Source organism: Equus quagga, chromosome 5 (assembly GCF_021613505.1).
Source record: "Equus quagga isolate Etosha38 chromosome 5, UCLA_HA_Equagga_1.0, whole genome shotgun sequence".
NCBI classification, from domain to species: Eukaryota; Metazoa; Chordata; class Mammalia; order Perissodactyla; family Equidae; genus Equus; species Equus quagga.
The window spans coordinates 7282133-7354221 of record NC_060271.1 but is presented as its reverse complement, the minus strand read 5'-3'; the positions used below and the strand labels follow the sequence as shown (position 1 = coordinate 7354221).

General features: G+C 39.9%; 3 protein-coding genes across 4 annotated transcripts; 1 reads left to right on the top strand and 2 right to left on the bottom strand.

The window, feature by feature from the left end:
• Window positions 1-12936: 12936 nt before the first annotated feature.
• Window positions 12937-38696, bottom strand: TXNDC12 (thioredoxin domain containing 12). Its single transcript, XM_046662057.1, has 7 exons — window positions 38466-38696; window positions 25663-25723; window positions 19210-19262; window positions 18319-18392; window positions 16575-16644; window positions 15781-15864; window positions 12937-13795 (listed from the first exon to the last, which is right to left on the bottom strand). Exons 1-7 carry the CDS (start codon window positions 38560-38562, stop codon window positions 13716-13718), a joined length of 519 nt encoding a protein of 172 aa, XP_046518013.1. The 5' UTR covers window positions 38563-38696; the 3' UTR covers window positions 12937-13715.
• Window positions 22402-24412, bottom strand: KTI12 (KTI12 chromatin associated homolog). Its single transcript, XM_046662056.1, has one exon. It carries the CDS (start codon window positions 24046-24048, stop codon window positions 22984-22986), a length of 1065 nt encoding a protein of 354 aa, XP_046518012.1. The 5' UTR covers window positions 24049-24412; the 3' UTR covers window positions 22402-22983.
• Window positions 38697-39786: 1090 nt separating the features above from the next.
• Window positions 39787-62208, top strand: BTF3L4 (basic transcription factor 3 like 4). Of its 2 annotated transcripts, XM_046663335.1 has the most exons (6): window positions 39787-39883; window positions 43060-43126; window positions 46609-46722; window positions 56963-57164; window positions 58732-58791; window positions 59337-62208. In XM_046663335.1, exons 2-6 carry the CDS (start codon window positions 43073-43075, stop codon window positions 59381-59383), a joined length of 477 nt encoding a protein of 158 aa, XP_046519291.1. In that variant the 5' UTR covers window positions 39787-39883; window positions 43060-43072; the 3' UTR covers window positions 59384-62208. The 2 variants fall into 2 exon arrangements, with proteins under 2 accessions (XP_046519291.1, XP_046519292.1); XM_046663336.1 differs by lacking the exon at window positions 43060-43126 and having other exon boundaries at window positions 39788-39883.
• Window positions 62209-72089: the final 9881 nt, after the last annotated feature.

The window sequence follows — 72089 nt, the reverse complement described above, 5'->3', positions numbered from 1 at the left end:
CTATTACATCCCAGGGACCTTCTGAAGCACCTTGCATACACCATCTCATGTCTCTCATCATAACTTGACAAGAGGAAACTGAAGCTCAGCAAGGTTAAGTGACATTTCCAAGTATTCATGGAAAATAAGAGACATGGCAGACCCAAAAAAGGAAAGGACTGGAAAAGTTAGTGATGTGTATTGCATGATAGGATAAAATCCAACATCCATAGCAAACCCGATCAGGTTCTTTTCCCTCCAGCTTTATCTCCCACCACTAACCCCCTTGGTCCTTATTCTCTGGCCACGCAGAACGACTTAGGGTTCCCAGAAACTGCATTTTACCTCGAGGGTTTTACATAGCCCTTTGTCTCTACCTTGAGTGCCTTCCTGAACACCTCTCCTTTATCTAGAAAACTCCTTCCTGCTCATCCTGCCGTCCATCCCATTCTTTGTACTTGGGGAGGCTTTAATCACTCCCTCCATTGTACTACTTCTGGGATTTAGGATTGCAGTGGGTAGATGATGACTAGAGGAAAAGCTTCAGCCCCAGGAAATTAACACTGCCCAGGGTTTCATTCAACTTTTCATTTACGGTGTACAGGCGTGGCTGCAGGTACTGAGCTCTAGAAATACAATAATGAGCAAAACAGATACCATCCCTATACTCACAGAACTTACGTTCTGACGAGGAAATCAGACGTCAAACAAATAATCACATCAATAATTCATTACCATTTGATCGTTGTTTTGAAGGAAAAACAGTGGAGAAATAAAAGAAAAGGCTGTTTTGGTGGCATGATCAGGGAAGGTTTCACAAAATGACGTTTAGATGGGATTTCTGAAGAATGAATTAGGCGAAAATATGGGGAAAGACACTCCAAGTAAAGGGAACAGCATGTGTAAAGGCCATGAGGAACTTTGAAAAACGGAAAGAACACACAAATGGGGCTGGAATATGTGATAGAATGAGAGAATAACATGCAAAGAAGCTGGAGAGAGACTAGGGGCCAAATCACACCATCCATTTAAACAATATTATTGATGTTGGACTTTATCCTGAGTGTAATGGAGGAGAGACAATGAAGAGTTTCAAGCAGGGAAATGATAGAACCAGAATTATATTATCAAGAGAGCAGTCCCTGTGGAGAACATTTGGAGAGAGGGGCAAGGATGGATGCAAGGAAAGCACCTAAACAGCTATTCATTTACTTAGCCGTCTCATTAATATTTATTGAATACCCACTACATGCTAGATTCTATACGAGACTTTGAGGATATGGCAGCGAACAAGATAGATAAAAGTCCTGCCTTCTTACACTGCAAAAGTCTAGGCGACAAATGCTGGTGGTTTAGACCATGGTGGTGATGACAGGGCTGGAGAAGAGTGTATTTGTTGCCTGGACTGCCATAACCCAGTACCACAGACTAGGTGACTTCAACAACAGGAATGTATTTTCTCACAGTTCTGGAAGCTAGAAATCTGGGATGAGGTTTCTCAAGGCCTCGCCCCTTATCTTGTAGACGACCACCTTCTCCCTGTGTCTGCACGTGGTCTTCCCTCTGTCTGTGTCCTAATCTCTTCCTGTGAGGACATCAGTCATATTTGACTAGGGGCCACCCATGTGACCTCATTTTAACTTATTTACCTCTTTAAAGGCCCTATCTCCAAATACAGTCACATTCTGAGGTTCTGGGGGTTAGGACTTCAAAATATTAACTGAACGGGCAGGGAGGCACAATTCAGCCCATAACAAGGAGTGGATGGATAAAAAAAAATATTTAGGAGAGAGAATGAACAGTAATTGATGATTAAGGGGTAAGAGAGAAAGAGATGTCAAGGATGGGTCTCAGGTTTCTGACTGTAAAACAATGGAGGGTGGTGCTATTTACTTATTTGATGGGGAACACTGTAGGAAAGTTCACTGTTAGGCCCACCAGGATCCATTTCCTCTTTTTCAGTAGCTGTAGTCCTTTGGGGGTCCTAAATGAATGTACCAAAATACAGTTGTAGGGGCCGGCCCTGTGGCCAAGTGGCTAAGTTCGCGCGCTCTGCTTCAGCAGCCGGGGGTTTCGTGGGTTCAGGTCCTGGACGTGGACATGGCACTGCTCATCAGGCCATGCTGAGGTGGCATCCCACATGGCACAACCAGAGGCTCTCACAACTACAATATACAACTATGTACTGGGGGCTTTTGGGAGAAGAAAATGAAAAAAAGAATACAGTTGTTTGACCAACAGCATATCAGAATATTTATTGGCACATGATAACAAATATGCATAGGGGTTGGATCAAGCATTATCCATGCAAGTCTGAATTAGAAAGAGAACTTTCAAAAATGTTTCTCTCAGCCAAACTTCCCTCTTTCACTTCCCAATCCCACATCTCCTCCCATTACCTTAATGGGAGCCATTTAGGCTGAGTTGTGAAGGCAGAAGGCAGGGTGCAACAGGTAGAAGGTTGAATAGAGAATGAGGTAAGGAGAGGCTGACAGCATGGGTCAGGCTGGAGAGACACATAAAGTCCACGGATGGTTTGTTTTTAGATGAGAAATACCAGTGCTTGTTTAAGTTTGTTTAGGAATTATCCAATAGAGTTAGAGAGGTTAATGATATAAAAGAGAGAGAAAGGAACATTTATGGTTAAAAAAACTCCCTAACTTGAGGACAAGGAGGGGATGGCTCCAAAGCTTAATGGAAGGGTCAGCCTCTGATAAGTAGGGGCCATCTCCTCCCCTGAACAAGGGGAAAGGAGGAGAGGATGTGGCAGACGTAGGGGAGGTCTGTAGATTTACCAGTGGGAAGCTGAGGGAGTTACATCAGAAGGGCTGTATAAGATCAAAGTGCAGTGGAGATGTTGCCCCATTAGCTTCAAAGGATAAATAGGTGGTTGTGGTCAGAGAATGGAATTCTGAATTTGAGATTTCAAAGGTAGAACAGTTTTGAGTGATAACAAGATGAGACCATTGGAGCAGGTGGCTGAGATAGAGTGGAGGTCATTGGTGACGAAGAAGTCAAATAAACGAGAGGCCAAGATGTTAGATGATGTTTTTCATGGTGTTTCATGGCAAGTAATGGGAAGCAGAGCTTCAGACGGCTTAAATATAAGGGAATGTTAGCTCACATATCTCATAGTCCCAAAACAAAGTGGGGTCCTAGGCTGACTTAATTCACAGCCTCCAACCATATTTCGCCGCAGTTTTCTCAGTATTTCCGCCTCCGTGTGTCAGCTTCACACAGTCTGGTAGCAAGTAAAAATTTCTTTCCTGTGAGACCTCTCAGAATTTCTAAAATATTAATTTAATTATGAATCATTCCAAGAGATACATTGCTATCCAAACTTATTTTACCACGGAATCCTTTTCAGGAGGGACTAACGTTCCACGGAATGTACTTTGGAAGATGCTGCTATAATCTTGTTAAACAAGAGTTACTGACTACTACATCAGTCACAGTTGGTGGCAAGCCACAGAAATTTACTCTGGCTTACTTAAGAAAGAAAAGAATTTATTAAATAACACTGAATAGATCATAAAATATCCAGGGCAGCTGGTGAACCAGGTTTGGGGGTACATGCTGCAGACATGCTGGGGAAGATACCACTGCTGTTGACACTAAGTCCTAAGCTTGTACTGCCGACACCACTAGCTTCCAACACTGGACACCACCGATGGGCACCACAACCACCACTGCCCCCAGGAACTCAATCTTCCTGCAAATGCGCTTGTCTCAGCTGTAGAAGGCTCAAGAAATTATATCTGATTGGCTGAGCTTAGCTCATGTACCTAGAATCTAGCTGCAAAGAAGGCTGGGAAAGCAATTGTCTGGCATTTCTAACTTCTAAAATGGAAAGGGGGTCTGACTCCCTCCAAAATTTGTATATTGAAGGTTTTCCTGCACCTAAAAGGAGATTTTAATGCAGTAGCCAAAAACAATTTTAAAATATCCACATAATCCACCAATTTCTTTGCCCTCCATGAACTATATCCCTTTTTCCTCATATTTACACTTAAAAAAATTCTAATTAATATAATGTAACTCAAAGTGCAATTACCCATCATCAAAAGTGGTGCAACCTAAAGTCTCGTCATTTGCTACATGCATTACAAATCTAGTGACGACCTTGGAATCACATCTGTATTTACGATATCTTTTTTTTTTTGCCATTTTATTTTATTATTTTGTTTGTATGTGAGGAAGATTGGCCCTGAGCTAACATCTGTTCCCAATCCTCATCTTTTTGCTTGAGGAAGATTGTCACTGAGCTAACGTCTGTGCCTATCTTCCTCTGTTTTACGTGGGATGCCACCACAGCATGGCTCGATGAGCTGTGCTAGGTCCACACCCAGGACCCAAACAGGCAAACCCCAGGCCACCAAGTGGACCTCACAAACTTAATCACTATACCACCAGGAGGCCCCTATGATATCATAATTAAGAAGTTCACCACTATAACCAGGAAGATTCCATTGTGAACAATAGAAACCATTCTAGCTTTTTTATTTATTTATTTTTTTGGTGAGGAAGATTGTCCCTGAGCCAACATCTGTGCCAATCTTCCTCTACATTGTATGTGGGTCACTGCCACAGCATGGCATGACAAGCACCCGGGATCAGAACCTGTGAACCCTGGGCCACTGAAGTGGAGCATGCAAACTTAACCACTATGGCACCATCATGGCCCCTTTTCCAGCTATTTTAATCAGAAAGCATTTAATACAGGGAATTAGGTACCAAAAAAAGACTAAAGGAACAGCCGCTGATCTGGGTCTCAATGAATGACCCCCAGAACAACATTACAGACTGTTCTGACAGGGAAAATGAAAGCTTTACATCAATCGGGAAGGTGGAAAATCAGGAATCTGCTCTCCCCAGTCCTGGTACCAGGTCATACCATCTTGGCCACCATCTGGGAATAAGGAAGCCATTGTCCTCCTGGAACACAGTGCCATAGCTACAACCTGGGATCAGAAAGCTGCTGCCAGAACTGTTGGCTCCAGAGCCATGCTATACCTGCGAGGTCATGCCAACAAAATGGAGGCCTCACACTCTGGCAGGTCTTCCCCAACGGTTCCCCATTCAGGTCTCATGTGAAAGCATCAATGTAAAGTGAGAGCACTGCTCAGAGTCAAGATTGTGATAGAGCATGATGGTGAGTAAGGTGGCCTGTAAGTCCACAGACAGTGGTACTACAGCAGAAGCTTGGTGGGAGAATATCTAGATTAAGACCCTATTCCAATGAAGTGAAATCACTGCTTCATCCACGATAGAAGGAACCCAGCATAATCAAACTGACACTAGGCGCCTGGCTGCAGCCTCTGGATTGTGGTACCAAGTCCAGAGATTCAGTGTCAGTTGCCACTGCTGGCAAATTAGGCACCCAATGGTGCCAGGTGCCAGGTCAGCCTTGGAGAGGCTGCATCACTGTGAGCAGGAGCCCTGAAGCTGTACTGCTCCTCAAGGCCTAGAGTGGCATGGGAGAACAGCCCAATTTCCTGCCCACTGAAGGGAGTAGAAGTGGCACTGAGGGGCTGATGGACCCTGGAGGGGCCGTGCCAACAGGATAAAGGGGCAGAGTGGGTGGACTGACCACTGGAGGCTGATAGAAAAATAGACATCTCAGCAGATGCCTTCATGGAGGTATGTGCCAGGACCAGGTAGGATGTATTATACCTCAGAAGATGCTAGCATGGGCAATGTCTCCTTTCTGATGTCATGACTCTACAATCCTCTGAGACTTAGATGCCACCCTGGGGAGAAGAAAAGAGAGAAAAAAATCCTAAAGTTGATCGAGTTTAAACCTCAAATACCTGAAAAACCTTGGACCTCACTATGAAAGGTTTCTCGGTCTTAAGGCAGAATGGTGGTTTGAAAAAGAATTGTTATGGGAATACAAAATTACATTCCTTTTTCTGCAACCGTATTAGTAGGCTTGAAAAGTTATACCTGTGACAAGTGATTTTCACATATTGAGGTATATGGTTGAGGTGTATGGGGTAACTATTCTGGTTCAAAACTGATTCCACTTGAACTAAAGAAGCCTGACTTACGGCCTATCAAACATACATTGTACGTCCACTTTAACCATTAAAGTAAAGAAGGTACTCTAGTGGGGGCCGGCCCGGTGGCCGACTGGTTAAGTTTGCGTGCTCTGCTTTGGCAGCCCGGGGTTTTGCCGGTTTGGATCCTGGGCACAGACATGGCACTGCTCATCAAGGTATGCTGAGGCGGCATCCCACATGCCACAGCTAGAAGGACCCACAACTAAAAATATACAACTATGTACTGGGGTGGGGGGGGCTTTGGGGAGAAAAAGAAAAAATAAAATCTTTAAAAAAAAAGACACTCTTTCAAGATAAGAATGCATACCTCTCCCTCCTACAGCAGTAGTCAGTATCGGTCACACCCTATCAGTAACTCCCTTATTAGTCCCTTTCCCAACCAACATCAGGGTTGTGTTGACCTGCTAATTTGCAACTGAACACCTCTGGGAAACTTTGATGAATATGTATCCTGAATGCGTTTAATGTATGCTCTTTGTTCTAAAACTGTATACTATACTGAAAACCATGCTTCTCCGGAATGCTTTTTCCTTTGTTGGAACCGCCTTCCCAGGTTACAATCCTCACCCTGGCTCCAGTAAAACTTACTTTATCTCTGTCTCATCTATAGAATGGTTATTGCTACACAGCGTAAGGCATTGATGCTGTCCTTGAGTTTGTTGACTTGACTACAAATTGCATAGTTTGGTACAGTGGTCGTTAAAAACATGGATTCAGGAGTCAAATTGCCCACATTCAAATCCCAGCTCTGAAGCCTACTAGCTTAGGTAAATTACTTACCACTGTGTGCCTCAGTTTCCTTCTCTATAAAGCAGAGATGATGATGATGATGGTAATAGAACCAAATCCATCAGGTTGTTGTTAGGATTAAATGAGTTAATATGACTGGAGGGTTTAGAACAGTTCCTGGCACATAATGCTATACATTTGCATTATCAGGTGAGGAATGTTTGAAATAGTGGTCTTTTTGAATGATCCCTGAAAGAATTCTGGAAAACTATGTACTTTAAAGCTGACAGTTTCAAGTTGACATCTAAGAGCTTCATCATTTAAATAACTGCAGAGCCAGGCCTGATGGCCTAGCGGTTAAAGTTCAGTGCACTCTACCTTGTCAGCCTGTGTTCAGTTCCCAGGCACGGAACACCACCACTCCTCTGCCAGTAGCCATGCTGCGGCGGCGGCTCACATAGAAGAACTAGAAGAACTTACAACTATACACATAGCTATGTACCGGGGTTTGAGGGGAAGAAGAAAAAAAAGGAGGGAGATTGGCATGCATGTTAGCATAGGGTGAATCTTCCCCAGGAAGAAATAAATAACTGCAAAGGACATAACCCCTGGCATACTATAAACATTAACATTTAAAAATAAAACTATGTCACTTTTTAAAATGTATCTGCTAGAATCTACGTGCCATAGAAATTTTATACCCACCTTATCTGCTTAAAACTAATACGTGCACAAGCTCTTCTTAACAGTTGGGAATTTTATCTCATTCTGTTTCTCCTTGAGTTTCATTCTTTCACTCTACCCACAGATTTTTAACCTAATGTAATGAATTTATATGCTTAGAAGTCTCTTATTGATCACCACGCCATATTTCTCTACAGTAAAAATCTGTATTTAATTGGAATTAAAATGTTAAAATTCCATTTGACTATAAGTGTCTAAGTTATGTTAGACAAGTTTCACACTCTATTTTACAACCTCTTGATTTTTTCCCCCTTTGGCTGTCGCTGTTGTAACTAGCTACTTTTGGAACTGCATTGCCTTATCTCTTGCTTTCTGCCTCAAGGGCTCTCTGTCATCTCTGTGTGTATGTTTATTTCTCAGGAAATTAACTCCTTTGGGGTAACCCTTGATCAATGGGAGAACCAGTTCAATAGTAAATCCTATTTTGGCTCTCTCTCCTGTGCTTTACTCTTCCGGATCCCCTACTCCTGTTCCCCGCAATCTGTTCCTAAAATAGATGACCTGTACAAAAGGCCCTAAAAAGGGGAACCTAAGTTAAAACATAAGACTTAAAATTTTTCTTCTAAATTCAGTTGTCGTTACAAGGGTTATTAGTATGTCAATCAAAACAACAAACATTACAAATGCTGATAATTATTAAACATAAAAAGTAAAATTTTACTGAAAATGCATCTCTTAGTGATGTGACTTTTTAGAAATGTGATTCATGTTATCTGTGGGAAGAATTTTACTCACGGCTAGAATGAAACAGGATTCAGCATTAACTCTATTTTTTATATCAAAAGTCATTCTCTAAATGTTAAAAACTTAATTCTCAAACAGATTCTGAGCACATGCCAAAATTTTAACCCATTAATGAGAACCAGCAAGATGTCAAAACCAGTTTAAAGGAGGATACAAGAAACGTACACACATACTGTCAGTGACCAAAAGGAATCCTGAAATAAGATTGCAAAATCAGAGAAAAAACTAGTTAATGACCTAAAGACAATAAAGCCATAACCTTTGAGGTTCTCTCTCCCTGGGAAGGAAATCATTTGCATCTTATTAGTTTTCTATAAGTTAACATCTAATTCTACATATAGAGTTGTAACACGTCTGTACCCTAGTTAATAGTAAGTAAATCAAATAAGTTGTATTCTCTTGGAAAGTCAGATAACCCTTTAGGCAGGCTTGTTACATCAGTGCTCTACAATGACATTAAACAATTTTTCCTAACACTAGTTATTACTTTTAGAGATATAAGTGCTGAGAAATGTTCACATAAATAATTACATGAGAATAGAAGGAGTTTTGTTATTGCAATGGCATTAAATTCTTTGAACTCTTACTCAGTTATGCCCAAAAATCACAGTGATCTAACATCAAAAATTTTAAATGATAAGTAAGTTGATAATTCAATTAGGTCCTCTTTCAATCACGTTGTAAGCAAAGAGATAGGAAACATCTACCTTGTGAAAGCGTTTGTTACCCACTCATTAGAGTCACTCACTTTCTCAATTTCTGGGAGGTGTACCACAAAGACTTATCAAATACTTGTTAACTATATCTCAGACTTTTTCACTTGCCTCAGAGGTAAATTGCATAACCCAAATTCCTCAGAAAGGGCTAAGAAAATCTTTGCCAATAGAATATACTTTCATGAAATGCATTTATCTTATCATGTGCTTTAAGTATATTTTAACCAAACACTTGTCTCATTCAATTTATGGGAAAAGTATTAGATATTACCTAAATGGCCAAGTCAGTCTTTATTGTTAAACCAATCAGCCACATCAGACTTTCTTTCAGAAAGACTTCATTTTGGACAGCTGGAATAGTGTTTTAAAATCAAATGTATTGACATATAAATTACATGCAAGAAAATGCTCACATTTAGTTTATTCTTTATTAGTTTTGACAAATGTATGCACCCATGTAACCATCACAATCAACATTTCCCAGACCACAGAAAGTTCCCTCCTGAGTCATTGCAGTTAATTCCCTCACACTCCCACCCCCAATCTCAGGTAACCACTGATTTGATTTCTCAGACTATAGATGAGTTTTGCCTATTCTAACACTTCATATAAATGTACTCTTTTGGGTCGGTCTATCTTTTCACTCAGCACATTTTTGAGTTTCATCCATGTTGTTGCACGTATCAGTAGTTTGTTCTTTTTTATTCTCAGTGGTATTCCTTTGTATGAATACACCACAATTTATCCATTTATTTGCTGATGAACATTTAGGTTGTTCCCAGTTTTTGAATATTATGAATAAAGGTGCTATGAACATTCTTGTACAAGTTTTTGGTTTCTGTGGACCTCTGTTTCATATAACCCACATAGTCTCATAATCCTGGAATTGCTGGGAAGGACATTCAAGATATTTAACCTTATAAAACACTCCCAACTGCTTTCCTAAGTGCTTGGACCATTTTACATTCCTACCAGCAATATACAAGAGTTCCATCTACATCCCCTGCAACACTTGCTATCATCAGTCTTTTTAATTTTAGCAATTTCAGCAGGAGGGAAATGGTATCTCACACTAGTTTTAATCTGCATTTCTCTGTTGCGTAATAATATCACACATTTTCATGTGCTTATTGGCCATTCATATACTTTCTTTTGTGAAATATTTGTTCAAGTCTTTTGCCCAGAGGCAACATTGTAACTCCATTTTTCAATTTAAATAAACATGTTAACATGAATCTCTACGACAACTATCTTAATTCCAAATTCTAATTCTAAGATTAATTTCAAATTCTAAGAGGTGAAGACTTGTCATGAGTTTGTAACCTGGGTGACTTCAGATTTTTTCCTATACTCTCTTAGGAGGATACTCTCTTAGGCATCTCAGGAGAGATGCCTTCTTTAATAGTAAGTGGGGACTGGAAGAAACCAATTTTCATCACTTTCCACTATTTGTAATATGTCTGAATTCAAAACATCTCCAAATGGTGCAAACTGTCCATTTCTAATGTCAGGTTTTGCTCTTGACAGAACTATGCTTAAGATAGAACTATGTACAAGACAAAAAGCCTTTAATCAAGGAAGCTTAGTACTATTTCAGTTTCCCTTTGTTTGGTACCCCAGAAGTTTTTACATAATAGAGCAATACACTATATCAAAATTCAGGGTAAGAGCTATGCCTTTCTTCTGTAAAGTGGGAAAAGGTGAATAGTGAAAAGGGAGGTGGGAATGAACTATCCTGATGACATTTCCTGCAAATTATTTTTTTTAAATTGTGGTTAAATATATATAGCATAGAATTTACCATTTCAACCACTTTTAAGTGTACAGTTCTGTGGCATTAAGTACATTCACATTGTTGTGTAACCATCACCACCGTCCATCTCCAGAACTTTTTCATCTTTCCCAACTGAAATTCTGTACCCATTAAATGCTAATTCCCCATTCTCCCCTCCCCCAGCCCCTGGCAACCACCATTCTATTTTATCTCTATGAATTTGACTGGTACCTCATATAAGTGGAATTATACAATATTTGTCCTTTTGTGACTGGCTTATTTTACTTCATATAACGTCTTCAAGGATCATCCATTTTGTAGCATGTGTCAGAATTTCCTTCCTTTTTCAGGGTGAGTAACATTCCATTATATGTATACACCACATTTTGTTTATGCATTCATCCATTGATGGACACTTGAGTTGCTTCCACCTTTTGCCTTTTGTGAAAAACGCTGCTATGAACACGGTTGTGCAAGTATCTATTTGAGTCCCTGCATTCTTTTTTTAATTTTATTTTTCCTTTTTCTCCTCAAAGCCCCCGGTACATAGTTGTGTGTATATATATATATATAATACATATATATGTACATGTATATATACATATACATAAATATATAATATATATATATATATTTTTAGTTGTGGATCCTTCTAGTTCTGGCATGTGGGATGCCGCCTCAGCATGGCTTGATGAGCGGTGCTAAGTCCATGCCTAGGATCTGAACCAGCAAAACCCTGGGTCACCAAAGTGGAGCACACGAACTTAACCACTCAGCCACAGGGTTGGCCCCTCAATTCTTTTGAGTATACACCCAGAAATGGAATTGCTGGATCTATGTTTAATTTTTTGAGGAATCCTGAGAGATCAATTTTGGGAAAATGAAGATCTGGATATCAATTCACTAAAGTTTCTGTGCTCGTGTATCTCTTGTAAAGTCTTCACGTACCCCAGATTGAAAACCGTTCTGAGTCACACCTTGGAACATAAAGTCATGCGAGGCAATGTATGGTGGGAAAAGCATGAGTCTGGAGTAAGATAGGGGTGGTCAGAACCCAGTGCTTAGCCTAAAAACTGAGGGCAAGCCACTTCCCTCTCCAAAGTTTCCTTTTCCATAAAATGAGGCTAATAACACCTATCCCATAGGACCATGGATGGGACTTAAAGAGAATGAAAAGAGCCTGCCACAGAGCTTGGCAATTCACTTGAAAGTACACTGTTTTAAGACCTTGGTACACAGGACAGAGGAATAGCCTCTGCCCTAGAGCATGGCGACCTGATCACAGTCACAGATGTGCAAACAGGTAACTACAATACAATGTGGTGCAGGGTCAACACAGGTGTACTGGGGGAGAGGAGCATTTTATTGCCATAATTAACGTCAGGAAAGTCTCTGGAAGAGGTGGTTCAAAATGTGAAGAATGCGTAAAAAGAAAAGACGTTTTAGGCAGAGGAAGCAAACTTTCTTTGTGTGAACAAAGACACAAGGAATAGAAGAACATGTTGTGAGGGGTGAAGAAGCAATCTGGTGTCACCACAACACAAAATGCAAAGACGTGAATGGGAACAAATGACGTTGAAGAAGTAAGCGGCTCCCTAAAAGGCCACGGTAAAGATCTTGACTTTATCCTGTGCCTTGGTTTCCTCATATGCTTCAAACTCTTCTTCTATGAAATGGGGATTCTACTACTACCTTTCTCCCAGGGCTGTTGGGACTAGATGCAAACGAAATGGGATGACACACGTAAAGCACTTAGAAGAGTGCCTGGCACATACTGAAGCCCGAATATTTCCTAATGGTAATTCTATTACCTTGAAGGTTTCAAGCAGGGCGGTGACATGGTCACATTTGTGTTTTGGAAAGATCACTCTGGGGGAAGTAAGGAGGATGGATTGTTGGAGAGAATATGGGAGGCAAGCAGGCAAGTGACGAGGCTGTTGCAATAAATAGTCTAGGAGATAGAGAAGGCCCTATGCTAAAGCAGCGACAGTGCGGATGGAGAGAAATCAGGTATTTAAAAAGCAGAAGAGATGAACTCTGATGTCCATTTGAATGTGGGAGGCGCAGAAGCAGGAGGGGGAGTCCTAGATTTGGGCTCCTACCTTAGGTCCTCAAGGTTAGTTTTCTTCCTGAAGTGACCTCCATCTCTCCCTCTATTCTCCAATAATAAAAAAGCCATCACAATATATTTCCTTTTAAAGTTTTATTAAAGTTTAATGGAACAATTAATATTTTTTTTCATTTTTTAACCCCAGTACAAAAATACAGTTGACAACTTGACAAAAATGGCTCCACCTAGGGCTTGAAGGTTTAAGTTTCTCCAACAGTAACGGGGAAAGCATGCTAACAGCTGGGGCTGAGTCAAGCACACAGCCACTCCTGCACACACGTCGTGCAAACAGGGAAGCCCGAGCAGGAGAAGAGAAGGGAAGTCGCAGGGATTCAGGAAGAAGCCCAAGATTATTCCCAGGAGAAAAAGAGAAGAAACAGGCTAGTCTCCTTGGTGGGGGTAGAATTACTGATTTACATTTAGGATTTGTGGTTTTAAAGGATAAAGCTATTTCTGCAATTTTAACATTGTAGAAAAGATGCTACTGGTTTCCTTTCACCAAGGTGAGTAAAGCGGGAGGAAATGGAAAAAGATTCAAACACTTAAGTGTGAGGAGTAAACCTCCAAATGGCTCAACTTTTGCGTCAAAAGGTGTCATTCTTTTACATTCAATGACAAACAGACATTTAGGTAAGAGGTGCTAGGAGAAGGAAGTCTGCCACACTCTGCTGGGTCCACGAACATGGAGGCCAGCCTCTGTTAGCAAAACTCTTCCACAGTGAGAGAGCTCCTTCCCATGCAGGCAGGAACAAGGTCTCCTGGTCGGTTTAACTGTTCAGGGCGATTCCTCAATATTCCCTCCCCTGCTGTTTTCCTTCCAGAACACTGACTTTGACCAAAGAAGGGATACATTCATGTTACAACTCATCTTCAAGATGTTTCTCTCTGAAGGCATCACCTGTCAGCCTTTCCTGAGCTTCCTTCATTCCCTGGACCACTGTGAAGTAAGAGTTGGGGTGAAAAGGTATGAAGCAGGTCTTTAATATTTGACATTTAACATCCAATATAGATTTTCATATTTTAGGAGAAATATGAGAGAAGCACAGGATCTGGACTCAAGATCTAATTCTGGATTTTAGCCCTGGAAAGTCATTTACCTCTTTGAATTTGTTTCCTCATCTATACAATGAGATAATACCACTGTTTCACACAAGATTACCATAAAAATTAAATGAGAGAATAGACAATAAAAGTGCTTTATAAACTATGAGGTCCTACAAAAACATCAGTAGTTACTCTGGCTTACCCTCCAGGATTCGAGTTGAACCCCTGTCACGTGACACTAAGGAGGTAGAAAACACCTTCCTCCCATCCCCATCACGTCTTTTGGATGAATGTTGCATTTATTTCATTTTCTGTGGAGGTTACAGGTTACACCAATATGTGAGCGTGTGTGTGTGCTGGGAGGGGGGATGTTCTTCACTGAAGGAGGCGGTCATTTCTAGCATCAGTTATATATGGAAGAAGCCAAGTTCTCAGGCAAAAGAGAAACCTGGAAGGCAGGCCCTAAGCAGATGGGAGATGAAACTTCTTGTCTATCTCAGGGCATTCATCTTGTGGATTTAGACTTCAAGGAGGGCAGCTGTTTTGGTACAGGCTCCCTGTGCAATGGCAGGCCAGAGTTAGGTTAAGTCAGAGTCTCTGAATCTCAGAAAGCAAGCCTATAACCTCATAAGAGCCAGGTAGTACGGTTTGTTATTTCCCTTTCGTTTGACCTAAGCCTTTGGTAAAGCTAGGTTTGAGTGCTCCAGTTTCATGTCAGCTGAGCCATGGGGGATTCAGACAAGGGTCTTGTGTCCACCTTTGGACTAACGTGTTAACGGATGATGCCAGTGTGGAGATGGCAGTGGTAACTTGGATGAAATTCTCAACGGATGGTAAATTTCCAAGGTCGAGAGTTGGGGGCCTAAGTCCAGCTGCCCTTCTCCATGTGAAAAATTTCCCTCTAATACCAACCTCCAGTGATCTGCATTTCGATAAGGAAGATGCCATTCTCCTTACCCATGGGGAAGGGGATGACCTCTCCAGATCTCTTTCCTCTCCCTATTCTGAGAAATAAGAGTTCCGGGTACTCAAAACATAAAGTAATCAACAACCTCGCAGCATGGCAATGGGGGACACAAGGCAACTTGCAAACTACTCCCTTATAGATGGCAGGGGGAACTTTGGAAGGAAAACAGTGACAGTAAACAGCATGAATTCCAACCCCTGCCTCTAGAATGACTGTGCTCCAGGATTAGAGAACAGAAAGCATGACCGTCCTGTGATTTCAACCTTCCTTCACCTGATTGTGCTGATGCTGTTCTCTCCGCCTGGAATATGCTTTTCACGTTCTTCTGCTGGCTAGGTCTCACTCTTCTGGACTCCATCCAGTCCTCACCTATTCTAGCAAGGCTTACGGACTCCCCATGCTGGGCTACACCCATCCCCCTTGCTGTAGCTTCAAATGTCCTCCTCATATCTGTCCATAGAGACAATTCTTATCCTTCTAGGTCCAGTTAAAGTTTACTACCCATCAAGTCTTTTAGACTTTATCAGCTAACAGCTGGCATTCCCCTTCTTTTGAATTCTTACAAGAGTAGTAGAATTAGTGCAGTGGGAAAAAAACCTAAGTTCTGGACTAAAATCCTGGCTCTGTAACTTATTAACCATGAGACCACAGGCACGCGACTATCTTTGTGAGCCTCAGTTCTTCAGAGTCTCCTCTGGGTCAGTTAGCTCCCAACTTGATTGTTAAGTAGCTAGGGAAGGGGCTCAGTCTTATCTTTCTCCTATACGCTACACAGGATCCAGCCAAAAGCTAGTCATGCAGGAGATGCTCAGCTAACAGGCTGAACTGAGTTTCCCATCACAGGCTCTGCATGCGGTTCATCCTAGTCACGTCTACTGGCAACCCTCCCTCCTCTTTCAGCATAACCATACCTTGCTCAGCACTGATGTAGAAATACTTGTAGCTGGGGTTTCCATTTTCGTTGATGATTTCAGGGTGCACCTTGCCACTGGGATCTATTATAGACAAAATGGCACAGGGGTTGCAATAATTACAACAGAAAACTACTTCAAACACTATACGGTACACTAGGCATTCTGGAAAACGAGACCTGCCCATCTTTCACCACCCTACCCCTTGTGTTTGATGTTGCACTCACAGTGAATTCCTTGCAGTTCCCTGAACACAATCCCTACCCCGTGCCTTGGCATGTGCTGTTCCCTCTCCCTGGCATGTTCCTTTTCTATTTGGTGGTAGTGGGATACCATATTTTTATTTGTATCTCCCACAGAATCTAGCAGAATGCTAAGCAAAGATTAGGTGGTCATTAAATATGTTATAAAATTGTTTGTGGAAAGACATTGGTCTGGTTATAGTATTCCATTGCCTCAGCTGCACTGTGAGGTCAAGTGTGGGAACTGTGGCTTACCTCTGTCTCTGTAATGTCTAGCACCAGTGCTTGACATATGGCTGATGCACAAATGATTGCCTAACGAATAAATGGATGATCAATACTCTGTCACTGCTCACAAAAGCAGTTAGTTAATGGGAAAAGTTTTCCCTTAGACTTGAAGTTCTGGCATTCAGAACTCCCTACTTTCTCTTGAAACCGGTTTTTGTTGTTTTTAGCCATCCCAGTACAGTTTCACTAAGTGGAGTCAGTGCCTTGATTCATTTCTCTCTCCTTCCATATCATGGATCCCCAGATTAAGATCTTTTGCCTTACCCAGGAAAAGGATTCGTGGAATATAACCCCCATCAGGGCTGAAATCTTCATCCTTGGGCTCCTCTTCATCCTATTAAGTGTAAGCCTTAAGTCAGATCATGTTCCCTCTCTCCTCAAAACCCTTCAGTGGCTTCCCCTCTCACTCAGGACAAAACCCCAAGTCCTTGCAGTGACCTACGAGGCCCTACATGGCACTTCTCTAACTTCACATCTTGTTTAGTCTTTTTCAACCACACTAACCTGCTCGCTGTTGCTGTCATTCAACAGGCCAGGCAGCTCCTAACTTAGGCTTTTGTACTTGCTCTTACCCTCTGCCTGGATACACTTCCCCCATTATCCACATGGCTCATTCCCTTCTATGCTTCAAATCTTTGCTCAAATGTCACCTTCTTTTTTAACCACGTATTTAAAATTGCAAATTATCCCCTGCACACTTCATTTTTAGCAATAGCATTTACCACCATCTGACATATTTTATTTTACTTATTTGTCTGTCTCCCCACATTCAATCCCCCATATGTAATTTCAATGAGGGCAGGAAATTTTGTCTGTGTTGTTCATTGTTGATTCCCAATACCTACATCACTGACTTACACATAGTACTTCTTGAAAGCACGAATTAATGAGGCTGACATTTTAGCTATAACTGTGGAGTTACAGTCCTCTCAGGAGATGTGACCACACAACTAGCTTTCTTTGTAAGCAATCTCCAAAGTTGGAGAATCTCACTGAAGACATTTCTGTTTCCTTTGAGTGGTGATTCTAACTTACGATAGAAAGTGGTGAGGAGTTCATATGCATAGGAATCAATAGTAATTTTGTCATTTATGTGTGGTTCCCATTTCAGAAGTTAAATGGGGTCATTTCTTCAAACAGTCATGTAACTTTGCCTTGAGTGAAGGGTATCAGCATTCAGGCTATCCAGCAGCTACATAAGCAATCCCTTTACTGCCTCAACATTAACTGTTAATGTGTTCAGAAGATTTCCAGCTCTATGTTTAAGTAAATATTATTTTACAGAAACAAGGTGACAAGGCGGCCAAGTGGTTAAGGCGATAGACTGCTATTTTACAGAAACACAGGGCTAGAAGTATCATTATAGAGCATCCAAGGATCCCACATTTGAAGAGTATAGTCTAAAAGGCAGCACAGCTAGGCCATAGTATGTATTCTCATCACTTCTAAAGCTCTATGATCTTGACTAAATCACCTAACTCCTTCAAGCCTAAGATGTTCTTTCTGTAAAATGAGGATAGTACCAATAGCCTAAAAATCCCTTCTAACTCAAAGATCTGGTATTCCGATTTGGGATTCTGAGAACTCTGGTCTATGTGAAACACATAAAGGATATCTAATAAAGAAATAGGAAGGTTGTACATATAAACCCAGCAGAGAGTAGGTTTTCAACTGAATCACACTTTACAGGAGTTGCGGCCTACATGTGTGACTATACCTTTAGTTCGGCTATACAAAGACGTAAAAACATGTCATAATCAGACACTAAAAATAAAGGCACCTTACAATTTAGTCATCTTTTCCAATTTCTCCTCTCCTACTTCCTCCCACAAGTGGAGGCTGGATGGCTTTCTACCATATCTGACGCAAGCCTTAGTATTAGAGGTCAAGAGAAAAACGCAAACACAGCCAGCTCTGCTGACAGAGATTTTATACCATTAATGATGTTAATTCTAAAATAGTAAAGACTTAAAATCATAGCAGAAAGGAGAAACTCCAGAAGTCTTACCTCAAGATTTACCATAACAAAATTATGAGAAAGTTCTGAAATTTCTGTAGATTCTGCAAATTTGGGCTTTAATGCTAGGGGGGAAAAAAAGATTTTGGAATAGAAGAAAACATCATTGTCATATCCAAACCCTAATTTGCTGAATTGATTCATAAAACTGACCTTTCTTTTCCTTTTTTTTTTTTTAATCTTAAGAATCAAAAATCAGGACACTTGACTTCTGGTCTTGCTTCTGCCACTTACTTGCATAGCCATGTGGCCTTGAATGACTGACTTCATTTCTCTGAAGCTTTTACCTCATTTATAAAATATGGATAATGGCATACAAATGAAAAAAGTATTACTATTTGCTTTTTTACACATTTTAATATCTTCTATTGAAGAAGTAATAAAGTAAAAATACTCTACCACTAATGTATATATATTATTACACTAACTATTTACAATAATTTTATACTCTTTTTCCAACTAGGAATTTTATTAAGTATAGCATACCATACAAAAGAAAATATCTGACTGGGAAGTGGCAGGGTGGTATAGCAGAAAGAATACATGCTACGAAGTAAGATAACCCTGGGCTCTAATTTGGTTCCCACCTCTTCCGGAAAGACTTCACTAACCACTCCTCGTCTCTCTCTGTACATTTCAGCTTCGTCTAATATTTACCATCCACACAACTATTACAGCACTTAATCCCACACTCTACATAACTCTATCTTAATTGCCTCATCCTCCAACCCCTTGCAAATATAACTGTAAATTTCATGCGGGGTGGGAATCTATGTCACGTATTTCTTAAAGCAATCACCAGTGCTAGGCCAAAGTCAGTGTTAATATTTGTTACATGTTAATATTTGAGAACACATCTGAGGTTTGATCATTTGCACTTACCTTTGCAAGCTCCACACCAGGACTTATGGATAATCACCATCAGGGGCAATCCACTTAAAAACAAAACAAAGAAATCATAATCTGAGAAATCCCACTTCTTGAAATCCATCCTAATAAAATGACCAACCTATGAAGACACAGATTAATGTACAAAGACATTCACACTGAATGATTTCACCTGGGAAAATTTTAAGACAATAATTGAATACGGGTAAATTACTATAACAAAATTATTAGTAAATTCTGACATTCCTGTAAATTCTACATATTTGGGCTTTAAAGGTAGGGAGAAAAGATTATAGAAGAAAACATCAAATTACAGTATTTCTAAATGTTATGGTTATATAACCATTGAAAATATTAATAAAATTTTTCATTGTTATAATGTTAAATTAAAAACTAGAATATAAATTATCTAGTTTGTTTTTAATTATACAAATATATACAGAGAAAAGAGACTAAAAGGAAATGTACCAACACATAAGAGTAGTTTTCTCTGGATAATGGGATTGTGGATTTTATTATATTTTTTCTGTATTTTCCAATTTTTATACAATTAAATGTAACTTTTATAACCAGAGAGGAAAAAGCCTTTTCTGTTTTAAAATAATGAGCAATATAATCCAACTGAACCAGTCTTGGCTAGACGAAGCTCTTAAGCTCTCAAGGCTCAAATGCCAGTTTGTATGAGGGTCCTACGTAGGCAGCTATTAGCTTTCTCCATCATCCAACTCCTGTATCACCACACCACCATACACTGTATAATACTACCACTGCATTTCCCACACTGAACTGTATCTATTTCTTTCTTTTTTTTTTTTGAAGATTAGCCCTGAGCTAACTACTGCCAATCCTCCTCTTTTTGCTGAGGAAGACTGGCCCTGAACTCATATCCATGCCCATCTTCCTCTACTTTATATGTGGGATGCCTACCACAGCATGCCAGGTCCACACCCGGGATCCAAACCGGCGAACCCCAGGCCGCTGAAGTGGAACGTGTGCACTTAACCGCTGCGCCATGGGGCTGGCCCCCTGAACTGTATCTATTATTTACCATCTCTTCCACTGGACTTTGAGCTTCCTAAGGGAACCAACTGTCTCTATATCCCCTACATCTGGTACATAGAATATTATTATTATTATTATTATTATTATTATTATTATTATTCTGGTGAGGAAGACTGGCCCTGAGCTGACATCCTTTGCCAAGCTTCCTCTTTTTGCTTGAGGAATATTTGCCCTGAGCTAACATCTGTGGCAATCTTCCTCTATTTTGTATGTGGGACACCACCACAGCGTGGCTTGATGAGCAGTATAGGTCCACACTTGGGATCCAAACCAGCAAAGCCCAGGCTGCTGAAGCAGAGCACACAAACTTAACCACTATGACACCAGGCCAGCCCTGGCACATAGAATGCTATTAACAGTAAACATTTACATAGCAGTGACTATGTACCAAGCACTATTCTAAAGATACATAAACTAATTAATGCGTCAAATGAATTATTCAGCTCCCTTATCATAGGCCTACTACAAATCTGGGGTGGATTTGTGCCTCTAATACCTGTAAGAGCCTATAAACCAAATGTGCAGGGCAAGCTTAGGTGAGAAGTGGGATCCAGGTAACCATAATAATAGGCAAAATGTGCTAAACATTTATTACATGACATTGTGAGATGTGTTTTATGTGCATTACTTCACTTAAATCCTCACAATCCTAAGGTAGATAATATTAATGGTCTCATAATAGAAATGAAGAAACTGACACTCCCAAGAGATTAAATATTTGACCACATAAAACCTAAGTTCTGCCACTTACTAATTCATTAAGTCTAACTCTAAAACCAATGCTTTCTGATCGTTATAGTCTACTTCAATTTAGAATGGTAATCCAGAATTCACAGGTTTAAACCCAACTCAATCACTAATCAACTAACTTAGAATCAGAGAACGAAGGTTGGAAAAGGCCTTAGAGGTTGCCTAGTCCAAATCTCCATCTTACACAGGAAGCCTCTCTTACATCAGAAACGAGAAGGCGGGGCTGGCCCCATGGCCAAGTGGTTAAGTTCGCGCGCTGTGCTGCAGGCGGCCCAGTGTTTCGTTGGTTCGAATCCTGGGCGCGGACATGGCACTGCTCATCAAAGCACACTGAGGCAGCGTCCCACATGCCACAACGAGAAGGACCCACAACGAAGAATATACAACTATGTACCGGGGGCTTTGGGGAGAAAAAGGAAAAAAAAAAAAAAGAAACAAGAAGGTGGCCCAGATTGCCTGATGAGCAAGAAATACATCACCACCCAAAGCAGCCCATCCTCTTAACAAGTCCAGGAAATAACAGAGCAGATCAGAACGTCTTGCTCCCTTTCTCCCAATCAAACTCCTATTGATCCTTCCAGAGCAGAGGTCAGCAAACTATGGTCTATAGGCCTGATCTAGCCTATTGCCTGCTTCTGTAGGGCTGAGATACGGGATGTTTTCTACATTTTCAAACGGCTGAAAAACAAATCTAAAGAATAGTACCTTGTGATATGTTGAAACTAAATATAGTTCACATTTCAGTGTACACAGTTTTATTAAAACACATTCACACTCATTTGTATACTTACTGTCTACGGCTACTTTTGTGCTACAATGGCCAAGTTGATAAGCTGCAACAGAGACCCTAATATTTACTATATGGCCTTTGCTGACCCTTGTTCTAGAGTGACAGTTCAAATGTGAATACTTCCCCAAACCACCTTCTCTCAACACCTACTTACTCCTTTCCTCCTCTGGGTTCCCAAAGCATTCTGTCCTTGTCCTCTAACCACCAGCCCTTTTCACCCTGGAATCATCAGTTTACTTGTCTATATTTCTCACCAAACAATTTCTCAAGGGCAAAGACTGTATCTAACTCATCTTTGAAAATCACAAGTATTGGTAAGGGAAGCATTTACCACTTGTTTAATGAAATCAATGAAGGAATGAAACACAAGCTTAAAGTGGTATTTGCCTTGAAATACAAAATGAAGCAGAAGTTACAGAAGTTGTCATAATATAACCACTCTAGGCTGGACCAAAACATCTAGTCTCTCACTATGCACTATCAAAGTACTATTTCAGTCAAAGGCATAATAGTGATACATGTGTATCTAAAATGTTAGATTAAGTAAATTACATGAAGAACATTAAGTAAAAGAGATTCCAGCAGACGTTCTTCTAAAAGATTTTATTAGATGAAATAATCTAGTGGTTAAGTCTTTCACTTTCACTAGAACCAAAGCTTCCCAAGGACAGAAATTTGTAGATTTACCTGTGACCCCAGGCCCCAGGATAGAGATTAGCAAAAAGTATGCACCGTACTCAAAAAACTATGGTATGAAAGAAGGGCCAGTGCAGATACAGAAGTGGGCCATCCTCAGTTACTGTTCACAATTCTTTTGAAACAATTCATCCATCCGGTTTGTTCTCCCACAACTTAGATGCGGAAAATCAGAGGTGTGCAATATCTCAAGTAGACCCCAATCTAAGCAAGGCCTGTCCACTTAACTCTGTCCTCTGGAGAAATCTGCCAAGATCCTCCAAACTGTTTCTCCATTCTCTCTAGTTCCAAATTTACGCTGTAACCTCAAGGTCTGGCACAGAGGCATTCAGGAAAGCGTGAGTGAATCAGTCACAACAGCTCTAGTACCACACATCAATAAACTCTGCAGACCTTCAGATTCTTCTTGCCAGAGAAACAGTGCAGTGGAGGCTAGATAGAGCGCCATGGTTTTCCCCCAACCCCTCTGGTTAGAGAAGGCTCTGGCTCAGATACTGCAGAAACATGTTGGCCAGTTGAGACAGGTTCTCATTGTTGGGATGCATTTTGGTGTAGGAAATAAACTGGCGACGGAGGCGACTCAGTTCTGCCATGGTCAAGGGCTGGGTAAACCGCAGGTGCTCTGTGGTACCGGGAAGCTTAAGCAAGTCTCCGGGGATAGCGTTCTTCTGAGCTTCCATCAGTCCCGTCAACACCTGGCTCGTGACCTGATCCAGCTGGTGCAGAAAGCTGCCGGAGGCAAGGGGCTGGGACTGTGTAGACTGATGGGGTGGGGGAGCCCGGTTCTCAAACAAGGCAGCCTTGATGTCTGCCAGAGGCAACGGCTCCTCTAAGCCCACCAAGGTGAATAGCGGTCGGTCCCAGCGGTTCCGAGAGTCGGGAGCCTCGAAGCGCAGCGTTAGGGCCTCCAGAAGTTCGGGAGGGTAAAAGGCACTGGTCACATGATTTGCAGATTTCTCGAATTCTGGAGTCACGAGAGCTGGAAGATCTGGCGCGCTGGTTTCCTCCCGCTCCAGTTCCTTAGGTGCGTCTCCCTGCGCTCTCCCATCTACTACCGACTGCACTGCCTGCGGCTCCCGGAGGACACTGGCGCCGGCCGCCAGATGGCTCCCTCCCTCCTCAGCGTGCGGCCTCCAACTCACACTGACGGTCTGGCTCCGCGTCTCCTCCGCGCGCGCCACCCGAGGGCCCCCGCCCAGAGCGCCTGGCCGGACGCAGTAGACCAGGCAGAGCGGGGTGCGCGCCGCGCGCGCCAGGCAGTAGAGCTCGTAGCGGAAGCCCTTGATGTAGTTCAGCGAGTCGAGGATGACCACATCGTGGCGACTCAGGCGCCGCTCCACCGCGGCTCGCAAGGCGCCGCGCAGCGCCTTCTCCCGAGCCGAATCGCCGTACACTGCCGCGTCCTCCGCGCCCAGCACCGCCGCGTCGTCCACCACGTGCACCGCGCGGCCCTCGGCCGCCAGCGCCCCGCGGAGCTGCTCGGCGCGCCGGCTCTTGCCGCTGCCCGGCAGGCCGCACAACACCACGAGCGGCATCCTCCCGCCACGCGGCCATGTGCAGCCACGCCGCGTCAACCTCCGGCTTGTCGGCGTCCCCGACGCAAACCGGAAGTGCAAACTGCACTTCCTGCTTCCCCTGACCCGTGAAGGACCTCTTGCTGCTATGGAAACAGGAGTTCTACGCCAATTAGACCTAGATCCTGCGCTGTAAGAAAGGAGATGGAGGCTGGAATGGCGTCAGTTACTTAGTCAAATGTTAAAGGCCTCAGGAGAATGTGATTTCCCTTCCGCCAGACTATGCCCATCCATTTATAATGGGGCCTTAATGAGCATTAAATATTGCAAAACAATCGGCACTATAAATTTAGCATGTAGAAGACAATTCACGAATGCTAGGTCCTCTTCATTCCTTATACCCAGTGACTCTCAGTAACTGTTTATTCAATAACCATTTCAATCATTCAGCATCTCCATGGTTGGGGATTTACAGATGGACATAAAACAGTTCCCCAAAGGAGGTCAAGGGTCGAATGGGAAGTTAGGCACCTATAAGCAGAATAATATATACTATAATGGATAGACGTAGGTTAGGTTGTAAAAGTACAGAAGAGAAAAACAAACTGCCCAGAAAAATCGCTGAAGACTTTAAGAAGAGTCATTTGACTTAGAACTTGAAAAACTAAGGAATTTTTCTCTTGAGAATGCTGCCAGACAAAACATAAGATGCCTAGTTAAATTTGAATTTCAGGTAAACAACAAAAAAATGTTGTTAATATAAGTATGTCTCAAATATTGCATGGGGTATATTTAAAATTACTTATTGTTTACCTGAAATTCAAATTTAATTGGGCATCCTTATTTTTATTGGCTGAATCAGGCAACCCTACTCCCGCAGAAGGTGTGAGACTCAGAGCCATGAAGCTGTGGGATCTGCCCTAGCAAAAGCAAGCACTATCATTTGGTAGGTGCAGAAGTGTGAGTATTTCTGTGCAAGTATGTGGGTGTATAAAGTAGGTGCACATATATTGGGTCGTTGTATCTCTCCAGTACAGTATAGTAGAGAACATTCACATCTTGGCTCTGGCACTTACTAGCTGTAAACTACTGTCAAGTTAATCAAACATTCTGTGTCTCAATTTCCTCTCCTGTAAAAGAAGAACAACAACAGTTCTTATTTTACAGGCTGAACTAACATCATAGGTTGTGAGGATTAAATAAATTAATGCAGATAAAGCACTTAGATCAATGTTTAGCCTTCCCTCCCCTCCCCTGCCTTTTCTCCTCCTTTGTATCAATTGTCTGTGAATAGGCTAAACCTCCTTGGAACTTGAGACTATTCAACTTGAGACTATTAATTAAGCAGTATAGTTTACTGGTTGAGCGCAGGCTCTGAAGCCAGAGAGCCTGGGTCAGAATCTTGGCTCCACCACTTACTAGCTGGGTGACCTTGGGCAAGTTACTTCACATAATTCAATGTCTGGTGCATAGTAAGCACTTAATAAATGTTAGTATTATTGTTGTTGTTGTTGTTATCAGGCAACTACTAAGTTCAAGCTCTGCCTTGGCATAACCCTTTGCCTGAAATTAATGCTAAGTTGATGGCTGGAAAGTGTTTTACCACCATAAATAACCTAAAACCATATCTTGTACCTGGCAGCTGCCTCTTTCTTCCCATCTTCTAGTGTCCTCCAGTGAATGTGATCTCCAAAACCTGGAAGGAAAGAGCCTTATAAACATTCACACATGAACAAAAGGCAAAGACCCATGAAAGAAGTGTGGCCTGTTCACAAGATACTCCTAAAGCCGGCTTTCCTCTGTCAAGAGCATGGTGTTTAGGTCCAGGCTCCACCCCTTTCTAGGTGTGTGGAACCAGAGACAGTCCCACACCTCAAGTCTCAGTTTTCACACCTGTAAAATGGAAATAACATCACCTAATTTATAGTTTTTAAGGAGATTAAATTAAAGGCTGTGAAATGCTTTGTAAACTAACACAGAGCATGCAAAGAATAGTATAAGAATGAATGATAATTTTCCATAGAGTAAAAATAAAACAGGTCACAACAAATCGTTACTAGTTGGAGACAATACAGCAATATAGCTTTAGAGTCAGAAAGAAATGGGTACATGACTCCACTCCCTATAAAATGTGTGAACTGTGTGAATGAAGTAAGCCCTCCAATTTCTTCTCTGTAAAATCAAGATAATAATACCCACCTGCAGGTGTTGGTGTAAGGATTAAATGAGATAATATATTTAAAGCTATTCTCGTTACTATTTCCCACACTTCAACTAGAGTGATCTTTCAAAATCACACCTTTCAGAAGATTTCCGATGCCCTAAAGAGAGAGGTCAAACTCTTGTAGTAGGGCTTACAAACCCTTTACAATGTGGCACCTGCCTACCTCTCCAGGCTCACTTTCCACACTTTTCCTAGAAACGTACACACAAAACTACTTCATTTCCTTAAATGCAGAATGTGCTCTCTTGGCTCCAGCCTTGATAATCACTGCTTCCTCTGCCTTTCCTTCCACCCTCACCTCCAAATCATTCTTCAGGTATAAACCTAGAGGACATTTCTTTCAGTAAATCTTCCCTGACTCCCGAAGCACGCTATTCTTGCCCCATCACAGCACTTGCCAGGCTGAACTGTAAGTGTTTATGCATCTGTCTCCCTCACTCTAAAGGGAATTCCCTAAGGGCTGGGACCATATCTATCTGATTCCTTCCTGTTTCCCTAGCATCTGGCACTACACATGGCCATAGTAAGTGCTCCATAAATATTTATTGAGTAAATGGATATTATTTAGGCCATATCACATAAATTACTTAATATTATATCTTGAAAATGTTACTGAACTTAATAATGTTGGCTGTTATTTATTGACCACCTTATATATGTCTGGTACACCACACACGCTACCTCATTTAAATTTGGCCTTAACAATAACCCTTTTTTACTTAACCTCTCTATTCTTCTGCTTTATCATCACTAAAATAGTTATAATAATGGCTATATCTCCTAAGATTGTTACTGAATATTGAGTAAGAAATATATATATAACTTAGCACAGTGATTAGCATATTATAAATGATCAGTAAATAGCAGCTTTTGTTATTCTTTACAGTTGAGACTTCTGAGACTCAAAGACCTGTAGTAGGTCACATAGCTGGTAAATGGTCAAGCTGGGATTTAACCTTTAATTTTATCATTTTTAGTTACTATGCTCTCTTCTAGGATTTTCTTCCCCAGAAATAAATTCAAATTTCTATCAGTGTTACCACAGGGAAATAAACAGCTCATCCAGATTAGCACCTGGAGACAGTATCCAAACCAACCATCATCACTTTTCATTCCCAACAGCATGGGCTGCTGGCCAAGAGAAAATGTGTCAATTGCCTAGGGCCCAAAGTCTAATCCTGAAGAGTGAATGATTAAGTGAGAGTGAAATCAGAAGGATGCCCCAGAGAACTGGAAGGTGCCTAATGTGATCAACATCATTCTATCTGTCAATACCTAAACTCATGCAACTGAATCCTGCTTTGGCAGGATGCCTGACTAGACAGTCTGGAGGGATATCCCACTGCGAAATGATGACATCTCAGATAAAACGGACTTTCAAAATGTACTCACTGGGCAATAAACACAAAGTAAGCTAAAACCAGATGAGGAACAGTGAGCAACAAGCAAAAGATAAGGCTGACCTGAAAGAAAATATCCATTACAATGTGGCAAAATGGAAGAGGTGAACCTGAGACTCCATATTAACTCAACTGTCAAAGGAGACTAGAATGCCTCCAGGTTAGTAGTACCCCCTGGTTTCCACATGAATCAAATGCTAAACCTTTCTGGAGGAAAGCACTCCTCATTTTAGGCCTCCAAGATAGTCAATGACGAACAACCATTATAAATTACAGTCATAGATCCCCAAACATGTAAAAAAACAAGTCACCACAAGGAAGAGTCAGCAGAAGCAACCAATAGATTCAGACCCCTAAGGACTTCAGATATTAGAATTATCAGCCAAAGGATACAAAAATAACTATGTATAAATGTTTAAAGAAATAACACATGGGGGGGGTCACAAAAATGGGCATGCAAAAACACACAAAAGAAATAGGCAAATCTGTAAAGGCACCAAATAGAACTTTTAGAAATTAAAAACAGAGCCAGCCCTGGTGATCCAGTGGTTAAGATTCGGCATTCTCACCACTGCAGCCCAGGTTTGTTTCCTGGTCTGTCAGTTGTCATACTGTGGCTGCAGCTCACATAGAGAACTAAACTAACAACTGGGATACGCAACTATGCACTGAAGCTTTAAAAAAAAAAAGAAAGAAATTAAAAACATAATTGTTGAAATACAAAGTCAATGGATATTCAGTGATAAAAATAGCTATTAAGCCACAAAAAGACATGAAGGAAGCTTAAATGCATATTGCAAAGTGAAAGATGCCAATGTGAAAAGGTGATATATTCAGTATATGATTCCAACTATATGACATTCTGGAAAAAGCAAAACTATGGAGGCAGTAAAAACAATCAGTGGCTGCCAAAAGTTCAGGGGGGAGGGAGGGATGAATAGGTGGAACATGCAATTTTTATGGCAATGAAATTATTCTGTATGATTCTGTAATGGCAGATATAGTTGTTATGGGCTAAACTGTGTCTTCTACACCAAATTCATATGTTAAAGTCCTAACCCACAGTACCTCAGAATGTGACTGTATTTGGAGACAGGATCTTTAAGTAATTAAGTTAAAATGAGGTCATTAGGTGGGCCCTGATCCAATATGACTAGTGTCCTTACAAAAAGAGATCAAGACACAGACACATACAGAGGGAAGACCATGTGAAGACACAGAAAGAAGACAGCCATCTACAAAAAGAAACCAACGCTGCCAACCCCTTGATCTTGAAGTTCTAGCCTCCAGAACCGTGAGAAAATAAATGTCTGTTGTTTAACCAAGTCTGTGGTATTTGTTATGACAGCATTGGCAAATTAATATATATGTCATTATACATTTGTCAAAACCTACAGAATGTACAGCAGAAAGAGTGAACCCTAATGTAAACCATGGACTTTAGTTAATAATAATGTATCAATACCGGCTCATCAATTGTAACAAATGTACCACAACAATGCAAGACGTTAATAATAGGGGGAACTGCGGGTGGAGGGAGGTGGGCTTACATGGAAACTCTGTATTTTCCACTCAGTTTTTCTGTAGACCTTAAATTGCTCAAAAAATAAACTCTATTAATTAAAAAAAAATTCAACAGATAGGCTAAAACAGCAAATTAGAGACAGGTGGAGAGAGATCAGAAATTATCCAGAATGCAGCACAGAGAGCTAAGGGGAAGGAGAGGCCAAGCGTTATAGGGTGGATTAAGAAAGACTAGCATATGTAGTCTCAGAATGAAAAGATGAAGGAAAGGACATCTTTGAGGAGAAAATATCACTGTGCACTGGGTGACTGGGAAACAACAGTGGAAGGAAAAAATACACGGTTTAAAGTATTAAACCATTTTAAAACATTACCTACTCAAAATACATTTACACTTTTTAAAAAGAAAAAAAGAGATAATGGCTGACAATTTTCAAGAACTGAGATAAAACATGAATCTGTAGGTGTAAGGAGCACAATGTATAACAACTGGGACAAATTACAAAAACAAAATACACACACTTAAATTGTAGTGAAACTGCAGAACAACAAAAATATTAAGATTTTAACAGCATTTCAAAGAGAAATGACATATTTCCTACAAAAGATCAGTAATTAGACTGACAGGAACAAACTAGAAATCAGAAGACAGCAGACGATCATCTTCAAAATGCTGAAAGAAAACATCTCCAAACCCAGAATTACGTGCCTTGCAAAACTATCTTACAAGAACAAGGGAAAAATAGACATTCTCAGATAAACAGATATTTTCCCACCATCAGATATTCACCACTAGTTATTATTTCAATAAATAAGTATTTATTGAGCAGTGCTGTGTAATGGTTAAGAGCACGGACTTTGAACCTAGGCTCCCTGGGTTTGAATTCTAGTTCTGTAGCTTACTAACTGTGTGACTTTGAGCAAGTTACTTAACCTCAGTTTCCTCAGCTGTAAATGAGGATAACAATAACACCCACCTCAGAGGGTTGCTTTGAGGACTAGATAAATGAGTATATTAAAGAGCTTAGAACAGTGTCTGGGACTGGAGAATTTGCTACAAGGTATTTGCTATTAATATAATATGCCAGGCAGTATTCTAAGTACTTTACAAATACTGATCCTCACAACAACCCTAGAGGTAGGTACTCTCATTGATCCCATTTTACAGACGAGAAAACTGAGGCACAAAGTTTAAGTAACTTTCCCAAGTTCACATAGCTGGTGACTTCAGAGCCGGGATCTGAACCTGGGCAGTCAGGGTCCAGACTCCTTGCTTTTAAGCACTACATAATGCTGTCCTTCAAAGTAGAAGGAGGTGAGGACAAGTGAGGAGCGGACAATGCAGGGCCTGGGAGGCCACTGCCAAGACTCCGGCTTTTACTAAGCTCCTGGAGGGTTTTGAGTAGAGTAGTAATGTGATGTGATTTATGTTTTAACAGGACTGCTCTGGCTTCGGTGCTGAAGACAGACTGTAGGGGTGTTATGGGCTGAACTGTGTCCCCCACAAAAAATATGTGGAGTCCTAACCCCCCCCCCCAGTACTTCAGACTGTGACGTTATTTGGAAACAGGGTCTTTACAGAGGTAATCAAGATAAAATGAGGTCATCAGGGTGAGCCATAAACCAGTGCGACTGGGCTCCACATAAAAAGGGGAAATGTGGACACAGATGTGCACACAGAGAGAACACAGCCATCTATAAGGAGAGTGGCCTGGCACAGATCCTTCCCTCAGCCTTCAGAAGGAACCAAGCCTGCTGATACCTTAATTTCAGACTTCTGGCCCCTAGAACTGTGAGACAATAAATTTCTGTTGTTTAAACCACTCAGTTGCTGGTACTCTGAAGCCCTAGCAAATTAATACAGGGGAGAAAAGCAAAGGAGACTAGTCAAGTGGTTATGGCAAGAATCCAGGCAAGCAATGATGGTGGTTTGGACCAGCTGTGGTGGTAGAGGGAGTAAGATATCGGATTCTGGATACATTTTGAAGGCAAAGTCTAAAGGATTTTGCTATGGATATGGGGTGAGAGAAGTTAAAGATGACTCTAAAGGTTTTTGGCCTGGGCATCTGGAAGAATGGAGTTGCTATTAACAGAGATGCAAAAGAGAGCAGGTGGAATGAGTTTTGGAAAGGAACATTATGAGTTTGGATTTGAATAAGTTCATTTTGAGATGCTTACTAGACATCCAAGCAGAGAAGCTGAATAAGCAACTGAATATCTGAGCCCAGAATTCAAGGCAGAATTATCAGCATATGGATTTTCTTTCTTTCTTTTTTTTAGATTTTTAAATTTTTCTTTCGTCTCTCCAAAGCCCCCCAGTACATAGTTGTATATTTTAGTTGTGGGTCCTTCTAGCTGTGGCATGTGGGACGCCACCTCAGCATGGCTTGATGAGTGGTGCTAGGTCCGCGCCCAGGATCCAAACCAGCAAAACCCTGGGCCACCGAAGCAGAGTGCGTGAACTTAATGACTTGGCCATGGGGCCGGGCCATGGATGTTCTTTAAAGCCTGAGACTGAATAAGATCACCAAAAGAGTGAGTGTAGATGGAGAGGGAGTCCAAGAGCCCTGAAGCACTCCCAGGTTAGGGGAGATAAAGAAGAACCTGCCAAGGATATGAGAAGGAACTGCCAGTGAGATCGGCAGGAAACCAGCAGTGCATGGAGTCCTAGAGTCCAAGTTTCCAAGGTATTTCAAGAAGGAAGGATGATTAACTGACTCTAGTGCTCTTGTTAAATCAGAAATAACCACTGGATTTTTAATTGGAGCAATACTGACCTTGACAAGACCAGTTTCAACAGAGGAGTGAGGACAAAAGCATGATTACAGCAAGATCCAGATAGCCCAGGGGAAGATGTAGAGAATGAGTCTTTCAAAGAATTTTGCTGTACTGGTGGCAGCTGCTAGAGGGAGGTGTGAGTCGAGGAAGGGTTTGTACTCAATATGGAGGAAAGTAGAGGATGTTGAAATCTGATAGAAATGATACAATAAAGGTAGCAAAATTGATAATACAGGATAAGAGAGTCAAAAATATCTTAACAGGTTAAAGGAGATGGGATTTAGTGTCCAAGTAGAGGAATTAGCCTTTGCTAGGAGCACCAATATCTTATCCAGTAGAGGCAGGAAAGGAAGAATATATGGACACTGGTGTTGGAAGGTGGATAAATCTAATGGTGACAATTTTTGAAAGGCCTCTTCGGATTCTTTGTGTCTTCTGTTAAACGGGAAGTGTGGTCACCAGCTGAGAGCAAGGATTGTAGAGGAATTAGTGGAGGTTTGGAGAGGCAAGAGGAAATATGAAATAGCCCCCAGGAGAGAAGAACCAAAGAAACTAAAAGGGTAAATAAGGGGCATGTTTCAGGAAGGAAGTGGCTCTAGAAGAAGCCTAGACACAAGGAATAGTGAGCAAGTAAACTGGTAAAAATGGAGATAAATCTAAATACTATCCATATAAAAACTTTTTTTTTGTTTTTTTTGGTGAGGAAGATTCGCTGTGAGCTACCATCTGTTACCAATCTTCCTCTGTTTTGGCTTGAAGACGATTAGCCCTGAGCTAACATCAGTGCCAATCTTCCTCCACTTTGTATGTGAGTTGCCACCACAGTATGGCTGATGAGTGGCGTAGGTTTACACACAGGATCTGAAGCTGCAAACCAAGGCCACCAAAGCAGAGCATGCTGGACTTAAACACTAAGCTATAGGCTGGCCCCTGTATAAAACCTTTTATTGTTCAATTTGTAGAGTTAAAAAAAAGACAGAACTAAACTACTGGACAATGTACTGCTTATAAGTAAAGAGAAAGTGACTGAAGTTAAAATGTTCTAAGGCCCTCTTACCCATGGGGGGGTTAGATGTTAATGTTAGATTTTGTTAAGTATGCAAGTAAAATTTCAAGAGTAACCACTAAAAGGAAAGAACTACAGTGCCAACTTCCAAACTAAGAGATAAAATAACAATAAGCAAACACTCAACCCCCCCCCAAAAAAAAGTGCAAAAAAAGAGAACAAAAGCATAGAAAAAACAGCAGTGATGGAAATCAGATGAGAGAAATAAGACCAGCTCTGTCAATAATCACCAAAACACAAGTGGACTAAACTTGCCAGTTAAAGTTAAAAGACAGAAATTGTCAGATTTTGGTTTAAAAAAAAATACCTCTATGATGTTTACAAGAACATCGAAGGCAGAAAGACTTGTAAAAGTTGAAAATAAAATGATTGAAAAATATATACCAGGCAAATGTAGCCAAAAGAAAGTCGGGAGGGGCCGCCCCGTGGCCAAGTGGTTAAGTTTGTGCACTCCGCTTCAGCGGCCTGGGGTTTCGAGGGTTCGGATCCTGGGCGCGGACATGGCATGGCTCATCAGGCCATGCTGAGCTGGCATCCCACATAACACAACCAGAAGGGCCTACAACTAGAATATACAACTATGTACTGGGGGGCCTTGGGGAGTAGAAGAAACAAACAGAAAAAAAAAAGAAGATCAGCAACAGATGTTAGCTCAGGTGCCAATCTTTAAAAAAAAAAAAAAAAGAAAGTCAGGGAAGCCAGATTAATATCAGGTAAAATAAAATTTCTCTGTAAACCTGGGGTACTCAGAAGCTGGCTGACAAAGCTTACAAAGAAGTCACAGGAGGTCACTGCTAAGAGAGATCCTAGGGCAGTGCTGCTCAATAGAACTTTCTGCAATGATGGGGATGTTCCACATCTGGCCCGTTCAATATGGTCGACACCAGACACAGGGGGCTACTGAGTACTTGAAATGTGCCTAATGTAACTGAGGAGCTGAATTTCTAATTTTATTTAATTTTAATTTATTTAAAATTTAAGAGTAACATGTGGATAGTGCTACCATATTAGAAAGTACAAACTTGGAGATTAGTCCAACCCTCTCATATTATGAAGGCCTAGAAAAGGGAAGAGGCTATCCAAGACCACAAAGGAAGCCACAACCAGAATTCGGGTCACCTGATGCCTAATTAACATGCTTTTCCAGTACCCCAACACCTCTCTCACTGACCTATTGCATTATCCCTAAGAGTAAGTCTAGAGGTGTAATTTGAAACAGTTCACTACATGTACAAAATTTCTTTGAAAATTCATATTAAAATGTACATTGGAATCTTTTATAATAGTAATAATCACCACCATCATTTTTTGAGTACTTACTTTATATAGTATTACAATAATATAATGATAACAACAATATTAATAATGACTAACACTCATATGGCCTTTATTATATGCCAGGCACTGTTTTTCATGCTTTTACATGTATTAACTTATTTAACCCTCACAATAAACTTATGGGGTAGAAACTCTAATTCTCCTCATTTTACAGATAGGAAATTACAGAGATGAAGTTAAATAGCCTGGCCAAAATTACACTGCCAGTAAGTGGCAGAGCCGGGATTAGAACCTACGTGGTGCAGTTCCAGAGTCTGTAGTTTAACTCCCTACACTTATGGCCTCTCTAGCAAAGATTAAATGCATAAACGAAGGAAAATGGCTTCACTAAAGCAGAAGGAAATCACTGACTTCAGATCTGAAAACTTGGGTCTTTTCGTTTCCCTTCAAAAATAAGTTAAAGGGCACAGTGTTTACCTTGTTACTAAAATCACCTACTCCCCAACACCATCCACACTCACACCCACGCCAATGTGGAACCTCTGAAGACAGTCCAGTTTCCTAAAGTATCACTGCACAGCCACTTAATTTATGCTGGCTATCTGCAAGTAAGCTGAAGGCTCCCACATCACAGCTCTTTCTCTAAATCATTAATAAATAAAGGTGGGGAGGGGAGTGACCATTTCTAAACACAGCATTTACACCAGAATTCCCAAGCCCTTCATCCTAAAATTGTTTTCACGAGCATAAGTGAAAGACATCAGAAAAGGATTATCCATCCCCTCTCAGTTGATGAAACAAAAGGTCAAGTGTCAGAGCTGACAGCCAAGCCTCCAAAACAGGGAACACTGTACCTGTGAGGTAGAATAACCTAGTGGCTGAATAAACTCTGTCTGCAGTCAGACAGGGATTGGAAATCCTAGTTCAGCCATTTACTGTTTTCACAAATGCAAAAAATGACTAACAAAAATATCCATCCCATAGGGTTGCTGTGAATGTGAATAGGACACAGTGTGGAAGGTAAACACTTCATATGTGTCAGCGCCAAATTTTTAATCCGGAGACTTGACAAAGCCATCCATTTCTGTTTCAGGCAGGAGAGCTTATGAACCGCCCCCACTGACAGCTTTCTCGTTTCTCCTTTAAAGTCTTCAAAGGAGTTTCTGCATTCAGAGGCAGGAGCGTATTGGTTAAGAGCGCTCACTCTGGGATTTGTATCCCAGCTAGTCCGCTTACTAGCTGTGGGACTCCTGGGCCCCAATTTAGGTTCTTCATCTGTGAAATGGGGATAATGATAAAAAATATTATCCATCTCAGAGGGTTATTATGAGGATGAAACCAATCAATACACAAAAAGTGCACAGAACAGTACCTGGAATAGCGTAAATGTACAGTAAATGTTAGTCATGACACTTCTCCCCATTGGTGATACATTCCAAATTTCAAGCACGCGGAGAACAACAAGATTATTTTAGGACTCTAGAATGTTAGAGCTGGAAGGACTCTTAGGAATCATTTCTAGTCCAACTCTCTCATTTAGTAAATGGTCCTTGGGGAAGACCAGAGCTGGCTACATGGTCTGACCAGGATTAAAACCTAGGCCTCCTGATTTCTATCCAGCACCTGTACCACCACCGTACTGCTTCTTCTGAATGAAAACAGTAGGGTCACTCAGTCTTTTCTCTCTGCAAACCACCAGGTCATCTTCTGGTAAGAGCCAGAGCTACTTAAACATCTGGGAAGAAATCTTCCTCATCAAGATTTTCAGGAAGCACTGCTTTGGGTAGCACTTTTTTGGGAGGTGGGATGGGTGGGCTGTAATCTAGTTCCTAAGAATTCATTCCCCAAGAGATAGAAAAAATAAAAGTTTGAAATATTATTAATTCCTTTCAGGAACGATTAAATATTCTTCCTTAGGAAGACATAATAATAAACATTAATAAATACTTTCTAAGTTTGTGACACAATATTAAGTGCCTGTCGTTTTTTCATTTAATCCTCACAACACAGCCCCCCCACCTCAAGTTGCCCTCCTATGTGCTCCTACAGTTACCTGGTATTTTCCTGCTCACAGTACATATCACAGTGTCATGTAGTGTCATGTAATTGCCTGCTTACTTGTCTTGACAGTCTTCAGACTATAAGCTGAAAAAAGACAGGGATCACAATGATCACGTGTACCATTCATTTCTTCTTTCAACAAATATTCCTAAGCATGCATAAGACAGAAATGGTCTTGGTTTACTGGGGCCAAATATACTTTCCAAAGATGGTTAGGGCGGGTTGGAAGGAGAATGTCCCTCCCCTTAAACATGCCCATACAGAGTATAGTGGATGTGATGCTATGCGACTTGTAAGGCTAGATGATAAAAATGTTATGCATCTCCACCTTGTTCTCTTGGGGCACTTGCTCTTGGAATCCAGCTTTCATACTGTGAGGAAGCCCACACTTATCCATGAAGAAAGACCACATGGAGAAGTAACCAGCTCAGCCGAGGCCCCAGACATCATGGAACCGAGAGATACACCATCCCCACTGTGCCTTGTTTGACTTCCTGACCCACATAATGGTGAGCATAATAAAACACTTTCTCTACGTCACTAAATTTGGGGGTAGTTTATTATGCAGCAATAATAACTGGAACAATCACACAGAGCTTAATATTTAGAAAGAATAAAGATACTGAATACGTGACTCCAAGGTATTGCCTCCATCTAACACAGTGACTGGAACAGAGTAAATTATTTGTTGAGTGTCTCAGGTAGTTGTTATTATATCCATTTTACAGATGAAGGACTGAGCTTTGACAAGTTAAGCAACTTTCCCCAGGCTTCTCAGTGGGTCAGCGGTAGACTAAATTAAAACTCAGATCTAAACCCACACTCCTAACACAATACTCTTCTATCTCCCTCGGTACAGTAATCTGTTTTAAAATGGGGTTGTCAGTATTCTGGCCCAGTAGAATTGGTCGTGCAGTTTCATCACTGAGATGGAAACCCACATTTCACCTTCTCAGAGAAGCCTTCCCTGACCTGCCTAGCTCAGGTAACGCCAGCTCCCTCATCCTCCTCAGCCTTTCTACTCCATCACAGTTTCACTTTCTTCTCAGCACTTATCCCTAGCTGAAATTGTCTTGTTTTATGAATTTGTCCATGTGTCTACTCTGTCTCTCTGACTTCAATACACAGTCCATGAGAGCAGGAACCTTCTCTGTCTTGTCCACTGCTAGATCCCCAGTGCCTAGGACAGTGCCTGGAATATGGCAGGTGATCAAAAATTATTTACTGAATGAAGGAGTGACTGCATTCAGGTACACTGAATGTCCACCCAATCTCATCACCACCAATAAATGTGCAAATAGGGAGGATAAGAGAAAACAAAGATAAAAACAGCAGGACTGCAGCAGAATCATCCCATACAGTAAGGTAAGCATAAAAAATGGAAGGAGAGGGGAAACGATGCTATCACTCACCCACCTAGAAAAGCATAAAACCTGAGTTCAAATGAAGATGTAGGTAATGGGATGGAGAAGGGGGTCCTACCTCATCTCCTCCATTCATAACCGCTGTCCCCACACGCCTCAAAAAAAATCAGTTTCTTCAGACAGATACACTGACTGAACCACACCAAGGACAATTGTTGGTGACCCTCTAGCATCAGAACTTCTACCCTTAATCTGGCCCTTCCTTATGCACCAGTCACACCTCCCTGGGATGCAGGTGCTGTTCCCCCCGGGGCAAGGAGTAGGCAGTGACCTAGCTCTTCAGGAAAGAGGTGAGGTAGGGAATCTTCAGACCCAGGGCAAGCGTCTCTGCATATGCAGGTCCCCAAAGGCCCTATTTCTCCCAGGAGGGAAGGTGACCGTTCCTGAGGACCTACCAAGTGGTAGGCACTATGCTGGTCTTTTAAATATGCTTTTCCTAATTTAAGGGCCATTCCTTACCTCAACCCAAGATTAGGGAGGCCCGAAGTACAACTTTCCCATCTCAACATTGCCCAGACCCCGAGAAATTTTCCTCAAACTCCAGGAGCGGTTAGGGAGGATAAAAAGAAATTTGCAGTGGCCTCAGAGATAGAAGGAGATGGGGAGTGTGTTAGGACAAGGAGAGGGGTATACTGGGCTGGGGCCCGGAATGAGTAAAGATTAAGATAAGAAGGCGGTCTGACCCTTTCCAAGACCAATATGTCCATCAGAAGAGGTGACGAGGAGCAGGAAACCGAAGCCCAGCAAACAGGTGGCCCCGAGACGAGTCCGCAGCTCCATGGTAGTAGATGGACGGGGCCACCGGGCTAAGCAGACGCAGGGCCGGGGTCCCAGCAGAAGGTCCGTGCGGTTCCCCAAGTGCGGCTCGCTCAGCCCAATCCCTTGCGTTTCCAGATTTTTTTTTTTTTTTTTTAACCCTGAAGGAAGTGATGTTAGACGGATGTGGGTGGTGCCTCCGGGGTCCGGATTGGGATGGAGTGAGTTTAAAGGTGCAGATCACGTAGAAGGGTGCGGGAGTTTATCTCCAGCGCGAGTAGCTTTCCCCGGATTCTGGATGTTCAGTTTGAGCACTGAGAGGGAAAAGGTGGGCCGAGATAATAGGGGGTGGGGAGGTAGCTCGGGAGAACCGTTGCTGATTGCGTTGGCCAGCAGGCTAGCCCCTCCCCCTCCAAGAATCGCTGTATTTAATATTCGCAACGCAAATTATTGATCGGTGAAGCCAGCCCCTCCCAACAATGGGCGGACTGCCCATTGGCATCGGATCCCCCTTATCCCTCCGCAAATAAAAAAGACTTACACAACAGGATTTCATTCTTAGGTTCCTGCTCAGCTCTCCAGGAGACCTGGCAAACCTGTTCTGCGGTGATGCATGGTCTCGTGCCTTGCAAGAATGCCCCTTCCTGCTGGACGAGAGCTCTGGACCTTATTTTTCCTTGCAAGCGCAACTCTTCCACGCAGGGATTATGCAACCAATTGATGCAAGCTCCAAGAAAACCAAACTTGGGATCTCTTATTGCAAAACTGACCTAACTCTTCAAGGAACTAGGACATAAGTCACTGAAGGCATTTAAAGTGTAAACCTTTCTGGCTAAATCTATTTGTTTTTAAACTTTGTGGGTTGAGTATTTCTCCTCAGTTTTTCCTCTCTGATGCATAATAAACAGATCAAATTTCCCGTCTCTTCTCCTGTGTGAAGACTAGAGTCCACACTAGTTGAGTCCGACAGTGCGTACTTAAGGCTTAGTGAAAGACATCCAACAAAATACACACCCAAACAAAAATACACACCTCGCTTTGATTAGGCTCCCTATAAATTGTAGGACCAGACACAATGAAACGTTCAGGAGACTGCAAGCTCCAGAATGCAGCGTGGCCACTTGCACCTGCCGCCTTTCTACTGGGAGGCACAGAGCAGGCTGGGATTTGTAGTTCGTATCTGCGTTCCCCGGATAGGCTGCCCTGGCGAGAGAGAGGCGGGGCCGGCTGTGTCACGTGGGCCCCGCTCCCGCCGCCGCGGCAGCCGTCGTCTTTCTCTGTCTCGACTGAGGCAGCCATCTTGCTCTTGCCGCGTGCTGGTGTTGGAGGACCCTCCCTGCTTCAGGTGAGACCCCCGGCGGTCCCGCCACTCCACGGCCATAGGCCGCTGCGCACGGTCTCCCCCCGCCCTCTTCTTCCGACACCCGCCAACCGCTTGGGCTGCCACTTCCGCCGTGGCGCGCCGAGTGGGGGCGGAGGCGGCTGGCTTGGCCTGTCGGTTACCGGCGGCGCAGCTGGGGGTCGGCACCTGAGGGAAGGTCCCAGCACCACCGCCCCCTGTGCAGGCGAGCGAGTCCGCGGTGTTGCCGCCCAGATCCAGTCCTAGGAGGCGGGTGGTCCTCTGCCTCTGTCCTGTTACTCCTCATTTTTCACAGCAGCAGTGCTGTGAGCTTTGCGCTTTCTACAGCCGATCTGTGGTCATCTCATTTGATCCTCCCACTCTACAGATAGGGAAACTGAGGTTAGCAGCCCCGTCGGCCCCCAAGCGCTTGGGACCGAATTCCAGTGCAGCGCTCTTCACCTCGTAATGGCAGTATTTGTTTACAAGTCTGCCTCTCTCTCTGAGAGATTCGTTGCCTTGCCCTTCTTTATAGCCCCACCACACTGCCTGATGCGTAGTAGGCTGTCAGGAAATTGAGGATTGTCCGCCAGGCACGGTGTTGCACAGCGAGTGAATGGCGGTTTCAACTTCCGTTCCCACGTTCTTTCACTATATGTACCATAGCTGTCCCCTCCGGAGTGGTAACAATAGTTACCAGTTATTTAGTATCTACTGTGAGCCATACCCTGTGCTTGATAATTTACCCGTTAACCCTTACTTTTCTAATACAGAAGGAACACAATTTCAGAGAAAGTATCTTTCCGAAGCCCTAAGTGGTAGAACCTTGAACCTTCTGATTCCAAAGCCTGTGCCTCTCTTAGAGAAACCCCACATAGTAAAAACTCGGGGACTAAAGGTTGAGATTATTTCATCTCTGTGTAAATATGATATATATGAAAGTGCTTACCATAATGCTTAGAGCGTAGGCACTCAATAAATATTGATGATAACATTATTAACACCCTTTCTTGAGTCCTCGAGGAAATGGCTAAAAGATCCTAGGATCCCTAAGGAAGAACTCACTAATCATACGGCTTTACGAAGTATTTCTCCCTTTTAGGCCTAAGAAGTGACTTCTCCCTTATGGGCCTTCATTTCCAAATCTGTTAAATTGGGAGGGAGGTGAACTGTTTTATTTATTTATAACTTACACCCTGCTGCTCCTTGCAGGTATTTGAGATGGCCTCACATACGAGATAAGAATAATGGGTACAATAAAGTAAAGGTTGATTGAGGAATAGGGAATTAAACCAGGTGATCTTTTGAGTTCTAGTCCACATTCTGAGCTTGACATCTTGTCTCACATAGACTAAGTCCAATCCTGTTTCCTACTTCAATTCCACACACCCTCACTGTTAGTAGACAAAGGAACACCCTTCTTCCTCTACCGGCTTGAGCTTCCAACCTCCCTAAGATGCTTTTTCTCTGAGATACTCTTTGGGAACAAGGTTTCTGTTTGTCCTGAATATCTGGAATGGAATATGTTCTTTCATCTACACATTAATATAAAGAGTTAATTTTGTTCTTTGTCTCAAACAAGTCAGGACTCTTTATCTTTACTTCTGAATCTTCTCATCCATCTCTTCTCTTGTGGTGGTTACTTCAAAAATGCAGAAGAGTCCCAAAAGGTTTACCCTGTGTCTAGTTCTAATATTTTCACTTAGCTCCTTTTTTGTAAAAAATTCCTTAGGCTCTTTGTTAATTCACTGCACCTTCATGTTCACATTCCTTTGAGAAAAGTGAATAGTGGTCCTTTTCTGTGGGATATTGAATATAGAGATTGGGATTTGCATCAACAAATTTGTCTATGGCGAGTTGAGATTGGCACGCACCCGAGCCTTCTGGTTTTGTACTCTAATCACACTTCCTCCTATAAAAGAGTGTTTTTAGCTGCTTAAGCATGGTGATACAGTGCTGAGCAAAGATTGAGGAATCAAATTCTAAATGTTATTTGGAAAAAAGCAGAGATATATACAGTGCCTTAGAGATATATACAGGCACTTAGAGTGCCTAAGTACAGTGTCAGAATACATAGTGGTTAATACTTATATAATATTTCATTCCCTTTCATATCTCAAATGAAGAAAACAGTATCTTTTTTCATCTGAGTGATGATTATAAAGAGGTTAGAGAATTGGCCAAAAAGTTCCCTCTGTTGCATCTCAGTAATGATATGTTGATCCACAGAACAAGTAAGACCAGACTTTTAACAATGGCTTTTATTTGTTTATGTGGTGTGGAATGTTATGACCCATTATAAACTTCAGAACATCTTTTCCTTAGTAGGAATATTACTGACCAGACTAAAATTCATGATTTTATAATGTTCTTAGACTTTTCAAAATCAAGATTGTCTTAAAAAGCTCCTCTCCTCCTCCTCCCCAAAACATGTAGTATTAATGTAGCAGAGATATGGTTTTCTCAAATTGTGCCGTGAGGCATTTTACCCTGTATGTGAGAATATCTTGACAAGTATGACATACTTTATCAATGCATGTATTGAATGAACTCTCTGGAAGGTGCTGCAGAAGCGCCGAATGTCTGAACATCTGGTTCTCTTTCCCTATTATTAACATACCATATGACCTTGAATAGAGGATGTGACTACCTCATATCTTGACAGGTGGACAGCCTATTGTTGAATTTCTTCTTTGTCCAGATTTTTTTTTTTTTTTGTCTTTCATTTATGGTTTGCAAGAAATACAGAATGTGATTTGGGAGAAAAAAGTCTGCTTGAAGGATGTGCTAATAATATTTGATAACAGCTCTCTGCTGTAAAAATCTTTGAGGGAAAAAACTGGCTTGCCTAGGAGATTTTATAATTGGTTAGGTTTCACTGAATGCCAAAGTACTGAATCATGCTTTTCAGGAGGGAAATTCAAATAGGTAACTTTGAATCCCATTCTATTTTCTGTTTGTATATTCAACTTCTTCATGGTATTATTAATTTTGGTTCTTTTAATGTCTGGTTTATGAAACTAGAACAAGTTATTAATATTTATTAAGAATATAGACAATATTAATATGATCGTAGTGGTGATGCATAATGCAAGCTCAGTGAACCAAAAGGTACTGTTGCATAAACAGTTATTTTATTTGGTAAAACAGTGACTTTAACAAATCTATTTTTCCCCCCCTAGATTTACCAACAGCATGAATCAAGAAAAGTTAGCCAAACTTCAGGCTCAGGTCCGGATAGGGGGCAAGGTGAGTGTGGCATAAGAAAAACTGATAGGAGAATGTATTATTACCAGATAGCATCATTATTATTTTGGATTTGTGGTTGTTGAAAATCTAAAATCCTTTCAATAATCAAGATCAAACCACATTCCAATTTGAAAATAACTTGTCTAGATGTAAAATAGGTAACTAGAAGACTTTTCTCTCAGATGGTGCAATGGAAATAGCCACCTTTGTTTGAATCCTCTTAACATCTTGCAGTTATGTGACATGAACAAGTTACCTAACCTTGTTAAGCTTCCATTTTTGCATCTTCAAAATAGAAATAATCCTACATAAGATGCTTCTAAAGATTAGAGTAATATTTATAAAACACCTAATGTGGTGCCTGGCACAGAGTAGATACTTAATGATAGCTATGATGGTGTTAGACTCACCTGTAAGGCTTCCCAGGTGTTGAGGTTACCTTCTCTTGACTGGATACACCTACTGCTACAGTTAGGTTTACAAGTAGTTTAACTGGAGGTTTAACTCAAGCTGTTTGTACATTGTTTTCATTGCTAGGTTTTCCTCTCAAATTCCTACCTATTCTTCTATGTTAGTGAATATGAACCTAAGCTTTCTTATTCCATGTACGTTGAAAACTATGGAAGAGCTAGTTCTGAGCGCCAGAATTTTTGGTTCCCTTCAGCTCTGGCCTTAGGCTCAAGGAGAATATTCTGTCCTCATCTCTGCCCAATACAGTCTTCGCAAAAGAAAAAGCAAGAACAGTACTTACCTCAGACATGGGGAGGGGGTAGGTAAGACACTATGTAGCAGCCCCACTGTGTCGTTTACTTTGAGGATAACCACAGCTCCTGGGGATGGGGACAGGAGAGGAAGAAGAGGAGAAGTGATTAGTACTTTCTCCTTTCAAAGTGATTCAATTATATGACTCTGGAGTCATATTAACACATTCATGTAACCAAAATAGTCACATTGTAGCATCAAGTGTAATGTAATGTACCAATGCAAAAACTAGGGATAGTGAAGAACCATAGGATATACCTGGAGGAGCTTGATGCAGCACAGCACTATTAAATGTTTTAAACCAGGTCATTGACACATTCATTCATGTAACTAGTTTATTGAGCACCTACTGTGTGTCAAGCACATAGGAGATAAACAAGTCAAGGTTTCTTGCTCTCGACACAGCTCAGCTTGGAAGAGACATGCTTGCAATTACACTACAGAACAGTAAATGTTAAAATGAGGTACAAGGTGCTCTTGCCTAGGAGAGACAAGGAAGTCATCACTGAGTTGTGATTTGAAGAATAAACAAGAATTTATCACTAAATAGTGAGGGCAGACAAGTGAGAGGTTGAGTGGGTAGGGTGAAAAGGAATTTTATTCTCACACATGCAGAGGCACAGAGGATGCTGAGATAATACGATGCTTAATGGAATGGCTTTCTTCCATTTGGTATAGCTAGAGTTTAGAGTATATAATGGATAAAGAATGGTAGGAATTGAAACAACCAGGTAATTTGGGGCTAGATCATAGTCTTGTATGCCATACTAAGGAGCTTAGGATTTTATCCTATAGGCAGGGAGCAACTTTTAAAGGATTTTAAGACAGAAATAACAGTCATTTTTGAAAGGTAACTTCTGGCAATGTGGAAAATGGAATGAAATAGAAGTTTAGCAGAGAGGAGAACAATCAAGAGGGGTTGGAATTGACATGACTTAATGACTGATGGAATATGGGGGATGAAGGGGAGAAAAGAGTATAAGATGACCCCCAAATTTCTGGTTTTAGAGACTGGGTGTATGGTGGTACTACTAGCAACAACACTTAGGAAATATAGGAAGAATAATTTGGTGGACTGATAAGCTTTTAGACGTGTTGAATTTGAGGTGCCTGAGGATCATTTGCATTGAGGTATCCAGCAAGCAATTGAGCTATCCCTGAGTGAGGAAAACTTTACAAAGAAATGACCATCTATGTAAATAGTCCATCCTTCAGCAACTGGATTTCATCACAATCTCTACTGCAACTCAAAGAGCTCTCTTCCACTCCCACCAGAGTTGCTGAGACTGAAGCCACTGCCTACCTTCTATAATGTTGATTCCCTGAGTACTACTGCAGGAGCTACCCAGAGTTTGAAATCTCCAGTTATTTCCCCTTACTCCTGCGAGGTCTCAGCAAGATTTAGCTCTCAAGACTTGCGCTGCTTTTGGTAGTGTTTCACCTCTCCTTTAAGTTACATTTTTGTAAATTGGCCCGGGAATTTAATCCATTATTTTAAATAGTTTTTCAGTGGAAAAATATCTTTAGAGTTTCAAAGTATCCATTTAGAAATGAGCTTTTTCCTTTCTCAGTAAATAGTATAATTTTCAACCTCTTTTCTCAGGCCAAAATCCAAGCATCATTCTAGATCGCTTTTTCACTCATATCCCATATCCAGTCCATCCCCAAATCCTGTTGGTTCTTCTGATAGTCTGAGCTTTCATCATTTTCACTGCCACAACTCCCATCTCTCATCAGGACTGCGATAGTAGCTTTCTGATTGATCTCATTATAGTTCATTTTCCACAGCAACCTCAGTCATCTTTTAAAATCATAAATCAGATCAAGTCATTTCCATGCTTAAAACCTTCCAATGGCTTCCTATTGCAATTGGAATAACATCCAACTCCTGCCTGTGGCGTTCTAGGCTACATGATTTGGCCCTTGCCTGTCTTTCTGATTTCATTTTCCTCCTCCTTTCCTGATGTTCACTCTGCTCTAGTCATATTGGCCTGCTTTCTCATTTTAGAAACAATAGGTTCACTCTTGTTTCATTCTGCTTGGGTCTCTCTTTCCCTAGATCTTCCAATGGGTTTCAGGATATGTCACCTCTTCAGAGGGGCCTTCCCTGAATATACAAATAAAGTAATGCTTGACCCCACCCAATACTCTTATCACTGTGTTGTTGGGTTTTTTTTCTTAATACCCTTATCATGTTTGAAATTATCTAATTTGTTTATATATTTACTGCCTTTTCCCCTCCACTCTAAGTATTTGATCCACAAGTAAGAACTTGATCTTTTTCATTTTTCATCTGGGACTCTGGAACACTCACATAGTAGACATTTGATTTTTAATTATCTCATAATCTCCAAAGTTGCAGAATATCTTTAGACTTAACTTTATTGTCAGGGGCTATAAGAAAGCTTTCTTCATAATGCTTGAAAGTTGTTATAAAGCACACTAAATTGTCTTAAAGTTATAAATTATTTTTGTTAGAAAACTTTTAAAACATAACGTGTTGAAATGATAAAGGCTGGTTATTGGAAAGAATAAAAACTGGCTGTAACTGACCTTCAAAAAGCTAGGTTAGTCACAACTCTGAGCAGTCTTATTAATCATTACTGTTAAGTCAGCAATTTCTTATGTGGATTTTAGCTAGAGTATTGTGGATAGGAAGACATGTGATTGTAGTTGCCAGATGCAAGGCATGCTAACACTTCTGTTTGGTTTCTTTTCAGGGTACAGCTCGCAGAAAGAAGAAGGTGGTACATAGAACAGCTACAGCTGATGACAAAAAACTTCAGAGTTCTCTAAAGAAACTGGCTGTGAATAATATAGCTGGTATTGAAGAGGTATGATCACTTTGTAAATTGTTAAATTATGTGGACAAATAGCATATTCACAAATAATTATCCATACTTTTCAAGTGTAAAATATCAGTTTAAAAGAATCTGATATTGGCATTCAGATGTCTGAAGGACTATAGCTGTTGAATTTGCTCATTGTATAAAATTGAGTGATTGTCAAAAAAAATGATTTTAGTAGTGAAGGAATTCATCCTACTTTCAGACTCAAAGTATTTGCATATATGACAAAATTATGGAGCTGCTTTTGAGTTTTAATGTAAAATAAGATATTTTTCCTAAAAATAGAGAAATAAAGAAACCCCACAATTTCTTCAAATAAGGTGGACTTTTTTCCCCCGTAAGAGCACCTTTCTTCTCTACAAAGTCTCTAATTATTACCTTACCCAACAAGCTTTAGCAATAGCTTTACATGGATTGGATTTCTTATTAGACCTCTTGCAAAAATTATTGGTTAAAATTTTTTAATCATTTTATTATATTTTGATTATACTACTTTTCTCAAATGTGAAGCCAAAGAATGATATTATTTCAAAAGATAGTCAAGAAAAATTATAATAGCATCAACTGTTTGTGATCTGTTACCATCTAAGATCCGCTTCTAGCTGGTGATTCCATTTCCTTTTTTTTTTTTTTTTTTTTTGAGGGAAATTAGCCCTGAGCTAACTACTGCCAGTCCTCCTCTTTTTTGCTGAGGAAGCCCGTCCCTGAGCTAATTTCTGTGCGCATCTTCCTCTACTTTTTATAAGTGGGATGCCTACCACAGCATGGCATGCCAAGCAGCGCCATGTACTCACCCAGGATTTGAACCGGCGAACCCCAGGCCACCGAGAAGCAGAACGCGCGAACTTAACTGCTGTGCCACCAGGCTGGCCCCTCCATTTCTGCTAGTAACAAATGTTTAAATTTTCACTGCCGTGAGTTAGATTTAATTATATCATTATTATGTGTGGTACTGCCTCACAATTTCTAATAGATAATTAATGCTCATGTGCTGTAAACCATAGATCAGAAATAATGTGCAGGTGAGGATCACTAATAAAGAAATAGCAGAATACCAAAGAAAAGGCAGTGAAATGGCAAAGTGCCACATGTTTCTTCCCCCATGCAGATATGAGTGAATATTAATACATGATTCACATTGGCTTTGTACTTTCTTTTTTTTTCTCTTCCTTCTCCTCAAAGCACCTCCAGGACATAGTTCTATATTCTAGTTGTTAGGTCCTTCTGGCTGTGTTATGTGGGACACCACCTCAGCATGGCCTGATGAGCAGTGCCATGTCCGTGCCTGGGATCCAAACCTGTGAAACCCGGGGCTGCAGAGCGGAGTATGCAAACTTAACCACTTGGCCACAGGGCCAGCCCCTGTACTTTCAATATAGCAGTATATTGATAAAATAGTAGAAAATGTAAGCCACATGTATCTTTTTTATCTTCAGCTTGATGTGGCAATGCATTCTTACTCTGATAAAGATTAGAACTTCATTTGCAAGTATTGAAATTAAGCATTTTATATGCATTTTTTTCCCTGAGCTACTGAAAGCTTTCATATATTTTCATCGACCTAAAATAATTTTTAGAGATATTGTTCTCTTTATCTGGGGTATATTTCAGAAAAAACAAATCTAAGCCTCTCTTAAAAAATCCAAAGCTTGGTAAAAAAGTTAAGTTGCAGTAGTAGACATGAACTCTGATAATGTTAAACCTAATCTGCTTATAAGTGTTTAGGCAATCTTATCTCTTTGCCTACCTTTCTACTCTCTGACTCCCCCACCGCCCCACAGTACTATTGACATTTTGAACCAGATAATTCTTTATTGTGGCAACTGTCCTGTGCATTGTAGGATGTTTAGCAGCATCTCTGGCCTCTACACACTAGAGGCCAGTAGCACCCCCTTACCCAGTTATGACAACCAAAAATATCTCTAGACATTGTCACATATCCCCTGGAGGGCAAAATCACCCTTGGTTGAAAACACTTCTTGATAGAGAGGAAAAGATTGTATTTACACCTCCTTGAAGTATAGATTTAACTATGTGATATCTCCAAGGGGATGTTTTTCTAATTGTTGGGTTTTGTTCAGATTTGGAAGACTTTATGGTTCTTATAATTAATAAAACTTTTAGTGGTGAGGTAGCATTAATTTTATAAATGTTTTATAGTGAAATAAGAAACCAGTCAGCAGTCTTTGATCTCTTCAGAATACAGTCAAACTTGTTATGATGCTGTGCTGAGAGCATGGTATTTTTGTAGTTGAAATTGTGATGATAAAGTATTTGATGACAGTCAACACTTAGTGAACATCTGCTGTGTGCCCAGCATTTTGCCAAGGACTGGCTAGACAGTAGTACATAAGATATTATTCATAATCTCTGTCCTTTGCAGCTTATAGGGTAGTAGGGAAACTAATTAGACAACTAGACAAATAACTAAATATGTATTATGCCATTTCCATTTCACAATATCCCTTTGAGTTGGTTGTTGTTGGTTATAGATGAGAAAGCTGAGACTTAGAGAGTTAGGCACCTGCCCAAGACCACCTAGCTAGTAAGTGCTGGATTCTAGATTTGAACTAAGGTGTGTCAAAACCAGAGTTCATTCTATTCATTAATTTATCCTGTTTTGGTCTTTTCAGTTATACTTTCTTATATCCATTCTTGGCCTTTTCTCTCCTCCTGCCCCTCCTTCCTCTCCATCCCCCGAAACCCCTACCAAAGAAGGAGAAAGTACCTGCCTTATATCTTGTATTATTGAGCACCCACCATGCGGAATTCATTGTTTATGCCATTATAGATAAAAGAAATCCCCAACAGTATTTACAAGGTCGTTGTTTCTCCCTTTTCAGGTCTTAATACAGGTGTTATTTCCTCTCAGCAGCATTCCTGATAGCACATATACACATTTGTGCAAAGAAGGGTCAGGTGCCTTTCCTATGTACCTCCATAATGCTCTGTATTTACTTTTATTGTAGCATTTATTACATTGTATTGTGAATTCCTTTTTGTTGGTATTGCCAAGGCAATTCCAACTTTTTGAGGAATCATAGCTGTAAAATATTGCATAGAAAATTGTAGTACGTAATAGGCACGCACACACTCTCATTGTGCCCCCCACCCTGTGTGTGAGTGGGTGTGTGTGATATCTTTCGACTCTCATAGTCTAGTTGTACAGAGAAAATATGCATAAAGATAATTAAAATGCAAGGTAACAGCTGTAAAATTTCTGAATATTTGAACCTAAGATGGGGAGTTTTACTTTTTTCCTTCTTTCCCTCTTTCTAAAATTGATATTTTTGAGAACCAAGGTATTTGTACTGTATATAACACTTTTCAGATCTAAAATAATTTTGTATAGAAATATCCAGTAAACTATATATAGTCCGGCTTGCCTCAAGCATTATGTTTTGTATTACTATATTTAAGGTAGAGTTTTTTTCAACGTTTCTTTTTAAAGAATGATGACACACATGGTTTAAAAACAGCTTCTTAGAGGGAAAAAAGATATTACTGCATTAAATGTATACATGAAAACATATATACAGTTTTCAGAAACACTAGGATATGTAAAAACATATGTGTCTTAGAATAGAAGAAACAATTAAAATTTTGTTATTTTTAATTTTGTATGTTTTAAGCTTGTTTCAAAGTGCTGAATTCTGAGGAATATACTGTCTTTGCGTTTTTTGGCAGTTTAAGAAAAGCAGATGAAAACTTTTGAAAAGAGAAGCCATTGTTGCCATTGTTGTAAAACCAAAATAATATTACTTTGTTTTCTGTCCTTAGACCTTCAAAACATCAAACAAGTAGAAGGTACTCAGTTTGTGGGTAGAGAGCAGAGGAAGATCAGTGGTGGGTTTCAAAAACTCACTGAATGCCTTTTTGCCAAGTTTACTCTCTAGGCTGTCAGTATTGGTTATTTTTTTTCCCCTCCCAAAGCTTAATTTATGTCCTCTTCAGAAACTTTAAAAACTAAAGGACTATTTGGATTAAGACAAGCTTCTCTGGTCTTTGATGTATTCATTAGTTTGTTGTTGATTTCGTGTAATAAATTATTACCATATATAGATTTCTTTTATGTGTTACCAAAGACAGAGAAATCGAAAGCTGTCAAAAAGTCAAGGGCAAGGGAGTGTCAGAGACTGTTTTATACAGAAGCCAAGTAAATAGCCAGGTTGTAGGAACGAATTCATAGGCAAAGTCCCAGAATGTAATCCAGAACTAAATTTCTGAAAATGTTTTATGTTCTCTGACATTTGAAGATACTTGGTTGGGCTTCTTATTTGGTAATCTAGTTGAATATAGTGACCGTGCTGTCACCTTTCTTCCCTTGATAACATGAATCTATCAACAATAAGATCTATTCCATTTCTCAAAGATAATTGATTTTATCAGATTTATTTGGTAAGAAATGTCACCAGAAATCTGAATCTCTTTTCAGATGGCCTACCTGCTTCAGTCTTACTATTATAGTCAAAGGATAGCTTTTATCTTAACTAGGGTATAATTCTGCCTCCATAAAAACTTCCCAATCTTTCCAGGCATAATCAATCAACCCTTTCTCTGTACTTCCACTGCCCTTAGCTTAAGTCGCTATAATACATTTATCATTACAACTTCATATTGTGGGGTATAATGGTTACTTATTAACCAAGTAATCTGTTTTCAGTAGATTATAAGAGTCTAACAAGGTATTGACTCCCATGATAAGTTTGTTTTGGGCCATTAAGTTTAAGAGATACTGATTGTTCTGTAAGAAGTTAGTCATAGGAAGCTAGAGCTCAGGAGAAAGCTTAGGGCTGAGAATGTAAATTTTGTAATTGTACACACAAGTTTTACTGTTTGTATTTTTCTCTTCCTGGTTCTTATTTTTCCGGAACCACTTGTACAGAAGGAAGACCAAAAGTTGTTGATTGACCCTTGTCACAGTTCTTCCTCCTCCAGCTAGAACCTTGGGTGCTGATGGGTGGACAGCTCAGTACAGGAGGGTGAAAGGGAAGCACCCATTCACCTTATCATTCCACTGCAGCCTTACTTTATCTTTTAAGATTCTGCTGTTCTGGCTTTTTGTTTTGTGTTTTACTGTTGTTTTATTGTAGTAATATATATATAACGTAGAATTTGCCATTTTAACCATTTTTAAGTGTACTATTCAGTGGCATTAATTATATTCACAATGTTGTACAACCATCACCATTAACTATTTCCAAAATTTTTCATCATCCCAAATGGAAACTCTATACCCATTAAGCAATAACTCCCTGTTCCCCTCTCACCCAGCCCCTCATAACCTCTAACCTACTTTCTGTGTCTGTGGATTTGCTTGTTGTAAATATTTCATGTAAGTGGAATCTTTCAATATTCGTCCTTTCATGTCTGGCTTACTTCACTTAGCATAATGTTTTCAAGGTTCATCTATGTTTTAGCATGTATCAGAAGTTCACTCCTTTGATAGCTGACTAATATTCCATTGTATGGATAATGCCACATTTTATCCATTCATCTGTTCATGAACATCTTTTGTTTAAAACAACCTTTTTCCCCCCTCAATATAAAAATATATTGTTACTGTGGAAAATTAGGGATATACAGAAAATATGAAGAAGCTATTAACATTCAATCATAGTCCCACTACCAGAAATAACTACTGTTAGTCTTATATTTCTTTCCCATCTTTCTATACATATATTTTTGACACATCTGAGACTAGCTAGATGTACAATTTGGAACCCTTTTTTTCCCAAATAGCATTATATTATAAAAATTGTTTCATATCATTAAAAAACTCTTCTTAATTATCAGTGTACATGTCTACATATGTTCTAATATATGGATATCCCATAATTTAACATTTTTTAGTTTATTTACATTATAATGCTTTGATCATAAAAGAATCACATGTTGGACTTTTATATACATAAATATTTATCTTCATCTCTGATTTCCTTCAGATAGATTCTTGGAAATGAAGTTACTGGCTGAAGGAGCATGAGCATTTTTAGAATTCTTCATCCATATTGCCAAATAGCTTTTCAGAAAGTATATGCCATTTTACATTATCCATCTCATCAGACTTACCACCAGAGCATAAGAGAAAATGATCTCAGCATATCATATAGTCTAATGACAGCTGTTAGCTTTAGCTCAGATCAACAATAATAGGTTGTGCTTCATATTAGCCTTTAGAAATAAGCAGATGTTGAGCTATGAAGGATTGAATGTCAATGATACTGACTTAGGGGGTGTGTGCAAAGCCTGTAATCCTCAAAATCTGACAACACAGCCTCCAAAACCCTGGATGTGCCTTATTCTTAAAATGTCTTTTATTTCACCCCATTAGGATAGAGAAGGAAGGTAATGAAAAATGAGTTTCCTGATAAACATTTAAGTGCCACTACATGCAGGAAGAAGTGGCAGTAAAACTTGATTTTAAGACAACTGTCAGTTCTCAGAACTACAGCTAGCTGGCCTATTGGGGACTTGCATACAAAAAAAAGTCACATAGCAGAAGAATTGAAACCTCTCTGAACTGAGAGGGCAGTTATCCACAAGAGCTATGGAGTCAAGTATAATTTTGTGAGCCTCCTATATCCGTAAAAACTTACTGCTGTGTAGGAATAAAGTGAGCATAAAATTTACAATTAATATATATGCCCTACTCAGAGGCCATTGAAGGCAGGGGTTAAGGTTTTGATAGCATCATAAGGGGGCCACCCAGCAGTTGCCAGGAATAACTTAAAATGGCCTTGAATTCTGTAGGGCAGTTGGGCAGATTCTGGAAGTTCAGAACAATAGGAAAAGTTAGGCCAAAGATACAGCCCAGGAGGTTCTGGGCACCTTCACTGGGGGCACTACTGGTACTATTTCTAAACCTTGAGATGACCCCTCATCTAGCATTTGGAGAATTGAGGTCTAACAGCATCTATGATTTTAGAATAAGGTGTGTAGGAAGTGTCCGCTCATTCAGCAGATTTGAGTGACTGTTATATGTTGGACACTTGGGAGCATACTATGTCTAGTAAGGCATGGTCTCTCATCTCAAGGAGTTCACCGTCTACTAAGGTCAGAGACTTACAAACACAATTATACTATGAGACAATTCTGTTTAATTGCAATACCCGTGAAGTGCAGGGGGTGCATAAACCACCTTAAGTTTTCACAGAGAAAGAAGCATCTGACCGAAGTCTTAGATGCATGGGAATTTTCAAGGTGGAGAAGCAGGAAAAGGTTCGTTTAAAAAGTGAAAACAGCGTATGTAAATGCACTGGGCATGAGAGGACAAAATATTTTCTGATAACTACAAGACATGTCAGTATTGTCAGAGCAAAAAATAAGAGCAGTGGCATCTGGCATTTTGGACTGGGGTCTCAAAAATGCCTTGTCCTCCATAGCTCAAGTAGCGTTCTTTACCTTCAGCTACCTGTTAAGTAGAAAAAACATTTTGACATAAAGAGGATGTTTGATTGAGTGAAAAAGGGACCTGAGGGCTGGTATAGTAGTTAGTTTAATAGTCTTTGTTTACTTGTCTGCTCCTTGTTCTTATACTGTATCTAGATGGCATGACTTATTTAAACCAAACAGCAGTAAAATCACGTCTCCATATGAAATGCATACAATTTGCTTTATGAATTTAACAAGTTCCTTATCCCTTCTTTTGCCTCTAAAAGAGTGATGGAGGTGTCTGACTGATCTTGTTGAGCCCAACAATTCATCCTTTGATAGTTTCTAATTGCTGTGTCTAGGAGCCTTATATAACTGTCATTTGCTCAGTAGGGAGAAAGGAATGTTAAAAAGAAATAAAATATTCTGGCTTTTGTAACTTCTCTCTAGAGAAGTTATTCTTCTCTAGAGAATAGAGAATAAGATACTCTCTATTCTAAGAATAAAATACTCTCTATTCTAAAATTAGCTCTCCACCCATTTCTGGACCTTTTTCTATTCATGAAGCTGCATCTTTTATACAACCCCATTTAAAACAACCATTAATAAATTTATTTCTGTTTCACAGTTTGAGATGGAATTCATCTTGCTTTTCACACTAGACTCAAACAACATATTTCAAACTACAAAGACCTGCATCAGGATGTAAAATATGACTTTTAACATTTAGTCTTTGGAAAAGAAGCTTGAACAGAAGGAAAATTCATGAATTTGTTTATTCTTTTTGGCCCCATGTTAGCCTCTTATTTATTTTATTATTATCTATATATCTGCTGTTTTTCTTTTGCATTCTGCATTTAGCTTATGTTCTGAGATAATTCTTTGGCGAGCTTTCATGGGGCCGTGGGGAATTGAATTTTTATAGGCAAACAAATGTTTTAAGAATGAGAATGACATCGTAGGAAGGAAAATAAACCAGAAAGTTTAGAAATGCAGATTCAAGTTCTGGGTTTACATGTAACTAGCTGTTTGTCCTTGGAAATGTTGCTTAACCAAGAGCTCTTGTCTTTAGTGTTTATTTCTTCAACAAGAGATTTGAACTAGAAGATCTCTAAGCTCAACAAATATATGGGCTGACTTTTTTGGAACAATACTGATTTCAAATCTCTTGTGACTTTAGTGTCTGCAATTTCAATATTTGAGACTCTTCTCATGCCTGGAAATATTGTAGAAATCCTTTACTAAATTATGTGATTTGGAAAATATAGCTCTACCATTTTTTTATTTTTTTCCCCATACTAAAATTATGTGATTCTAGGATAGATCCAGAGCAGCATCTCATTTCGTATTCACTATGCCACTTCCTTCTCAAGCCATTCCTCTCCCAGATTTTCAGCTACTTTAACATTAAACTTTTCTACCTAAACTATAATTACCTTCAGAACTACGTAATCTATCTTTTTCTAAAGTTAATATAAATTATTTTTAACTCATGATATTTATTCAGAACAGCTTGATTGAATGCTTACTGTATGTAACATACATAATAGAACCTTAAGTACAATACTGAGAGGGGGAAGGGTATAGAATTGAAATAGTGATTTTTGTCAGAGAAAATTTGGGAAATTGTGGGGTTTAGTTACAATTTTCCAGGGAATTTGCCTTTATTTTCTCTGTGTTCCAGGTCTTGCCTGAAATTTAGAAGCCCCTTTCTTCCCCTTCCTTTCTGGTGCTGTCTGTCAGTGGTGGTGATCACCTCTGAGGAAGAAAAGCCCACTTCCACTGACCATGGAGAACACTCAGCATCTCTGCTTGATTGTGACAAGGGCAGTTTTTGGATGGATCATGAAATGCTTCTAAAGTAGCCAAGAGTTAACTCTCCTAACCTTTTTATATAATAAGCATGTTACCACCAAGGTAACTTCCCAGTGTAATCAATTACATAGTGGAATCACATTATTGACACATTTAACTTATGCAAATTCAACTCTACTAAAACACAGAAAGAAAGTGCACAAGAGAAAAAAATAAACGTTTTAAATAGCACATGTTCAGCTTTCCTTTTCAGTAAGTCCCAGGCAGTGGATGAAATCAAATCTGAAACAGTTGATTCATAGTGGTGAAAGCTATAGAAAGAATATGAGGATGGTTGTAAAGTTTTCCAAGTAATTGATAAAGCATGTTCAGGTGACCAGGCAAGTGGGTGGGAGAGCTTCTTTGACATTTACAAGGATTATTGCAGATTGTTGAAAAGGTACACTTAAGAATTAGAGGAACTGACAAAATCTTCTACAAAGAATGACATGATGAGAATAAGTTGAAATTTTTATAAATTTACTAAGTCTTCAAAGGAGCGAACCACCTGATTGATTAAATTTCTGAGTGTTCTTTATGGATTTTCAGTGGTTATTTTTACCATACGCTGTTACCCACTTACAACCTGTCCCCTAAGTAAGATGCTAATCCACCAAATAGTATCTGTACTGATTTAGTTTGATAGTGTAAATTGAGTAAGATAACGGGTAATTTCATTAAGAAGCCAATTCTTGGCTGATGATTTCATTTTTTAAAAAATGTGGGCATGAACTTCTTTCTCATAGTAGAAATCTTTGAATTTAAAATCTAGATTCTATAATAAAATGACTATTTCTTGACCATCCTAGTAATTTGTGCCATCTATGTCATTTTACTTTGTTGCCAAAGTCTTTTTCCACCCATATCCACTGCTTAGATAATTACTACCTTGGGATTGCATAACTACCAAGTAAAAAAACATAACTGGTTAAATTATTCTTTAAACAGTGTTTTAGTTGTACCAAATGTGTGAAGTTTTTCTTCCGTGATCATACAGGTGAACATGATTAAAGATGATGGGACAGTTATTCATTTCAACAATCCCAAAGTCCAGGCTTCCCTTTCTGCTAACACCTTTGCAATTACTGGTCATGCAGAAGCCAAACCAATCACAGAAATGCTTCCTGGAATATTAAGTCAGCTTGGTGCTGACAGCTTAACAAGTCTTAGGAAATTAGCTGAACAGTTCCCTCGGCAAGGTAGGTATTTTAATTTACTATCTCTTTCCCTCCCCACCTTAATTAAAGAACCCAGTGATTTAAAAGGTGTCCCATTTTATACTGGAAGGATTTGCCTATATGTAAATTGTACTTTTTATAGTATTACTTGTATGCTTCATAAATTTTTGAGTTTGTATCTCTAATAATTATGCAGTGTGGCATATAGAATATTCAAAATGTTTTGGTAGTAATATAGACTTGAGAGGTAATTACTTAAAAGGAAAGTATCAGGATCTGCAGGCCACATTTAATAAACAGTTAATTTGATATTCACTTCTTGTTGTCAGTAATGACAACAAGAGGATAGTGTTATCACAGAACTGTATTTCTGTTTAATGTTGATTGTACAGTAGATGCAGAAACCATAAGTTCTAATTTCCAAAATAGTTCTGGTTTCAAATGTGTCTTGTTACCCCTAAAAATCGAAGAGGCTATTATTTCAGTGCTCATACTACATAGCTAGATATTTTCTTATACCAAAAGAGATGGAAAAAATCTTGAATATTGATTTTTGATTTGGAAAATAAATTAACTATAATGTCTTTTTATTCAGACTCATCTGAATTATTCCATTTTGCATATAAATTTTACTACCCATTGAACTTGCCAGCTGCAGCACGAAACATTGGCTGCTGAACTGTAATCTAGGCTCCATGTCATAGTGGAGGGAGACTCTCATAGCTGGGCTGCAGAACTTGCTGTGATGATCATTGTTGACCTTGGACATATCATTTCATCACCTGGAGCCTCGGCTGCCCCGTCTGTGAAACAGGGACAATATAGATAAACTGGCACAGGTGCAAAATTACAAGGAAATTCAGTGCAGTATGGTTTCAAAAGCAAAATATTGGAAGCAACCGAAATGCCCACCTGCCGTGTACTAGTTAAACAAATTATGGTGCATCCATACAATGGAACACTATGGATGGACAAAAAGAAAGAGGAAGCTCATTGTGTACAGATGTGGAAATACCTCTAAGTTTTGTTTTAAGAGAAAAAAGTAGGGACATAGTAGTGTGCATGGGATGTTAGCATTTGTCTAAAAAGAGGGGAAATATGTATTCGTATTTACTTGATTATGCATTAAATTGTCTGGAAAGTTAAACAAGAACTAATAGCATAGGTTACCTACTGTGGGGAAGGAAATGGGTGGATAGAGGACAGATGTGAAAGTAGATTTTTCACTGCATATGTTTTATACTTATGATTTTTAAACTAGAAGACTATATTACTTATATAAAAATTAAATAAATTTAAAAGTAAATGATAATATTACCTGCCAAAACTACATCACAGGACCAAGTAAGAAGATCAAATAAAAATTGTGAAAGCCAAAAAAAATTGCCAGCTATATTTAGTGTGTATCTAGTGAAGTTAAAGTTTTATTGATTTTAGTATTAAGTAAAAAATATGGCATTAGGTTAAACAATATTTAGCTTTTTCTGAACAACTATATAAGATTTAAATAGGAAAAAAGATAAACATTATAAGTGTTCTGTAAAGGTCTTTGTTCTCCATGACTAATTTTAAAATAAACTTTTTGTAGTGTTGGATAGCAAAGCACCAAAACCAGAAGACATTGATGAGGAAGATGATGACGTTCCAGGTAAGTGACGTTTCTTTAGTTTTAAAATTTTAGCATCCTGTTTATCTAAGTTAATTCATTGCGTAATAACTTTCAGTTTTTTGTTGATGGTAAGCTCATGAATTTAAATTGATTCACAACAGTGTGGACAGTGGATACGATCTAATGAAAAAGAATAAAAGTCTTCCCATTTAGAACTCAGAATTGGAAATTATCACACAAAGCTCTGCTGCCTGCATTTATTAAATTGGAATCACTGTGATCATAAATTTGCATAGTTATTGTTATAACATTTCTCTGGGAATTATGATTGATATATGAAAATGTCGTCCACCTTAATAGTTTGCTTAGACAAAAAAGAACAACATTTCCTTAGGATTACTGTTTTAAGCAGATAAATGAAGCCTATTAGTCAGATGCCACCAATTCATTTCTGCCTCTTGTCCTATGTATTTTCAGGCTAATTCCTATAGCAACATTTTTTTTCATTGGGATTAGAAGTTAGGAGTTTCATTTACCTCTTTTCTTTTTTTTGTATCTTTAACTCATTTACTTTTTTTTTCCAGATCTCGTAGAAAATTTTGATGAGGCATCAAAGAATGAAGCTAACTAAAATCTTTTCTTGGTTTTTGGAAGCTGGCATGGACTAGATTTAACAAATCAGCTATGTGGTTCCAAAGTTTTACAGACACAGAGAACATCAACTGTTACTAGTTCAGTAATATAAATATTTTGTATATTGATAATGCTGTTTGTTCAGCATTTTTCGGTCATTTGATTTTGCATTTTGCACTTCCTCCCAGGATCTGTTCTTTTGGTCAAAATACGAAGTATTGGTGCAGTTTGAGGGTGTTTTGGTTTTTGATTCTTGGTTTTTTGTTGGGGTATTTTTGGTGTGTGTATGTGTATGTATGCGTGTGAGTATGTGTGTATACAGTGGAGAACAAATTGGAAAACATTCTATTTATCCTCCTCCTTCCCCCAGTAGAAATAAAACAAATCTTTACATTTGTTACTTTTTATTTTCTTCTAGTAATACACAGAATTAATGAAAATTCAGTATCTTGGATTTCAAATCTAAGGAGATTTCACGCTTGTAGGTTTGGTTTTAATTTACTTGGTTAACATTTTTCATAGATTTCTCTGGGTTTGAAATGTCTTGAGATACTTTGCCACCAGCTTCATGCTGGCATAATGGGTAGCATATCTTTGATGCGGTTGCCTTAGATTCACTTACCTAGTCAGACCCAGAAGAATTTCTTCTACTAGCTTTCTTCCTAAATGCCCTTTTTCCTCTCCTTTTGGTCTCCAGATGGCCTGGTCATCCTTTAGTAAGGCTCTTTCTCATCTTCCACCTAGCCTGAGGAGGGTGTTCTCCATATAGGGTTAAATGAGTGCCTAATCTCTCTTTTTGTAAGACTTTGTTCCCTCATCTTGAACAACAGCTCCATCTCCAACTTTTTATTTCCCCCTTGATTTTACAGTTGGGTAGATTTCAAACTGGAATAGCTAGCATGTGCTTGCTAAATAATTTTATGCTGGCCTTATCTTTTATCCTGTTCCAAAAGCAGGTGCAAAAATGTCTCTTTTTCAGCAAGGTTGAAATTGGGAATGTCCTTTTGAATGAGAAAAAAATAGGCCGTAGACTCATCCCCCAGCACAAATGGGCATTGTATGAAATGGTACTGGCGCCAGGAGGATTTCTTCAACCACTCTCCTACTCTTGGCCTTGAACCTACCTCTGGATTGGATCTTACTATTGTAGCTGCTCACAGCATCCTTCGTGCATGCTTAGAGTAATGCTTTGGGGGGAACACCGATAAAACACAGTATTTATTTTTTCACCTCCTTTCAGAGGACTTGGAGGTAAGTTGCATTCATTCATTCAAGTTTCCTTCTTGCTCTCTGATGATAAAAGCTTGCATTTTGCTATATCAACATTTGTTATAGCCAATATTTAAGGATAAGGTTTAGGAAATCTATCATTTTCTGGCCCAGCATCAAACTAACTATGGCTTAACCTTGCAGCATGTCAACTTTTGTTTCAAGCTAGATATCTTTATTTGATATCTAAAGTACAAGACCAACAACATATCAAGAGAGCTATAGACATGAAGGCAAAGGTCTTGTGTTTTTTTATCCAGAAACCTCATTTTATAAATTTGTTCATTTTTCCTCTTATGTTTTATATAATATATGGACCTAACTACAAAATGAAGTAACATAATAAAAACAACAACAGAGGATAATGTTTCCTCTTGTGCTTCACTTTTTGTTGTCTACAGAATTTCTTTTTGTATGTCCCCTCAACTCCCCACCCCCAAATGAATTTCAGGCCAGTCATTATTTGAAATAAGGTTTTATCTGCTGTTAGGTCAGTAGCTCTAAATGGCCTACATAATCCAGAATTCTCTTCCTCTGACTGTCCCCAGGGGGCACGTTGTAGGGCAGAGAGAATGAGGGGACTTGAAGTGGTTAGAGACATAAGAGATAGGTAGTATAGTGAATGGAAAAAGAGCACTTACGTGGAAGTCAGGAGGCTTGGGTCCTAATCCAGACTCTGGCATTAACTATGTGACCTTGGACGGGTCACCAACTGCTCTGAAATTCATCAGTCACATGAGATGTTTTAAATCTTAATGTTTCCCCCACTCCCGCAGTTCTGTGAATCTCATTTCTGAAAGTTCTCATGGAGGTGATTTTATCTTTTCAGAGATGTCTGTTTTTAGCAATACCCATAAAGCTTTTTTGCATGTATATACTTATTCCTCTTTTTCCTTTTTGATCACATTTTCACTACTCACCTAGAGGAGCTCTAGTCAATATTTCCTTTTATCCTGTGACAACAACTCTTAATGACTTGCCTCTCTTGTGTGCAATGAGCCAATATTCTTTTCTGTTTTATATTTTCATACCTTCCCCTTTCCTGGACAAAGCATATTAAGACCCTGACTCAACCCAAAGAAATGTTCCTGCCTTTAGAGTGAGTAGGTATAGGTAAGAGTATGGATGACACTTTTGTAAATTGTAGTGTTCTTGGCATAAATATGAATTATATAGTTTTTTTAAGATATGAAGTAGTTACTAAATATGTACTTTTTACTAAGGTTATGTATTGCCAAGATAACTGTAGAAGCATTTTCTGGGTAAATTCACCTTAAAATTTTGGGATAATTCAAGAAATGTCTGCAGAAAATTGATTCATGGTCTTAATTTTTGTGGTTAGTCTTTTCAGGTTTTTTTGTTGTTCTTTCAGTTTTTGTAAAGCTCCTCGTTTATCTGTTTTGGGGAAGCCCAAAGTAAATAGTTGGGACCTTATATTTGTTTTATCCTTTTTTTTACTATTAAGTAATGGTTTAAGAATATATCAAGCACCTTGATTTGTTGTTAAGTAACTATTGCTTACGGGATTCCATTAAATTAATTTTAATAAGCCTACCAGATTCTTGTGAAAACCTATATTGGGATGTGTTTGATTTATTTGTTTTAATTCAGTGTTTAACTCTAGTTAAGTATGCTATATATCCTTAAATAAGATATCATGATAAGACATAGTATGGGATAGTAGGAAATGCACAGGTTTTTAGATACAGATCAGTTCCATCACCTACCATGCTGTACCTTCCCAAGAGGGCTGCTGCAATGCACAACTCTAGGGGTCACCATTCATATTTGTTGTATTCTAGGGGGTGCCATTTTCATAGAATACAATGTGAACAGTGCCTCGGTAATAGAGCAATGAAGGCCTTGCTCTCTGAGCCTAGTTCCTCCTCTGTAAAATGGTGCCTGAGTCAAACAGGGTTTGTTAGAACCACGTAAATGATGAAGGTGAAAATGAAAAATGATTAAAGTGTGTTATCTCCTAAGCCACTGCAGAAAGGAGCTCATAGTTCTAGGCATAGCGAGGCTCTGTTCTACACTGCCGCCCTCCTGTTCAACCTGTATTGCTCTGCCACAGAGTTTGCCTGGATTATCATAGCCTCCTTATTGGTCTTACTTATGATTCACTCCTTCCAATCCATCCTCTACACAGGAGCCAAACTATCTAAATTTCATATCTGAGCATGTCATAGCCTTTCACGTATCTCCAACATACCATTTCTATTTCAAGCTTCCATTCCTTTGCACATATTTTTACTATAGAACAATATTAAGATTTTTTTATTTTCCTTATACTTTTCCCATCTAGATCATGAGTACCTTGATGGCAGATGGTGTGTCATACATCTTTTATCTCCAGCGTCTAGCATAGTGCCCAACATGTAGTCAACTCATGATCATAATAACTTAACACTAAATTGAGTACTTACTATGAATACACAGTTATTTCATTTAACTTTCAAACAGTCCAGTGGGGCAGATATTATAATCCTACTTTTAAAGAGTAACAAAAAATGGTTTAGGGAGGTTGCCAAAGGTCACACAGCTAATTGGGAAAAACACTATTCTAATCTAGATCTATCAAATTCCAGAGTCTAAACTCTAAACATCACCCCACACCATTCAAGGAATGTTTATTGAAATGAAAATTATATGTGTGTGGCTTTTAGACAGATACACTCATCAAATGTCAATATTAACCCGAAAGTCAAACCTATCTTAAGAATTAGTCAGGGGGCCAGCCAGGTGGCACAGCAGTTAAGTTCGCACATTCTGCTTTAGTGGCCCAGGGTTTGCCAGTTCAGTTCCCAGGTGCAGACATGGCACTGCTTGTCAAGCCATGCTGTGGCAGGTGTCCCACATATAAAGTAGAGGAAGATGGGCACAGATGTTAGCACAGATGTTAGGGCCAGTCTTCCTCAGCAAAAAGAGGAGGATTGGCAGCAGATGTTATAGCTCAGGGCTAAGCTTCCTCAAAAAAAAAAAAAAGAATTACTCAGGTTTGAGGGTTTTTTGAAGTAGGACTTGTAATTTTTGTATACATTCAGGAGTTGACTTTTATAAACTTAATAATTGGATATTTTGCATACCTGGGACAGGATCTTTGATGGCAGTATTTGGACAAAAATTTTAAGTTACATATGTTGATCTCCTTGACACTGGTGTTTCTTTTCAAAATTTTGCTACCTTTTAGGCATACCTTGTCAAAGAAAAACATTCTAGAAACTTGGAAAAGGTGGTGATTAATGTATCCTGCAGCCACATTTTTTCTGTTTAAAAATCAAACTAGTCCATAAAAAAAGTTAGAACTAATAAACAAATTCACCAGAGTTGCAGGATACAAAACCATGACGCAAAAATCAGCAGCATTGCTGTACACTAACAATAAACAAAAAAGAAATTGAGAACAATTCCACTTACGATAGCATAAAAATGAATAAAATATTTAGGAAAAAACTTAACCAGCGAGGCAAAAGACCTGTGCACTGAAAACTACAAAACATTGCTGAAAGAAATTGACATAAATAAATGGAATGACATCCCATGTTCATGGATTGGAAGACTTAATATTGTTAAGAGGTAAATACTACCCAAAGTGATCTACAGATTCAATGCAATTCTTACCAAAACCCCAACAAAGTTTTTTGCAGAAATAGAAAAACCTATCCTAAAATCCATATGGAATCTTAAGGGGCTCTGAATACCCAAAAGAGTTGAAAAAAGAAAGTTGGAGGACTCACTTCCTGATTTCAAAACTTAGTAAAGCTACAGCAAGCGAAACAACATACTGGCATAAAGACAGACGTATAGACCACTGGAATAGAGTAGACAGCCCAGAAATGAACCATTACATGTATGGCCAGATGATTTTTAACAAGGGTGCCAAGACCATTCAATGGGGAAAGGATGGTCTTTTTAACAGATGGTACTGAAAAAACTGGATATCCATGTGCAAAAAAATGAAGTTAGACCCTTATCGTACACCAAAGACAAAAAATTAACTCAAAATGGATCGAAGACCTAAACATAAGACTAAAACTGTAAAATTCTTAGAAGAAAACATAGAAGGGAGCTTCATGGCACTGAATTTGGCAATGATTGTTTGGATATAACACCAAAAGCACAGGCAACAAAAGAAGAATAAAGAGGACTACATCCAAATTAAAAACTTTTGTGCATCAGAGGACAATATTAAGAGTGTGAAGGTGCCACCCCCGTGGCCAAGTGGTTGAGTTCACGTGCTCCACTTCAGCAGCCTGGGGTTTTGCTGTTTCAGATCCTGGGCACAGACATGGCACTGCTCATCAGGCCATGCTGAGGTGTCATCCCACATAACACAAGCAGAAGGGCCTACAACTAGAATATACAACTATGTACTGGGGGCTTTGGGGAGAAGAATTTAAAAAAAAGAAGATTGGCAACAGTTAGCTCAGGTGCCAATGTTTAAAAAATAAGTTTGAAAGAGTAACCTACAGAATGGGAGAAGATATTTGCAAATCATATATCTCATAAGGGATTAATATCCACAATGTATAAATAAATACAACTCAACAACAGGAAACCTAACTCAAAAATGAGCAAAAGACTTGAATAGACATTTCTCCAGAGAAGATATAGAAATAGCCAATAAGCACATGAAAAGATGTTCATCACTAATCATCAGGGAAATGCAAATGAAAACCACAATAAGCTACAACTTCACACCTATTACGATGGTTATTTAAAAAAAAAAAAATTGGCAAGGATGTGGAGAGATTGGAACCATTGTCCATTGTTGGTAGGAATGTAAAATGATGCAGCTACTGAGGGAGACAGTATAGTGGTTCCTGAAAAATTAAATATCATGTTGCAGCAATTCCACCTCTAGGTATACACCTGAAAGAGACTCGAACAGATATTTGTACACCCATGTTCATAGCAGCATTATTCACAATAGCAGAAGTAGAAACAACCTAAACATCTATCAAGAGATGAAGGAATCAACAAAATGTATATACATACAATGGAATATTATTCAGCCTTAAAAAGGAATGACATTCTGATACATGCTAAAATGATGAACTTTGAAAACATGCTTAGTGAAATAACCCAAACACAAAAGTAGAAATACTGTATGATTCTACTTATATGAGGTATTTTAGAATAGTCAAATTCATAGAGACAACAGTGGTTACTAAGGGCTGGAAGGAGAGGGAAATGGGGAGTTATTGTTTAGTGGGTACAGAATTTCAGTTTGGGATGATGAAAAAGTCCCAGAGATGGATTATAGTGTGGTTGCCTGTGAATGTACTTAATGCCACTGAATTGTATACTCAAAAATAGTTAAAATGGTAAATTTTATGTATGTTTTACCACAGTAAAAAAAAATCAAACTGTTAGCATGCCTCTTGGTACCCCATGTTTGAGACATCAGCCACAGTAAGTGTACCCTGTCACAAATACTATGGATAGTTTACCTCAGCGTCAAGTTGTTCCCAAGGCCACTGTGTTTAGAGCCCTTGGATAGGTGGTCTGAAGGGTCAGAAATGGATAGAAACCAATCTCTGCCTCCATGGTACTTACAGTTAAAAAACAGCAAATGTAGGGGCCGACTCTGTGACCTAGTGGCTAAGTTCTGTGTGCTCCACTTTGGCAGCCCAGGTTTGATTCCCAGGCATGGACCTACACCACTTGTCAGTGGCCATGCTGTGGCAGCAACCCACATACAAAATAAAGGAAAAATGACACAGAAGGTAGCTCAGGGCAAATCTTCCTCAACAACAACAACAAAAAACAGCAAACAAAAAATAAAATCATACCATGGACCAGGTATGTGCTACAGACTCTGGTTAAATGTCATAGAAGCAGGTATTCATCCCATCTTTATGTTTTCTAGAGAAGGTTGTTACCACAGTGTATTAAGCCCAGCTCATGCCCCCTCTGAAATTATTTTACATCCACGGATTCTGCTCAAGCCCAGACAAGCCATATTTTCAAGGTGACTCCACCCCAGTTACAGGTGGTCAGAACAAGGGTAGAACACTGATCTGAGATCCAATCCATAGGTTAGGCTGGTCCAACCCATTTGTTTCTAAGGATTTTGTGCTAAAAACAGATTGAGTCAGATGATAATGGACCCTTAAACTGAAAGGTAAAGTAGGTGGGGGCTAAAGCACTAACACTGGGCCATGTGCAAGCAGTGGAAGCTGGTAAGAATGAAGCAGAAATAAGCTATACAACCCTAGAGAGAGAGCAGCCTCAGAAAATGCCTTCAAAATTCCTGTCCCCAGGCTGGCCTGGTGGCACAGCAGTTAAGTGCACATGTTCCGCTTTGGTGGCCCAGGGTTTGCCGGTTTGGATCCTGGGTGCGGAAATGGCACCGCTTGGCAAGCCATGCTGTGGTAGGCGTCCCACATATAAAGTAGAGGAAGATGGGCATGGATGTTAGCTCAGGGCCAGTCTTCCTCAGCAAAAAGAGGAGGATTGGCAACAGATTTAGCTCAGGGCTAATCTTCCTCAAAAAAAATTCCTGTCCCTGTAATGCCTAGCTGTCATTTTTCTGTCTCTGGGTTGCTAACTTGCCATTGAGATTTTTGTGTTCTTAAAACACCTTCCTCTGCCACCATTACTGTTTGTTTAAGCTAGCTTGAGTGAGTATTCCTGGCAACTAAATGATCCTAGAGAGAACAGTTGAATTTCCTCTCCAAGAATCTCCTGATCGCAGATGAAAAGGACTGCTTTGAAGAGCTCACTGCCACTGGAGGGCTTCAAATGGGAATTTAATGTTAAATGAAGGATTAGAATAGACCAAGGTATTTTCAGATTACTCTGGATCACTGGAAGTAGCATGAAGGTAGTATGGTGTAATGGTAAGAGGATTTGAGGTGCCAGCAGTGGCCCTACATTCACATTTAAGCTCTACCATTCCATATGTGATTTGGATGATTTACCTACCTCAGTTTTCCCATGTGGAAAAGGAGAGACATTTTGTAGAATTCTTGGGGAAAATAAATGTATATAAAGTATGTGGCACATAGTAGGCACTCAGTGAGTTTTTATTGTTAAAGTATGACTAATATGGCTTCTTCAAATCAAATCATGATGGTCTTGGCCCAATTTGTAGTATGTCTTTAGTTAATAGAATTGTTCTCAAGATTTTCCCCCATTTGGCCCCTCTTTGTTACTACCTGAATCCTACCAGATGCTGGGTGGTAGAGAGAACGGATGAGTCAGATAGCGTGCAAATAGGGAGAGTAAAATTAGACTCTGAGCTACTTGGGAACAGGGAATAGGTTTTACTACATCTTTGTATCTTCAGTGTCCAGGACAAGGCCTGGCATATGGTAAGTACATATTAAGTAAACTTGAATCAGTTAAATTTAGAAATGTGAATAACCAAATATTTGAGGTAAGTGGTGATCAGAGGTCTCACACAGTGTCATTCGTTACCCCAGATAATTCAAGTATCATGGGATCTGTCGATCTGCAGGTGTAGTTAGAGCTCAGTATAGCCCAAGCAGCAGTGTTGCTCACATCTCAGCCTTGATCTTTCAGAGTCCTTTCTTGCTTTGGGCCTCAATCAAAGGTAGCAACCTGTATCCACTGATAAATGGGTCATAGCAGCATTTCCAAGTGGAGAATATGCTGCCTCCAAAACCCAAAGAGGCCTAACAATGTGCTTCCTTCTTGGTAGTAAGGGGTGCATTGTGAATGGCTTGTTCTTTGCTTTGGAGGCAATGTCCTGGAATGCTCCAGATCACTGAACCCCTAAAAACTTCACTGATATGGCAGGCCTCTAAATCTTTGTATAGTTTCTTCCCCACATTCTGAAGTGCATGTGCCTTACCAAGGCATCCAGAGTGCTTGCCACTTACTTCCTATCACATCTGATTAACATGATGGTATTGATATCCTGGACCAATATGATGTTCTGCAAAATGTTCAAACAGTTCAGATCACTTTGGACTATATTATGACAGAGATCATGTGAATTGACAAGACATTGGGGCAAGATCATGAATGTATACTGTTGCCCATCCTATGTGATCCTCTTTCCAGATAGGTGTGGAAAAGAATACATTTGCTGGATCAATGGCTGCACACCATTAACTGAGGCTCTGCTAATCTTTAGAAAGATATCATTTCTTAGGGGCTGGTCCTGTGGCTGAGTGGTTAAGTTCGCACGGTCCGCTTCAGCAGTACAGGATTTCGCCAGTTCGGATCCTGGGCAAGGACATGGCACTGCTCATCAGGTCATGCTGAGGTGGCATCCCACATACCACAACTAGAAGGACCCACAACTAAAATATACAACTATGTACAGGGGGATTTGGGGAGAAAAAGCAATTTTAAAAAATTTAAAAAGAAAAGATATCACTTCTGGCATAGCAGGTGTAGTTGGAGCCACTACTTAATCAAGTTTGTATTAGTCTACTTGTCATCTGCCATGATCCATCAGTTTTGCAGAGGCCAGACTGGTGAATTAAATAGGAATATGACAGGGGCCATCATTCTTGCATTCTTTAAGGTTTTGAGGGAGGCACTAAACTCTGCCATTCCTTTGAAATCTGACAGGTTTTTGATTTATTATCTTGGCCACTGTGAAGGAAGTTTCAGGAGCTTCCATCTGGCCTTTCTTACTACTACTTAGTAGCTCTTATTCTACAGGTCAAGGAATTAACGTGAGGGTTCTGCCATTTCTATGTATGCCCATTACAATCATACATTTAGGAACAGTGAAATAACTGGGTAGGTCCATGCACCTAGTGGAACCACTGTGAGACAGACCTGGCCCAAGACTCCATTTTTTACCTATCTCACGCATGCTCCTATTCCAGCAAGGAGACCATGCTAATGCTTTAGATCCGCAGGTGTCAGTGCTAACTTGGACCCTGTATCCAACACCCCTAGAAAGATCTGGGTAATTTCCTTCCTCTGCTGTAGAGTTACCTGAATAAGTGCCCATCTGTCTCTGGGGAAGGACTAGGGGGGTCACTACTATATATGCTTGCTGTGGTTTTGCAAGGTCCTTCCTCAGCGGAACCTGGATGGCTTCTGGTCTCACAAGAGGCAAAGATTTGTGACTTTCCAGTAGGGCAGCTGATCTCAGCCTTCTCATTCTTTTTTTTTTTTTTTTTAATTTTTAAAATTTTAAATTGTGGTAAAAACACGCAAAATAAAATTTACCATCTTAACCGTTTTTAAGTGTACAGTTCAGTAGTGTTAAGTGTATTCAAATTATTATTGCAACAGATCTTCAGAACTTTTCATCTTGCAAAACTGAAACTCTATACCCATTCAACTCCCCATTTTCCTCTTCTCCCAGCTCCTAGCAACCACTCTTCTACTTTCTGTTTCTGTGAACTTGAATACTTTAGATGCCACATATAAGGAGAATCATGCAGTATTTGTCTGTTTGTCTGCTCATTCATTCTTACATATAATGGGCAGTCCCTCTATCTTGGCCCTAAGAACACCGTGTTCTTTGAGCCATCTCCAAAATCCCTGTTGGCCAGACCCTCCCGGCTACCATTCTGACATTAAGTCCACCCTTCTGATGGTTAAGTACTGCCACCTAGGCTCTGCTAGTCTGAGATCTTATCCCCAGTAGTACTAGGAAATCCATCTCCTACCATCAGTCCTGACTTAGAGACAACAGCAGCTACAAGATTCTCAGTGATGCTGGTACTTTCCCTAAATAGTGCATTCCTTATTGCCTTGATAAATGGAGGGTCCTCCAGGCCCTTCCAAGAAGCATGATCAACTAGTGGATTTTTTACTTTTAGATAATAGACCCATTATAGCAGGCCCCCTTCTTTGAGCCTTTTGATTCCTTTCGCCACAGTTTGCCATAGCAGTTCTGGCATCCTTACTTTATTTTATGTGGATGTGGGCTATCACTTTTTTTCAAGCCTCACAGAGCCATTCCAGCAGTGTATAGAACCATCTTTTGGGGCCCTTGCAGAGTGTTAAATCCTGTGTCACAGCAGAGTGCCCCAATATTTATGAACTCTCCCTTATCCAGCTTTAGATTCCATCCCCATTTATCCAGTCCTCAAGCATACTCTTCTAGTACTTGCCATTACATGTAAGTCAGGTGCTTTAGCTACTTTGGGATATAATCTTGTTGGCTATTTGATCCTATTTATGAGTCTAGTGGCCAGAAGGAGAAATCAGGGCAGATGCTGAGGAGGACTTGCATTGTCCTTTGAGGTACCTACAAAGGGGGAAGAGATGGGCCTTTATCTTCCTACCTGGAACAGTGGGTCATTTCTGTATTCCTAGAGGATTCAGAGGAATCTTGGGATTCAAGCTTCTCAAATGCCCCTACCTAGATATCTTCACCCCAAACGTCAGGGTCCTACTTCTTCCCCACCAGGACCTAACTTTTATGAGGAGACTCTCCTACACTAAGAATTCGGCCTTTTCTAAAGTTCTCCCATTCTTACAATTCTACCAGATAAGTAACTGTCTCTGACCACTGGCTGCAAAAGATGAGGGTCTTTTTAAATACTAACGGTGAGGTTCTGTGCTTTAAATTGTTGATTAAGAGATCTGAGACTGTCACTTTCTTTCATCAGTTAGTCAATGACTCTTAGCAAGTCACTCACTTCCTCAAGCCTTATAGCTGCTATTTCCCATATATCTTTCAAATGCCCAAGACACTGTACCAGGTAGACTGAGCATTCCTTTCCTTCCATCTGTATCCCACCCCAATTCACTACAGCTGAAAGTCTTTGCAACTACATCTATAGTATGTCAGAGAATCGCATACTCCGTCTACCACATTGCCGTACAGTCCTTGTGTGATCCAACTCCAGAATCCTGTCCTTCAGGTCTGCTTCACACCAAATGTCTTAGGTTAGGTTCCCTAGAAGCAAGCATGAGATAGGGATTCCGGTTCAAGTGACTTATTGAGGGATTTGCTCTTAGGCAAAGAGGAGAGAAAGAAGGAGCATAGGAGAGGGGAGAAAAACTAAGGAAGAGTGTGAATTCAAAGACTAGCTTCAGTCTAATCCCAGAGGGAAACTCTGAAACAAGAACTGTACCCCAAAATTAGTCTGTTGAGACAAGGGACTATGTCAGACAGTCAATGACAGGTCTTCTCCCCACTTCCCTCACCCCCAAGAGAGATGGCTCCTGTTTGGTTGAGGGCAAATTTCCAGGAAAGGAACAACTGTGAGTTGTTATCAACCAACACTGGCAGTAGCTGGAGGAGGGGTGCATCAACTGGTAAAAGGGGTTTGGGTATAGCACCGACAGCATCCTTCATAAAAAATACATATTTTCTTAAGCTATGGAGACATATGCATACACATAGCAGTCATATTATCTTCAAATAATAATACATGTTTACAATGCCTTATCCACAGTCCAAAACCCCAGCTAAATTCAAGATGGTTTGAAAAAAAAAAGCCTATTTTTAATAAATTTGGTATAAACTCTGCAGAAATATAAAA

Excerpts from the sequence above, each read along its gene's own strand:
- KTI12 (XM_046662056.1), bottom strand. The coding sequence starts at position 24,048 with ATGCCGCTCGTGGTGTTGTGCGGCCTGCCGGGCAGCGGCAAGAGCCGG.
- TXNDC12 (XM_046662057.1), bottom strand. The coding sequence starts at position 38,562 with ATGGAGCTGCGGACTCGTCTCGGGGCCACCTGTTTGCTGGGCTTCGGT. Across the intron at positions 18,393-19,209 it reads CTGGTGTGGAGCTTGCAAAG|CATTAAAGCCCAAATTTGCA; the intron begins GTAAGTGCAAAT and ends TTTCCCCCCTAG. Across the intron at positions 15,865-16,574 it reads TCCACGAATCCTTTTCCTGG|ATCCCAGTGGCAAGGTGCAC; the intron begins GTAAGGCAAAAG and ends TGTCTATAATAG.
- BTF3L4 (XM_046663335.1), top strand. The coding sequence starts at position 43,073 with ATGAATCAAGAAAAGTTAGCCAAACTTCAGGCTCAGGTCCGGATAGGG. Across the intron at positions 57,165-58,731 it reads TGAACAGTTCCCTCGGCAAG|TGTTGGATAGCAAAGCACCA; the intron begins GTAGGTATTTTA and ends AACTTTTTGTAG. Across the intron at positions 58,792-59,336 it reads GGAAGATGATGACGTTCCAG|ATCTCGTAGAAAATTTTGAT; the intron begins GTAAGTGACGTT and ends TTTTTTTTCCAG.